The sequence below is a fragment of the Lissotriton vulgaris genome, chromosome 4_1 (genome assembly GCF_964263255.1).
Source record: "Lissotriton vulgaris chromosome 4_1, aLisVul1.2, whole genome shotgun sequence".
Lineage (NCBI taxonomy): Eukaryota > Metazoa > Chordata > Amphibia > Caudata > Salamandridae > Lissotriton > Lissotriton vulgaris.
This window is the reverse complement of record NC_141691.1, coordinates 1,833,130,627-1,833,202,715: the sequence shown is the minus strand read 5'-3', so window position 1 is coordinate 1,833,202,715 and position 72,089 is coordinate 1,833,130,627. Positions and strand designations below refer to the sequence as shown.

Below are 72,089 nucleotides of genomic sequence, written 5' to 3'. Positions count from 1 at the left end.
AGTGTTGAAAGTGGACACAAATACTGTTTTTTTAGTTTGTGGTCTCATGGTTTTGGAGAGTAGCGAGTCCCGGTTTGCATTCAGTGCTCTTTTCTTCGCCCTCTTGATCACCTTCAGTGGGTATCCCCGCTGCTGTAATTTATTCGTCAGGGCCGCTGATTCCACTACAAAATCGCTCCTCTCTGAACAATTCTGACGGATCCAGAATACTTGCCCCACTGGCAAATTCTCACCTAGAGAGCGAGGATGGAAGCTCTCAAATGCCAATAAAGCATTTTTGTCCGTCGGTTTGTGGAATACCTCGGTCTTCTGGATGCCACTGCAGGGTTCAATCACCAGGTCCAGGAATGGTAGATGGGTCTTGGTGATGGACGAAGTGAAATGGAGGAATAGATTTTGGGCATTCAGCCACTCCAAGTCACTAAGACGTCATTGATATGACAACGCCACAATCTTAGATTACTTGCCAACGGGCCATTGGCTTCCAGGACCGTCACTTGCTCAAACGCCCCTAGGTATAGTCCAGCTAAACTCGGGGCGAAAACGCTCCCCATGGACGTTCCATGGGTTTGGAGATACAGCCCCCCTTCAAACTCGAAGAAGTTTCTCGTGAGAGCTTTCTCAGCCAGATGTAAGATAAAGGCCTGAGGTGTTTCATAGGGCCATTCCCCCTCAAAGAGTAAAGTTTCCAAGACCCTGAGGGTTTCCCGCTGCGGAATGTTCATATATAGGGCCTCTATGTCGAGCCCTATCAAAAGCTCTTCATCCGGGTTGAAAGGCATGTCCTTTAGCAGGTTTAGAACATCCAGGGTGTCCCTCAGATAGGTTGGTAATTTTTGCACCATCGGCTTCAGGTAGAAGTCACAAAACTCCGAGAGGGGTTCTAGAAGGACCCTATCCCCGAGACAATGGGTCTACCGGGAGGGGGTCGTACTGCTTTGTGGATCTTAGGGAGGGCATAGAAGTACGAAGTCCTTGGTTGTTTATTCACAAGGAACTCCGCTTCCTGTAGTGTAATCCAGTTGTTGGTTCTTGCCTCTTCCACCATCATCATGATTTCACTAGTAATCTCCTCCGTAGGATCCTCCCTCAATTTCTGGTAAGTTCTAGAATCGGCCAGTAGATGGAGGCATTCCCGTCGGTAAGCCTCAACGTCAATAACTACAGTCACCCCGCCCTTATCAGCGGGCTTTAGGATGATTTCTTTGTTAGACCCCAATTCCTTCAGCACTTCTTTCTCTCGGTTGGAGAGATTGGAAAAGTGTCCTGATTGTGTTAAATTAGATGTTTCCAAATCATGGATCACTGCTTCCTCAAAAGCGGCAATCTGGGGGGGAAGGACTGCCAACTGTGTTGTGAATGTCGACTTTGGGCGAAATGTTGTGTCCCCTTTGTGTCACTCCAGGGTGTCCCGATTTTCAAAAAACACCCTCAGTCTCAGATTGCGAAAGAAAACAGCCAAATCATGTCGCAATTTAAACAGATCCGGATGGTTGGTCGGGACAAATCCCAAGCCCTTGTTTAGGACTTGTTCCTGCAGTTCAGACAAAGGGTGGGAGGACAGATTGACCACTAGGGATTGTCTCGGCTCGTGCTCGACGTGGTTCCCTGCGCCATGCTCCTGGTTATCCGTTGGGTAATTTCTTGGTCCTGATCGGACCAGTTGACCCTCCCTGGTGTCTTCTGTTTGCCACGTCCCCATCCCCGGCCTGCCGCTAAAAAAGAAGGCCCCTGGTAGTTCTGGAACTGAGCATTCTGAAATTCAGGATTCTGAAATCTTTGGTTCTCATAAGGTTGATTATGGTAGGGTCCTGTGGGAGGATAACCCATCATAGGCCAATAAAAGGCTTGATTAGGGTACTGTTGGAACGGTTGTTGAAAGAATTGAGGTCTTTGGCCCGCCAGTTGCCGTGGCCTCTTCCTCTTCTCCTCGATGGGAACTCATTATCACTGCACTCACTAGAGCTACTGGTGGTATATTGGCGAGGACGGCCTTGTTGATTACTCTTATTGCCCTCTGCCAATTTCTGTTTAGCATATTCCGCTGAAGTATACAGATATGCTTTCTCCCTTGTGAAATTCTTCAGATCCTTCTGCAGCTTCGAGATCTTTGGATGGATCAAATGATCCCTATACTCAGCCAATTCCATATTAATTTGGTCCAATTTGTGGTCAAATGTTGCCATGACAATATTTGCCTGGAGTCCTGCTTCAGTCGTCTGTATCTTAATCAGTAATGCATCTGCTAATCGTTTGGCCATCCGAATGATAAGACTAACCAGTCTCTGGTGCACTTCCAAGACACTAATGCCCAATCACGTCTAAATTCTTCATCCTCCAGAAAAATTAGCGGTTCGTTTGTTATGAGTAGGCCCCTCAGGGTGGCGTTTACCCGTAAATATTCAGTGAGGATTGCCCCATGCAGAATAGTTTTGACCTGGTTCTTCTTGAGGTCCAGTAAGGTATCCCATCCTTCCACCTGTGCTAGTACTGCTGTGACTGTACTATCACCCAAGAGGGATGGTCCTGCCAAGATGTGGGAGGCGATGTCATCCCCAAAGGACAATCCTGGAATAAGTTCCATTTCTCACTGTTGGCCGATCAAGTACACGTACACACTACATTCACACTATGTTTACCATATAAAGCTATGCTAATTCAGCACTTAAGAAAGAACTACTGTGGAGCAGTGGCCATATTAAATTGTATGAAGAGATGTTTGCAAACTGCAACCCATTGTTGTCCTGCATTTTAAAGATGCTCAAAATGTACTTTGGCTAAGAAGCACAGGAATATTTTTAGCACCAAAACTGTATTTTCTTTTTCAATCATGGTGACACTTGGCCAGGAAACACTATTCCTCCCTAAATGCAACATATGAAAAGAGTCCTACTTCCACAAGTGAATTGCATGACAAAGAGAGGTTAAAAAACACTGACAGGTAAAATCCTAGAGCCAGATTTATCAAAGTTTGCGTCACCCTGTTGCTACTCAAGGAGGCACAAGGGGTGACACAAAACCCAAGTGTGATTTATCTAACCACACAAGGCCACCTTTCGTGGCGTGCATTGCTTTATAAATCTTGAGTAATGCAAGGCAGCACAAACTGCTGCAGTGCCTTACCCTGCCCCAAGGAGGCGTTAATGGGTGGAGCGTGGATGCGCCCACACGTCTACCCATCGATTTTGGCTCATTCCAGATTTACCATTAGTGGTAAACCTGGGAATGCAACAAAATGCAACCCTGCCCCAGGCAAGGAATAGCAAGGAGAAATATCTTTATATATCCTTGTTTTTTCCTCTTTCTACATATGCTGCATTCTGGAGCACACGTACAAACAGGAATACGCCTCCGAGGATTGTTTTTGTGAAGAAAGGTGTCCCTTCTTCTATGGAAACAATCAGGCCTATAACGCAACAACCTTTGCACCATCACACAGATGCAGCCAGCACAGGTGAGAGCGGTGAGGCGGTGCCGCGAAGTCGACAGATGACGGGATAGGTAAAATGTAATAAAAAAACAAATAAAGCCACTTACCTTGCACTGCAAGAAAAAATGAAAAATATCGGCCATCATGTTTTATCCCAAAATCCAGTTTCTGAAAGAAATGTTCTTCGGCATGAAAATTACCATTTGCTCATCGAAGTGGAACTGTTTTGAATTTGGCAAGAACTTTCCGAGGGAAGGGTGAAGGCAAAGTGGGGGTTCACTAATTCATATGCAAATATTCACATGTATATTCACGTGTGTAATGTAACAAATGTCTGTTGACTGGACAACACAATAATTATGCAAGGAGTAATAATTTCTGGGGAAGGTTTACCACATCTCCAAGCAACGCATTGCAGCCCCCTGCCAGGCTGTGCCTCGTTGCGCGCTAGGGAAGGAGCAGGAGAGCAAGATATTTTCAAAGATATGGATCTCTCGTCCCATTTCCCTTGTACCGGCGCAGAATAAAGCTGCTGCGCTCCATGCACATACCTTAGACTCATAGCGCTAGGGTGTGTGTGTGTGAGTCTAGCACAGACACGAGGCAAAGCTTTTCCCCCTTTGTATGCGTGCTGCACAGTGCGGCATGCAAAGTCAGAAGAGGAAGGAGGAATTAAAGCATTTCTCCTTCCTTGTGCCTAGTTTAAAAGGGCGTAGTTCTCTCACGCTAAACTCAATCTACTGTATTTAGTAAATTGGGTTTAGCATCAGGTTGCATGGGAATGCCCATGCACAGCCCATGGTATGCCCCCATAGCGCAAAGTAATGCGAAGCAGTGCTATGCGTTGCTTCGTAAAACTTTTACGCTATATTCAGTGCTAAACTGTTTAGCGCTAAAAAGTAAATGAGGAAAAAATGACTTTGATCTGATTTGCGTCACTTTTGTGATGCACACACGGCGCAAAATCTTAGTAAATCTCCACCCCTTAGGCTAACTTGTAAGGTCAATCCAGAATAATGCACGGAGCTTAAATATTTTTTAACCACGATTATTAGGCAGAAGCAATAGCTCAAAAGTTATGAGTATGACGTTTGCATGGTCTTTTTGAAAATATATCGTACATCAGAAACATTTTCCTGCATTATATGCTGGGAATCGTCCAAGACTTTAGACGAAAGCTTCGCGAAACACAGTAGGTATTTTCATTTAATAGCAGCCATGTGGATGAATGTTCCAGTGGTTGATCAAATTACAATATTTGCCTGTTTCCTTTCCAGATTTGGCACGGAGACCACCTGGGGCAGAACCAATCGTTTAAAGAAATCACTGCAGAGGTGTCTCCCTCCTCAATTGAAAGCAAATAAAACGTCTCGTAAATAATGCACACTACTCACCTGTAAGTGGCAACAGTCAAGACATATCCATGTCACTGTAGGTCTGAATTCGATCCGTCTGGCTTTCGTTGGCAAATACCCAGTGCAGAAAATCACTTCTCACTCAGCGAGTGGGCAATTTCCTGTAGAGTGCAGATGATAAAGTAATTTAAGGTGCACACAGAGGAAAATGAAACGTGATATCAAAAATGTTCCGAATAAAGTGAGCGCAAAATAACAATGTTTAAATGTAAGCATTCATATCAGTAATTCTAAATCCAGTAATCACAGAGGGATTCATGGTGTTTGTACAAGATACAGCAACATACGGACACGTATGGGTCTGGCTTAGATATAGCTTTAGCTGGGTCTCTAGACTATTGTAAATCTAAAATATTCATAAATGAGAACCACATATGCAAATACATACCAGGAGGGTGTCGTGTCAGCCACTGGCCTGTTCATTTGTCATTCACCTTCTGCTCCCCACTGCATAGATTATGTGGTATGTGGGAATATATGTTGTTACAACGAATGAGCTACAACGCATTCCATTACAATGCAGTTGTTACATCGACAGCGTCTTTACAGCACAAACCATTACATCCCAAGTCGTTCCAACGACTTGCTGTAGGGGGCGCGCTGGATTTAGGAATATTATAATTTACTATTCCTACTCCAGTTTGTGCAACAGCAGGGAAGGTGTTGAATTGTAAATCCAACATCAGCGCGCCCTCTACAGTAAGTCGTTGAAATGACTTGAGATGTAATGCAAACAAATCTCGGACTAACAGTGGGACCTTCACAAAGCCAGGACCTAACCTAATATAGCTCCAAAAAATAAATATTGCCCCTTCTTCTACACAGGGGTCCGTGTGCACACCAAAAAGCACCCACCGTTACAGTGCTCGTTCCCTCCGGAACTCATCAATTTTAACTCAAAAGCACAGGTGCACCACATCACATAATTCAATAGTAGCGAGTATAAAGTCCAAATCCAATAAGTCATGCGGGAGAGGTTTCTCAGTTTAATTTCTTTATTCTATTAGATAGAGAAAGCACAGTACAGCCGAAGAGTTTCGTCCCAGTGCAGGACTTCTTCAGGGCGCTATATAGAAACTTTAAGGTACCTCCATAGGTAAACGGGGGTATAAGAAGAGCGCTGTGCACGAGGATAATAAACTCTTCCGGCAGGATAGATCAAGAATGATACGGAAACCGTCCAGGTATAAATCAAGGCTAGTCTCAAGGGGTTAACAATCCGGCCCACAGATATGAGCTCAAAGCATGATTCCGTCTAAGTGCTACGTGAAGTCAGATTCCAATAAGTCCACTACGAGATGGGGGCCGTCTAGGTATGCAACACAGTGAATCCCGGAAAGTATAGCATACGACCCACAGATATGAAATACAAAAGCGGTACCGTCCACTTGCTGCACGGAATTTGTACTCCAGTCAGCTGATCAGACAAGAGATATAGTCCATCAGTGTGCAGCTTCTCAGATCATGCCCGCTAAGGCTAGAGTGCCAGGAACGCAATCTGATAGTCACGATTGGAGAGAACAGCAAACAGTACGTCGTGGCAGCAGGGTTTGACTTGCGATGTAATGGTTCACGTTGTAACAACGCAGTTGTTGTAATGACCACTTTGTAATGGAATGCATTATAGCGCAATCGGTGTAAAGGCTGTTACCCGGTATTTGGTCTGCCCATTTCAATTAATTTCACATCCGCCTATAAACAAGTGCATGAAACTAAAAAGGGACTCTATACCTGTTCTAAATCCAGCTGCATTCAAGAAAGCACTAAGGGGTAGATGTATCAACATTCCCCTTTGCGATTTATAAATAGCAATTTTTAAGGAATCGCTATTTAGAAATTGCGAAATGGGATGTATGTAAAAAATCGCTATTTTTTAGCGATTTATTAATCTTCCTTATTTGCGAATTCGCAATTTGCGAATTCGCAAATAAGGAATAATTTCCCATTCTTTCCTATGGGCCAGGAGGCCCATAGGAATGATTGTGAAATACATCTCAATGTGCGATTCGCAATTTGCTAATCGCAAAATGAGAATAATTTCAAGGGTGCAGGGGTGTCTCAAGGACACCCTGCTGCACCCCTGAAATTAACATATGTGTGCATATGGCGCACATACATGCCCAATGGGCATGTATGTGCGTCACATGCCACCTTCAAAAATGCCAAATTGTGCTTTTTTAAAAGAATTCGCAACTTACCATCAACTACAAGTTGGTGGTAATTTGCGATTTCTTAACCAAAATTCGCAATTAGAAAGTGCTACATACATAGCATTTAAGGAATCGCAATGCTATAGCAAAATAAGGAATCGCAAATTTTTGCGATTCTTATTTTTGCGATTTTTTGATGCATGACAAAACATGCAAAAAGACCGTTTGCGATTCGCAAACACCGGAATTCAGCGAATTCCGGCCTTTGCGATTCGCAAATGGCTTGATACATCTAGGCCTAGAACTGTTATTTTAAAATTATATGACATGGTTATTTTTTTTAAATGTCATTTTTTTTTACTGCAAGCATAATTTGGCGGTAGCACTTTGTTTCTTCTTTTTAATTTTATGGCAAATGCTTGTGATAAAATATTCAATCATTACTCCAGTTTGCCAATGCAAGGAGATCTATGTGAAGAATTAGTTGCATTGTCATTAATCTAAAATGCTACCTGTTTATGTCAATTTGATATACATACAATGCATTTGCAAAAAGCTATACAATACACTTAACGATGTTGAAAATACGATGCATTACTAGAGGTGCTTTTCACCAAACATTGTACATCTTCTGACACAGACCGTTTTACAACCTTTTTAATTCTGAAAGCAGTTAAAGCTTTACCCTTTGGTGCACTTGAGAGGCTGTCACAGTGCCCTCAGGATCTGATTCACAAAGATTTTGCTGAGATTTACTTTCGTAGACCTCCAATATAACTCCTGACCTCCAGAGACAAAATACTTATCAGAATTGAACTTTTCACCGTGGGCTGAGATTTATGTAACATACTTAGCTTGTTTACAATGAAGGATTTTAACACACTGGATTCACAGGTTTCACGATTATGGACAAGAGGTGTTATTGAAGTTCCGGATAGTGATAGTATCAAGAAAAACTCAATTTTCCTGAAGACATAAAATGTGAGTGTGTGTAGAAAATGGGTTCCTCTCAGTTAATCACCCCGGATTTTTAACGTTTGACTACCGGGTATTTAGACTTAAACTGTTGATCAATCTCACTGTAAATTCTGAGGAAATGGTTTGATAGTCCTAACCACCTTTTAAGATAAAGTTCGCTGCTCGCAGCTAGGGTAAGAGTCTCTGGGCTGGTTACATGTGAACATGTGAGCACCCATTTGGAGCTTTTTTCTGCCATTGCCTACAGTGTCACCAAGACCTTGTCTAGCGCTTTATGACACCTCTTGGAGGTTCGGGAACCACACAGGCTCGGTTCAGGTGTGGGTTCAAGATAGTGAGAGCCTGTTGTGGCCCTGTAACTCTGAACATGAGGCCAGCAAACTAACCCTTGGAGTCACTTCTGGTGGTCCTGGGTGCAGAGACGTTCTAAGGCATGGGGAAAGTGGGCTCTTGCTCACGGCCCAAGACTTTCAAGTGGCCCCATATAGAGCCTGCTCTATTCTGCAGAGTGTTTTGTCCTGATGACCTTGAATAGTTCTTAAACACATTGTTTGAAATACCATTTCGTTAACTTTATTTTTAATGTGAGTGATATGTAAGTCTATCAGAAGAAGAGAAATGTTGTTTTTATGTTTTACGTTTTATTTATAAGAATACGTTTCTTTTAGATCAAAACAGGACCTCACAATATGAGAAATGGGTGTGTGTCACAGAGATTATTTGCTGTACCATTAGTGAGTATCTGCTGTGTTACATCATTGAAAACACACATTACTATCCCTGAATATTAGATGTAAGCATATTTACAATTTGAACCAGTGTGCCTCTGCACTGTCAGTAACCTGGCGAAAGAGGGCAAGAAAATGCTGAAACTGGATCATAAATTCAAAGTTGTTCTACACAGGCCCCCCCCAAAATGTGTTTGGCCCAGGGCCCCCAAATTTCTTAAGATGTCCCTGCCTGGGTGCAGAAGTACATGCAGGGTCAACAGCAGGGCTGGCCTCTGAGGGTTCAAGAAAGGTTCCAGGCAGCAAAGCAGTCCTTCCAGGTACAGCCGCAGTCTGGCAGACTGCACAGCAGATCACAGAAGCAGGCAATCATCTGAGGATCCTACAGCAGGGTCCTATTTTTATATCCTATTTTTATAAGCTGTATGAAGAGACAATACATGGTCATTAGGCCCTTTGTGTGAAGGCAGAGCACATGCTATTCAGGTGTAAGTGGGGCTGTACTCAGCTCTATCCCTCGTCCTGCCAGCAGATGGCCCATTCAAGTACACTTAATTCTTCCATTGTGTGGCTGTCTGAGAGGAATTCACTAAGTCTGTCAGTTACACCAAGTCATGTGACCCAGGCTAAAAGTGGTATTTTTTAAATTGTAATGAAAAGTCTGACTTTACCATTAAAGAGGGTTTATCATTACAATTTCATAGGCATTAAACATCACATATTTACTTTCTCTCAATTAGGAATTATACCTTAGTAAATGCAATAAGGAATCCTCAATTGTATCCTATGAGAGGGGTAGGCCTCATAGTAGTGTAAAATGAATTTGGGAGTTTTTCACTACCAGGACATGGAAAACGTAAAGGTACATGTCCAAACTTTAAATTACCTAAAGTCCAGGGAAGGCATGCCTTAGCAGTTCGGGCTGGACTGTTCCCATGAGGCACAGGGTCAGACTGATTTGCATATGGCCATGTCTGAACTGGGGTGGCAGAGTGGGCTAAAGAACGGTGATGGATTCAACCCAGATCTGTTGACTGGGTGTGAGTGTTTGATTGGTTCAGATGCTCTGTCCATCACAACCCCTTTTTGTACCGCTTTGTTCGACATAAGTTTGCAGGGTATGCTCAGAGGTGAGTCCCTTGCTCACTTTGCCACTGGATTCAAGCAAGCCGGGCTGAAGACGGCTGAAATGCCAGAAACCGGTCCTCGGAAGCTTGTTTCCGGTCCAGGGAAGGCATGGCTTAGCAGTTCGGGCTGGACTGTTCCCATGAGGCACAGGGTCAGACTGATTTGCATATGGCCATGTCTGAACTGGGGGGCAGAGTGGGCTAAAGAACGATGATGAATTAAACCCAGATCTGTTGACTGGGTGTGAGTGTTTGATTGGTTTAGATGCTCCGTCCATCAGCACCCCCTTTTGTACCACTTTGTTCGCCATAAGTTGGCAGGGTATGCTCAGACGTGAGTCCCCTTCTCACTTTGCCACTGGATTCAAGCAAGCCGGGCTGAAGACAGCTGAAATGCCAGAAACCGGTCCTCGGAAGCTTGTTTCTGGTCCAGGGAAGGCATGGCTTGGCAGTTCGGGCTGGACTGTTCCAATGAGGTACAGGGTCAGGTTGATGGATTAAACCCAGATCTGTTGACTGGGTGTGAGTGTTTGATTGGTTCAGACGCTCCATCCATAACCATCCCCTTTTGTACCGCAGGCCCATTAGTAGCATTTCATTTACAGGTGCTTGGTACATAGTATGCTACTCTACAAGGGACTTACAAGTAACTTAAAAATGCAATTGGAATTAACCATTTTAACCATGTTTTGGGGGAGAGACAGCACAAGTACTCTAGCACTAATTAGCAGTGGTAACGTGCACAGAATCCAACAAAAATTAATTCAGCAAAAAGTGGAGGGTAAAAGGCAAAATATTTGGGAGTTACCCTGCAGAGAGGGCCAGGTCCAACAATGATCTAATATTTTACTTGCTATTGTGCCTTTGTGTTGTTTTGTTCCATTGTGTTATTGTTATTATATTGTGGTAGTTGTGTTGCTTTCATTTGTGATTTGTCAGCTATGTTTAGCCCTGATGCGTTTTATTTTGCGTTGTGCGATACTACTGTGTATAGTTGTGTACTGTAGTTACTTCAGAAATGTCAACAAATGCTGCTACATTTCCAACAAAAAGCAGCATATTTAAAATACCAGTGGGAAACAGATATTTACTGCTGTCTCCATTCTTAAAATACAACTACTCGAGTTCTTCAACGATTTCAGGTACCAATCATGCTCAAAACGTGACAGAAAGGATGTCAAATTTCCAATTCCAATGCTCACTCTGTGTGATCTGGCCTCATAATTTTCATTTTTTCTTGTGCCTGGGTGTCCTTCTGTCAAAAAGGTCCAGAGAATAGTTGGGTAGCTTTATTCATAAGCAAATGCATTTCTCAATTATTCTTTTTTTTTAACACTTTATTTAGCATTTTCATTACAGTTACATTAGTGCACTGGGATCAACCGCGCAGATAAAAAATAAGCAGTGAGACAGTGAAGCGTAAGCATAATTGTACATTCCCCATGATAGTATTAACAAAGCAGATGTTAACAGATGCTGCCCCAGAGAGAGCACCTCGGGCCTCCGCCTCCAAACATATAATACTATATGATAAACCATTTGACTGAAGGATAAAAAGCAAGCTCAATGACAAACACGTCATAGCAGTAGAAACATGACAAATAGTTCGACGCAACATATCTCAACAATGCAATCTCGGGCAATGGGGACACCGGAGCCTTAACGATCTCGCTAATTTTCTTATGATTGGCCACCCAGTAGCTATATACGTTCGGACAAGTCCAAACCAGATGGGCAAAATCTGCATTTGGAGCATTACACCAGGTGCAGTGATAGGTCTTATTAGGGTCTATTCTGTGCAGTCTGGCTTGGGTCATGTACATTCGACGTAGAAACTTAAAGTGAAGCAGTCTGTATCTGCTATTGAGGGACACTCTATTGGTGACTGCACGGCAGGCGCTCCATTGCTCATCCGAAATCAGGCCACCCAAGTCCACCTACCAAGCTTTGCGTATCTTCTCATCAATGACCGGTACAATGGCACCACATGTTTTATAGAGCTGGGATACAATGTGTACTCCCCCTTCACTATCAATCAAAGTGGGGGGAAGGATGGGGGCTCCAAGGGGAAATCTGGATAGGTAGCCTGCAGTGCAGAGCGGATTCGAGAAAGGACAAATCTGTCCATGAAGGTGGTATCAGGGAAAAGAGCCTAATCTTCCAGTTCAAAAGCGTGCCCATTGGGAAAAAAGTCCCCTGTTTTCACAATACCGAATTTGAGGCACGTCTTCTGTAATAATCTTTCACCATTGATGGGGATTGCCTTAGGATTCAGGAGAGGGAGAGCCGAAGAGTAGAGCAGCGGAGAATGGGTGACAGAACACAACTGGTCCCAAGCCCAACTGGTGGCCGAGACAGATTGTATATCCGTGGCATCTCTAGGGAAACCAGTTGGTAAAATTGCTGCCAGTGAGTCTGGAAGGACTAAATCTGATTACGGTCGGAGGTAAAGGATTCTGGCATTGGGATGATACCAACCCTGTGCAAAAATGCACTGAGCATCCAGATAATGTAGTCTAAGGTCAAGTACACCAAAACCGCCTCTTTTGCAGGGGAGAGTCATCACTCTCCAGTTAACCCTGGGTTGACAGCCACCCCACACCAACTTTATCAAATGGGCCTGCAGAGTTAAAAGGAACTTCTTATTGAGTGGGATAGGGATGTTTTGGAATAAGTATAACAATTTAGGCAGCACAATCATTTTAATTAGCGAGACTCGTCCCACCATGGACAGAGCGATTTGGAGCCATTTCTCGACTTGCGTCTGTAACCTATCAACTGCCATCCAGTAGTTGCGGCGGATAATCTGATCGGTGTTGAGGTGTATATGAATGCCTAGATACCTGACCATGTCGGTATTCCACTCCAGGGGGAACTCAAGATCCCACCTGACCGCAATGGCCGTGAGCGGGAAAATTACAGACTTGCGCCAGTTAATTCCCAACCCGGAATATACCCAGAAATGCAAAATCTCCCGAAGGAGAGGGTCTAAGTTGAGCTGGGGATTGCAAACATACAGAACAGTGTCATCTGCATACAGGGAGACTAACAGGGGCCCCGTACGAAATTGCAATCACCTGTGCAAATTTTTTTCCTGGAAATGGCTAATTAGGGGGTCCATGGCTAAAATGAACAGTAGCGGCGACAGTGGGCAGCGTGCAAGAAAACTACGTCCATCCGGTGGCGTAACAAGTACTGCATCACCTGTCTCTTTTGACCTGTTGTTGTTTAGGCCACGCACATTCCATGTTGCCAGTATAACCTCTGAGGGGCCAGCATTATGTCCTATCTGTGGCAATGGGAACTGTGGAGCGAGTACTGAAAAAAGGTGAGCCTAACGCACTCATCACAATCAAAAAACTGTACAAGTAAACAAGGCCCAGCACAACTAAGCATTGTCCCTCCCAAGTCCCCACCCCCCTCCCAGCCTCCCCGTCCGACCAGAGAGACAATACTATCATTAACGAATAACAGTGCAGAGACAAGAATCCGTCTGCAGCATTAAACAAGAAATATAGGTAATACTTGCGGAATTCACACAACCATGCATGGGTAAACACCATGAGGGGTAGAGGCAACGCCACAAACAACGATGTGGCAGTTGATAATTAGTATTAACAAATGAGTTCACGAAGACCCTGCAAATCTTAAAATGACACATGGACCAGCATCAGAGAACCAATTTAGTCATGTCCAGAACCGGAAAAGAGTTCCAAGCTGGCTTCCGATCCAGCCTGTGAGGGGGCAATCTATCCTCTTCTGTGGGGCACTTGTTGCTTAGTTTGAACTTGAGACAGAAATCCTGCACCTCAGCGGGGTTAAGAAACACACAAGACCATCCATTCATCTCCACACGCAATCTGGCAGGGTACAGCATGCCGTACTTCAATCCTAGGTTCAATAGGGCCGCCTTGACACTGGTAAATTTCTGCCTTGCTTTTTGCACCATGACAGTGAAGTCAGGGTGGAAGGAAAGTTTGGCCCCTGCCACAATGTCTCACCCCGCTCGCGGTCCCTGAAATTCATGACCCGAGCTATTATGTGTCTAGGCGGACACCCAGGGTTAGGACGCGGCCCCAGCGACCTATGAGCGCACTCAACTACTGAGCCCGCCGTGAAAGCCTTCCTCCCAAACAGATCAATTAGGATCGTCTCCACCAGCGTGTCCATGTGACCAGCAGCTGTAGACTCCGGGACACCTAGGATGCGCACATTGTTGCGATGGCTGCGTGCCTCCAAGTCCTCATTCTTGACCGCCACTTTCTTGAGAATACGTTCCATTCGATCAAGTCTTTTCAGGGATTGCGCTGTTCCGTCTTTCAGGTCCGAAGTGCAGGATTCCAACATGTTCAGTCTCCGGTCGTGAGCCTGTATCTTGGACCCAGCTCTGCCAAATGTTGTCTAGGGTATCGAACCGTACATCCAGGGCACAGAACCCAGCCCTCATTTCTTGTAATAAAGAACCCAGTTGAGGAGCATCTCCTTCTGGTGCAGGAGGTGCCAGGCCGCCCTCAGTCATGGAGATAGCAGGGTCCTTGTCTGCCTCTGAGAGCTTTTCAAAAGGGAGAAGGCGCTGCTTGGGATCTCTGCGGCCCATTCCAGCACCACCACCACCAAGCGACCAGTAGCCCTCCCACCGGTGTCCACTTCAGCCGGGGTCCCAATAGGGCCTGAACTGGCACAGGTAAAAAACAAAACTCTTGGATGCATCAGAGGCGCACTGATCTGAGGTCTACAGAGTCCAGGCAAGGTCCCAGATACGTACTGTGGAGCAGTGTCTGGGGCAGCTGGGCTACAGGTGTGGAGAGTTCGCACAGAACAGACCCCAGGGCAGTGTGGAAGCCAATCTGGCTGATGTGTCGGGCCCAATGGTGCGCCCGATGAGTGTTCCACTTGCTCAGCTCTCGTCACACATGTGCAAACAGGCGAGCTGCATCAGTTTGGTGCAGACCAGGAGCTTACTGTGGTGCAGGCAGGTGGACAAGAGATTGTGTGGCTGTATGACAGTGACCAGACAATGATCAAAGGGTACTTCCAGTGTTCCGGTCCCAGGAGGGGGAATCCACAGTCCCATGCTCTGCAGCGCGGTGCTAAGCGTGATGAAGCAGTCAGGCAGGGCAGCCGATTAGATGAGGAAGCCAAGGGGACAGCAGCAGGGCAAGAGAACAAGTAGGCAAAGCAAGGGGGGCCTGTGAGCCCGGGTGGAGTCGCGCCTGGTTCAACAACTTTGAGAGCGCAGACCATGTCACCGTGTCCTGCCGTGGCCTCGCCCCGCAATCGCCCCGCACCTGAGCGGTCAGGAGGTCAAACTGACCCTCCGCCCCTCAAGAGCGCTGGGCAGGTGGATGGTGTGCAACTCTGCCCCGCACGCTGCCCGCTGACTCACAGCACCTCGGCCAACTCCTCCAGCTCGCGGCCGAATCCCCTGATGCAGCTCAGAGCGCCAGGGCCGCCATCTTGAGTCCCGCCAGATCCGCAGAGAGTCTTGCTGTTTTTACCGCTGGCCTCTTACAGTCCACATCATCAGGTGGCCCATCGGGATCCCAGCTTCATCCGATGTGCTCCGGCGCCTATCCCACGCAAGAAACAGCCACTGGAATGTGGGAAATCGCACGTGGCCCACGTCGTTCCACAGAGCTTCAGAGCCGAGCGACCATCTCGGTCTCGGGCTTGGCCACACCCCCTTCTCAATTATCTTTTATGTTAAAAGAGTATAATAAAAAAGGGTTTGTAAAACAAAATAATGTTTACATTTCCATAAGAAAACTTTTTATAAATACGAAATGTATTAAAGCTGTAGCATTTAAAGGTCTGGTGTTGGCTGCCAACCTTCAGGTTTTTCCAGCCCTTTTTGCTTTTGTCATTGGTATTGCAAACCTACCTTAATAAAGGAGCTACTAGGCTCTCACCATTTTAAATTGCACAAATATATATTTGTTTCAAAAATCATGTGTCCTTTCTGAAAAAACGAAATGCTGTTACAGTGAAATTTGCGAATAGCTCCAGTGGGCTTACCCAATGGCCCTATGGTCAATGGCTGTAGTGGACACCTGTACTCTTATGGTGTTGCATCTTGCATTACTCTCTTTACATCTTATGCAGGATCTCTTGGACACTTTATTTTAACTTCTGTACCTCTTCTCCATTAGTATCTACACAACTAATAAGCCCCTTAACAGCTTTCTCCAGTGCTTGAATGTGTTACATTAAACTGTCCATTTTCTTTTCCAAGATTACACATATTTCATAAATATCTTTCTGGGTTGTTTTATAAATTGCAAATCTGTTCTTAATCTCAGATGCCAGTTCTATGAGCATCTTCTGGACACTAACTTCAGGGTACATGTCCTCAACTGCATTTTATATTTTCTGTGCCAGTGCTGTCTCGCTGATTTTCCACCTCTGAATCTGATATCCAAAATTAGAATTCTCTTCCTTTCCATTAACAATTGTGTACAAAAGGCAATGTGGTGAGGCGATGCAACTGGGCTTGATTTACAGAGGGGGCATAATAATGTATTCCCCATCGATTCACTCTTAGGGCCCGATGTAGGTAATTAAATGTTACCACTTCTTAAATACCGAATGATACCGAATTGGTATTTAAGAAGTGGTAAAATAGAGGGAGGGGGGGGGGGGGTGTAGGTAATACAGATTCGGTAAATACCGAATTGTTAAGATTCAGTATTTACTGATTCTGTAAATACCGATTCGGTAATGCCCATTGATTCCTATGGGCATTGAAGCCCATATGAATCAATGGGCATTACCGAATCGGTATTTACCGATTCGGTAAATACCGATTTCAGCAAGGGTGCAGGGGGTGTTACTTTGACACCCTCTGGCACCCCAATTTCAGACTTGTGTGCCATGTGGCACACATACATGCCCAAAGGGCATGTCTGTGTGTCACATTGCACAGGTGTGCATGCACTTCTGTGCATGCACACCTGAATTCGGTATTTTACCACCCAATAGAATTGGGTGGTAAAATACCGATTCTTAAGGGCCTGTGGCACTCTTAGGAGTGCCACCTACAAGTGGATTTACCGAATCGGTAAATATACCGATTCGGTATTTTACCGATTCTGTAAATTTACCGATTCGGTAAATTTACAGAATTGGTAAAATATAGGTCCCCTACATCTGAAAACCCATTGACCGGTCTTTAACCGACGAATTCGGCCGTTTCCGGCCGGTAAATGGCCACCTAAATCGTGCCCTTAATCTCAAATAATTCCAGGAAATAAATGATGGCTTTTTTTGTAAAAGTTTTAGTTTGATTTAAACATGGAGACAAACAGGGCGGGTGCCCCCAAGGTGCCACAAATTCCCCGCACAGGGGGCACATGTAAAAGCAATATTGTCATTGTCACACAGTGACAGATGTACTTCAAGTCTAGACCAATATAAGCTAGTTCAGTGATCATAGCTCAGAAGTCCTCAGAGCCCTGTAAAGAGATCATGACAGTAACAAACTGGAAGATACGCAAGTCTGGGCACCTGTTCAGTTTAAGCGGGGTCATCAGGCCCTGCAGTCCGCATCCCAGGGGACCCCAGAACCAGGAACAAAGGAAACAACTCCCCCCCCCCATCCAGTCCTCCCCCTCCCTCCCCATGGTGGTGGTCCAAAAAACACTCCGGCTGACATGCCTTCATTCACGCTAGACTTGAAAGAGGTGTAGTGACCTTATGGATGCCGGGCAGACGGCTGAGGGCAACCCTTTAGAGAGAAAGTCCACCAAGGGACCCCACTGAAATCGAAAGTTCTTGAAGTTACCCATGAAGATGTCCGCCATTCTCTCCATACTCAAATATCTCCACAGCCATGCGTGCCACAATGATGTTGCTGGTGCCCCCCTCTGCTTCCAAGCGGCGGCCAGAGTGAGCTTGGCAGCTCCTAGGCAGAGCCACAAGATTCTCTTATCTGCCCGGGTTTGATATTCCAAACCGGGTTCTCGCAGGCCCAGCAGGACAGAGTCGATGGAATCCTCGATAGGATAGCGAAGAATGTCCTTGATATGCAAGAGGATTTCCTCCCAGTAGGGCCGGATCACTGGGCAGTCCCACCAGATGTGGCGGAAGTCACCCAGGAGCCCACAACCCCTCCAGTACTTGTCGGACGCAGCCGGGAATATGCGATGGAGCCTAGCCGGGCAGAGATACCAGAGCATAAGAGTCTTAAGATGTGCCTCCCGTAGCTGCAGGGAGTGGTTAAACGCAGTAACGTCCCGCCACAGTGCTGACCACTCGTTATTGGAGATTTCTCTCCCCACCATCTCCTCCCACTGTTCCATATAACGAGGCCTCGGCGCCACAGCAGATTGAAGCAGGAGGTGGTACAAGAAAGAGACAGTCCCCTTCATGGAGGACGTCCGCAATAGGAAGGCCTCGAACGGCGATGGGGGTCTCGTAGCCGCTTCCCGCACTCCAGGCGACGTGGCCCAGTGGAGCAGCTGCACGTGGCGATATTGTTTAGTCTGGGGTATCCCATAATCCCTCATGCAATTGGTAAAGGAGAGAGGATCTTGCCCATGAAATAAATGTGTCAGCGCCCTGCAACCTCCTTCCCGCCAGGCATCAAAGGCTCCATCTCGAAGCGCCGGGGCAAAGGCTGGGTTAAAATGTATGGGCGTAAAGGGAGAGGGGAAAGTAGTCCAGCGCTCATCTTAGGCGAGCGTGTCCCATACCGTCAGTGTTGTACCAGTAGGAGTGCTAATATATGCGTTGAAAGGTCGGTCCTTCTTGGGCTTCCAAGCGAGATCCCACACTGATCTGCCAGCTACACTCCGGTCCATGTGGAGCCAGTGCTTCTCCGATGTTTGCTGCGACCACTCCACCATCACCCTTAGCTGTGCCGCTTTATAATAGAGTTGCAGGTCTGGAAGGCCCACTCCTCCTTCCGCCCTCGGCCGACGTAAGACCGCAAAGGAGAGACGAGCCCGTCCCCCTTGCCAAATAAATCGCATTATTTGTGTCTTGAGGTGACGAAAAAAATTGCCATCCAACGGGATGGGAAGCGCCTGAAATAAATATAGGTATTTAGGAAGGAGAACCATCTTCACAGAATGGACTCTACCCAGCCAGGACAGGAATTTAGGTTTCCACCTATCCAGTTCCGCCCGCGTTTTAGCCAAGAGTGGGGGGAAGTTGGCCGAAAACAATTTGCCCACCGTCGGGGTCAAATGGACCCCCAGGTAGACTATCGAACTTCGGGCCACGCCAAGGGTGTCAGAGGGCGGACCCTCTCCACCTCCGCCTGTGATAGGGTGAGGTTCAAGACATACGACTTACTATAGTTGACCTTGAAGCCGGCCACCGCCTCAAATTGCAACAGGGCCTCCCTGATGCAGGGCAATGAGTGTTCCGGGTCCACCACCGAGAACAAAATGTCATCCGCGAAGAGCGTGATTTTATGTTGCTCTCCCGTGAATGGGATGCCCCTAATCCCCTCGCAATTCCGCACCGCCAACGCTAGGGGTTCAATGCTCAGTGCGAACAGGAGGGGCGAAAGCGGACAACCCTGCCTGGTACCCCTAGAGTGTGGGAAGATCGCCGACCTGTGTCCATTCACCGTCACTCGCGACCTGGGACTGCTATAATTGGCCTTCACCATAGTAATAAATTTGTCCGAGAAGCCAAACGCCGACATAGTGGTAAACAGAAAGCCCCAGTCCACACGATCGAAGGCCTTTTTGGCATCCAGCCCCACAAGGACCGCCGGGATGCGAAATCTATCGGCCTTTTCAATGAGGTGCACCACCCTCCGTGTGTTATCGTGAGTTTGGCGCCCTTTAATGAAACCGGACTGGTCGGGGTGAATAATCGCCGGCATCAGATCTTGCAGCCTGCGGGCCAGAATCGCCGAGTACAGCTTAGAATCTATGTTTAGGAGCGCTATGGGGCGGTAGGAAGCACACTGGGTAGGGTCCTTCCCCGGTTTTGGCAAGACTGTAAGCACCGCCTCCGCCAGAGTTCCGGCTGCGGTACCAGAGGTGCCCATGTCGTTAAACAGGGCTACTAGGAAGTCGCAGAGTTCGGAGGCATACGACTTGTAAAAGATGGCCGTATAGCCATCTGGCCCGGGCGCCTTGTGTAATTTCAGGTTATTGATGACCTCAATTACTTCTTCCCTGGTGATCGGGGCCTCTAGCAGTTCGTTCCACTCCTTCGAGACCTGGGGGAGTGGCAAGTGCTGCAGGTACTCCCTTTGCGCTTCCGCATCGAGACCATCCCCTGCGTAAAGGTCCGCATAAAAGCGGCCAAAAATGCTCGCCTTCACCTCGTCCCTATGCTGCAGCACGCCCGCGTCATCCCTCACCCCTCTGATATATTCCCGCTCCCTCCTGTCCCGCAGCTGATGCGCTAGGTGTCTTCCCACCTTATTCCCAGAGGAGTAGGAATGCCGCCCCAACCGCAGCATCGTAAGTTCGGCCCTGTTATTATAGTGGGCTCTCAGTTTCCCCCGAACCGCCGTAAGCGGTCGTAGGGTCACCCTGGACGGATTAAGCTTGTGCTCCTGTTCAAGTCTGGACAACTCAGCCTCCAATTCCTCCCGATCTTGTCTCCACAACGTATTAAGATTGGCATTAAGCGCTAGACAGGTACCCCTTATAGATGCCTTAAGGGCGTCCCAGGTATTAGCTACTGACATATCTGTTGTGGGGTTGAGGTCAAAGAACTCCCTAATAGCCTCCCAAAGTGCCCTATTTGATGCATCATCCCTGACCACCGAGGCGGGGAAGTACCATTTCCGCTGTCCGTCACCAGATGGTGACCAGCGGAGGGTGAGCACCAGCAAACTGTGGTCGGAGACCGAAAGCGGAAGAATGGCGGCGTCCTGGACATCTCCCTTAAGGGCCTGACTGAGGAAGACATAATCTAATCGGGAGTAGGATTGGTGTACATGCGAGAAGAACGTGTAATCCCGGGAGGTAGGGTGATGAAAACGCCAACCATCAGTCAGTCCCAGATCCCCCATCAACTGCTGTGTCGTGCCCGAGAACACACCCGTATCGGCCCTGTGGGTCCTAGAGATATCCACATCCTTGTCCCACACCAAATTAAAATCCCCCAAAAGGAACAGGCTCCCTTCTACGAAATCCCCCACCTTCTGCAATAAATCCTGTAGGAACTTATTCTGGCCTGCATTAGGGAGATACACCACAACAAAGGTACACAGACGTCCCTGAACCATCCCCTTCACCACCAGCCAACGGCCATTCCTGTCATTTCGCACCTCAACTGGTTGGAAGTGTAACGCAGCGCGGAAGAGAAGAGCCACCCCTGTGTTTTGTAGGAGCAGAGGACCTGTAAATAATCGGGTAAGCCCTATGCCTAAGGCGCAGCTCGTCTTTTCGTGCCAGATGAGTCTCCTGGAGGCCCACCAGATCTAGCTGATGGTCTACCACATACTTCCACACTTTCTGTCGCTTCTGCAGCGAGTTGATCCCCTTCACGTTCCAAGTCCCTATGCTAATAGGCATCGCAAAGTACCACCCTGCCTCCTGCTGACATCAGCTCGCAAGCGCCCCAACCCAAAGGCCTAAGCACACTCGCCATCCGCTTTGCCGAGGGACTCCTCGCCCCCCCCTCCCCACTCCCCCAGCCGGGCAACAGGACATCCTGAACCGCAGGTGAGCCCTCTCCACCCCCATCCACCGTATTATCCTGTCACCTCTCACCCAAGCACCCCATACATCGCGCCCGTCACCACCATGGTCCCTCCCCGAGCCCCTTCCCCCATGACCCACACCCCCCAACTCCCCCCCAGCATAAGTAGTAGCAAGCAACTCCCCTTGTCACCCCCCCAACAGCCAAACCCCAAGTCAAAAACAAACAAAAATACTTTACAGTCTCAACGAAGAATCCCAGAACAGTGCAGCGCACCGGAAAGTCCCTGGGAGGGGGGTGGAAGACCTCAGGTGGGTCCTCCAAGGCCGCGGTCCGGGGGGTCTTCCCACAAAGTACCTGCATCCCCACGGACCGGAGAACGTGTGCCCCTCCGGAGCCTCCAGGCCCACAGCTATCCCCTACTCTGCTGGGGATATCACTAAGTGCCCCACGTGTGGGTGGGTGCCGGTCCCCATTATTTCCTGTTCGGGCAAGCTCCCTCCATTAGGTAGTAAATGCGCCTTGCTAAATACCAGGTCCCTTCCTCAGCACGCTCTCGACATCCATAATTTCTTAACACAAGATGACACAGATTGTCTCTTTCCCACAGAAACATGGCTCGGTGTGGGCTCGGAACCTGATCTGGCTATTGCCATCCCTCCCTCCTATGCTATTTTCCGTCGAGATAGATGCAAGGGAAGGAGAGGCTGAGTGGCTCTTATCATTAAGAGGCACATTCCTTGTACCATCTTGTCGACGGATGATTTACCTGGCTGTGAAACCCTTGCCTTCTCCCTGACCCTATCCCCCCATCAATCCTGCTTGGGGCTTTTGCTTTATAGACCACCTGGCCCTCTTGGCTCCTTTACTGAGGATTTGCTATCGATCATTTCCACACTGAGTCTTAGAGCAAAACACTGCCTAATACTCGGGGACCTTAACATCCACATGGATAAGGGCGAGGATTCTGAAGTGCAAAAATTCTTGGATATGACATCGTCGGTGGGACTTCATATGTACCTGCTGTCTCCTACACATGAGAAGGGGCATATTTTAGATCAAATTTTTTCGACCGTTCCGGTGGTCCTTTCCTCCCTTGCCCCAGTCCTCTGGTCGGACCATTTCCTAGCGGATTTTACGTTAGTACATCAGCCAGTGGCTGCCCGCATTTCGAAGCGGCTAGCTGCTCGCCGCTCTAGAGCCTTCCACAAAGTCACCCCGGCCATGATCACCCAGGCTTTAGAAACCCATCCTTGTATTTTTACGGGTAGTCTGGAGGACGATGTGGTGTGTTTTCAGAATTGGCTCACTGCACGTTTGGAAGCCTTGGCACCACTTCGCCAGGTTAGATCTGAACTGGCAAGAGCATCAGCCCCGTGGTTCTCTGCTGCTTTGGCGGCCAAGAGAAGGCACTGCAAGAGGCTGGAGAGAATTTGGAGGAGGAACTATGATACATTTGCTAAGCAGTCTTACAGAGTAGCAGTGAAAGAATATCACAGGGAGATCATTGCAGAGAAAAAATCCTTCTTGGCTAAAAGGATCGAGGAAGCAGATAGCTCCTGCAAAGAGATCTTTAAGATTGTTAAAGAATTCACCTCTCCCTCCTGCTGTACTCCTGCGTCTGCTTTTTCGGAACCTTGGATCATGGAGCTTGCAGTATTTTTTACTAATAAAATACGTACTATCCAGTCAGCTTTGCAAGGAACCCAGAACATTGTGAGTACGGGTTCAGCGGTCGACGGCCTTTCCATCCCCTGGTTATGCCCACCAGCTATGCATATGGACTCTGTGGGCCCTACCCTGCACTGTTTTCCCTCTTTAGAGCCTCAGGCCTCGCTGGACCTTCTGTCTAGCCTGAAATCTGGCTCTCCACTGGACCCTTGTCCCGCCATGTGTCTTGCGACCCTGGCACCTGCCCTCAACCCGATCATCAACCCTCTCATTAATGCATCTCTGAAGTCGGGCAAAGTCCCCTCCTCTTGGAAACAGGCCCTAGTTCTTCCCCTCATTAAAAAGCTGAATGCAGATGCCAAACTACATTCCAACTATAGGCCAATCTCGCTGCTTCCTGCTCTGGCCAAGGTCACTGAAAAGTATGTTCATACCACCCTTACCAACTTTGTAGAGGGTAACTCCCTATTACATCAGTCACAGTCTGGTTTTAGATCTAACCTGAGCACCGAAACCGCTCTACTTGAGGTAACTGAGACTGTGAAGGAGACCCTGGACAGGGGTGGAAAGGCCCTGCTTATCATGCTTGATTTGTCGGCGGCCTTCGACACCGTCCCCCACAACCTCCTCATAATTAGACTCTGGGAGATTGGGCTGCGGGGAACGGTGTTCGCATGGTTTCAGTCTTTTTTGGCCGATCGGAGACAAACGATCTGGGCTCCCCCTTTCTCCGCCCTGATGCCGCAGCTTGAGGTAGGGGTCCCGCAGGGCTCCATTCTTAGTCCCTCCCTCTTTAATATCTTCCTTACACCTCTTGCGGCACGGGTGGAGGAGCTAGGGGCCCAGATCATATCCTATGCGGATGACACACAGCTCCTGTTCACTTGAGACAGGGGCTGTGACTTCGATGGAGCAGCCATTCGGAAGTGTTTGGAGTTTGTGTTTGACTGGTTCGGGAAAAGTGGCCTCAAATGCAACTCCGACAAATCCGAGATATTGTTCTTTGGATGTCCTGCAGACCCATGATGGAAGCAATGGTGGCCTTCGGCCCTGTTTCCCCCTGCCAGCGATTCGGTCACAGCTAAGAACCTGGGTATGATGTTGACAACACTCTTTCCTTCAAAGCCCAGGTTGCTGGCTTGACTGGGAAGTGCTTTGCCATCTTAAGGATGTTGCGTAAGTTTTTGCCCTATTTATCTTTGGAGCATAAGAAAATCACGGTGCAAGCACTAATAGGCTCGCGCCTAGACTACGCCAACATCCTTTACTTAGGTCTTCCTGAATATCTGCTGACTCGTCTGCAGATAGTTCAAAATTCTGCAGCCAGGGCAATCTTCGGTCTAACTAGAAGATCTAGGGCCAGCAATCTCCTTGTCTCTCTGCATTGGTTGCCGATTCGTAAGCGCATCTTCTTCAAGACCCTAACTACAGCTTTTAGGGCGCTTCACAATTTCGGCGCTGAATATCTGCAGAGAAGGGTCAATTTCTATCTCCCATCTAGACCTCTGAGATCTGCTGCCCAGGCCAAGGCTATCGTCCCAACAGTGAAGCGTGCTCGCTGTGGAGGTCGCTCCTTTAGTTACCTTGCACCCCGTCTTTGGAACACACTGCCCTTGACGTTGCGGACGTGCACCAATCTCTCGGTTTTTAGGAAGGGACTTAAAACTCATCTTTTTGCTTTGTAATGCTGCTATGGTTAATGGTTAATTCTGGTTATTTTTTTTTCCCGTTATGGCTGTTTGTTTGCTGCTGGTATTAGGTGTGATGATCTTTAGCGCCGGGACGCTCTTTGGAGCAGCTGAGCGATCTATAAAACAAACAGTAACATAACAGTAACTTAGCCAGCCGTTAGGCCGCCCCAGAGCTCTGCTGCGAAGTCGTCAACGTTGCCGAAGCTACGGAGGCCACCGCTTCTCCAATCGCCTGTAGGCTGGTAGCTCGATCGGGCCGCCCACGGCCCGCCACCGACCCCACTCGATGCCAAGATGAAGATCGATGTCGCCGTCTAGGTGATGGGCTGCTCGCCCTCGGAGTTGGCGATTCATCCTCGATGCCCAGTAAGTCCTTGGCCACCTGCAGCGAACGTATTTGCTCTAGCTTGTTTTGCCAACGGAAAACTATGCGGAAGGGATGACCCCACGAGTAAGAAATGTTATGCTGCCGCAGGAACGCCGTAACAGGCCTGAACTCTCGCCACTTCTTGAGAGTCGTTGCCGCCAAGTCCTGAAAGAGCTGCGGTCGATGGTCACGAAACAGCAAAGTAGGAGAGTCCTGAGCCTTCCGGAGGATCCTCTCCTTGAGTTGAAAATCGTGGACACACACCAGGATGTCTGGGGGCGGTCCTCCTCCCCTCCTTGGCAGACCAACTCGGTGGACCCGGTCCATTTGAATCTCACTTACATCTTCGTCACCCAGAAGCTGAATGAAGAGGTCCTGCACGTAACCACGGAGGTCACCCGCCTCACCATCCCACGGCACCGCTCGTATGAGAATGTTGTTTCTTCGCGAGCGATTCTCTAAATCCTCCGCATGGGATTGCAGGTCTAGGTTCTGTTCAGTGAGCCTCAAAACGTCCTGCTGCAGCTGGTGAACGTCATGCGCCATGCTGAGGTCGTGGTCCTCCAACGTGGCTACCCTCTCCCCCACCGCATCCACATCCCTCTGTACTTCTCGAAGATCAGACGTGAGCTGCGCTCGGAGGTCCGAGATATCCTCCTTGATAGATTTGAAGAGGTCCGCCATGAAGGCTTTAGTGGCCGGCGCATCCTCATCGGAGGGCTTAGGAGAGGAGATTGGGCCAGGGGACGCCGGCTGCTGGGTGCTCCTCGACTGGCCATCCTTTACGGTCTTCCCCTTGCGCACCACGGTGGACATTGCAGCCCCACGCGACTTCCTGGGAGGCACCTTGACCGCAGCTCCTCCGCCACTAGGCTAGGACTCCACGAGAGCTCGGCCCTTCGCCTCCGTACTGGGCCCAAATTGCCAATCACAGTCTCAATCTGCTCGTCGGTGGGAGCAGCGAAGTCCACTAGTCACTCCGGGACGGCACTCACAGCCAGGGTGTGGCAACAGCTCGGCCAACGTGTCGCCAGGAAAGCGGGGGGCCAACGAGCCTGCGGTCTGGCCCTGCTAGATCCCTCAGCACGCCAGCGTCCCAGTGCTTGCCCCGAGAGAAGGGGGGGGAGGGGGACCCTGCCAAGATGGAAGCCTCCTGAGAGGCGCCGGGAAAGCTCCCCCTCCGCCTGACCTCACCCGCGAGTCCCGCTGCCCCTCAATCAATCGGTGCCACGGTTGCAGACACTCGCCGCCCGTACCGGCACTCCCCCGCAGTCGTGCACTTCTCTCCCAGCTGCCGGCCCAAAGCCACTTGTCCGGGGCCAAGCCGTGTGCCTCCTCACTCACCGCCAATGACCAGGTGCCCTGGGCCCTCCGGTGGACCAGGTCCGCACTGCAGAATCGCACTGTCCAGTGACCCGCTCCGGCTCAGGAGCCCGGAGAGCCGCTCCCGGCGGTCCCCCAGCCAGGCCTCAATCCACGGCCTCAGGTAGTAGGCGGGCCGCGCTGCTGCTCCGGGCGCTCACAGACGCGAGGTTCCGCCCCCGTCGGGGATCCGGGAGCACGGTACCCGACTGGCACCCCCTCTCCGTCGATCGGGCTCCGCGGTGCCACACAACCGCGCTCGGGTGAGAGCGTCAGTCCTCACTCCTCCTCACACAGCGCCCCCGGGCTGCCACAGCACACCGCCTCTCACGTTGCCGGTCCAGGGCTCGGCACAGCCGCCGATACGGGTGCCGCGAAGGCGGGTCTCCTCATCACCGGGCGATCAACCCTGCTGGCCACTGCTACATAGGGTTCCCCGGACCCCCAACTGCCCAAAAAAGCTCCGGGGATAGCGCTGTACAACGCTAAGTAGGGCCTGGGCCGGAGGGGACACGAAACACGTCCTACTCGCCGCCATCTTGGCCACGCCCCCCAAATTATGGCTTTTGACCCAATCACAACTTCAATATCCACCCTCTAGAACAAGGTTCTCCAACTATTTCTGCCGAGAGAGGTACTACTACGAAAGAAAAGTCCTCCTGAGCTACCATATCTTTAGTGATCACTTTAGCGGTTCAGGCAAGGTTACTAGCAGAAATGTCTGGGAAAATGCTATCAATGCATTTAATCAATATTAAATTCATCCATCCGACTAATGAAATAACAGCCAAAGTATTAAATGCCACTGGCACAAAGGACATAACTGCATGAATACATCTTCCCAACTCATCTTGAATTAACATTCATTAATCAACTTTAAATGTGTTTTGGAATTACAACCTTTTGGGTTCACCGGCATATCCGTTTCTGAAAATACACAATTTTTTTTCTATCAAATGGCACTTTCCTTTTTTGGGCAAACTCAATTATTCATAAGGAAAACATTTCTGTAAAAACATAATTTTTGCCTTTAACATGTAAGGGTTTATTTTAGGGAAATACATGGTCCTAAAACACCAGCATTATATTTTCATCAAATGCTCACATGTACAAGTGTCTTGCACAGAAAGAGTCTGAATCAAATGCCAATATATTACAGTCATAGGCCATGGGTGCTGACCATAACTCCGAGAATGCCTGGTATATGCAAACAAAGCCCACCATTATACCAAGGCCACCTTTGTGCCAAGGTTGGACACTATAATAGCCAAGATGTCAACCATATCTCATGCATGGCCATGTTATGTGAGGTGCGGTCACCATTATATCAGAGATGGCTAAACGTAGGCTAGTCGTCTTCTTTATATATCAGTGAAGGCTGCTAGAATGCTACAACTATTCCAAGAATGCCGAAAATAGTTAAGGATGATAACGATTATTAAGCTATTTGCACTAATATGCCATGAAGTGACACAATTGTTCCAGAGATTAGGCCCTAACAATGGGGGACAGGCTATACTTTTGGTGGTACTTGACACCATGCATAGTTGCCATGAAGTTACACTGTTTTTTAGGGAGCAATACCATGTCACGGACACACATATATATATATAGCACATGCATACTCACACAAATGAATGCACATGAGGCCCTTAATTGCCTCAACTCTGCATCCATACCCTGCTCTTCCCAGCTCTTGAAGTAATCATGTACCCAACTAACACATTTTCACTCTAGCTACTGTAGCCCCTTACTGTGTGACTGAGAGAAACATGTCAAAACTCCCTTTGACTTAGCTAGATTGAGGACTGATACAGATGGTAATGTGGGACACCCTACAGTCCAATGTAGGGTGTGTTTGATTGTTATCATTAGGCCATGCTATTGTTTTGGCTGGCAATCACTACATGGGTCTTTAGATGAGCGGTGTGCCTTCTTTAATATGCACAGGCTCTCTGAATAAGGTGCTAGGCTATACTTCTGAGAGCTACTGTGAGGGTGCTAGTGAGCTGCTCATTGAATACCCCTGGCCTAGAAACTCTTTCCTTTATGTTTTTAGGTTTGATTGAATTTTCCCACAGAATTCATCATTACACATATGGTTAAGGTTAATTTTATTTTCACAAGCCTCTACATCTCTTTTGATAAATAGCTTTTTACAGATTTTTCAATACCTTCTTTCTAGTTAACAATAAACTCTCTTCTGGGTTAATAGAGCACAGTGGATCAACCTCCGTCATTTTCTTTACCACCCATGATACATCCTTTTCTGACAGGAGATAATCTTTAATGCATCTTCTAAGTGTTTAAGTACCTTATCCGTAATTCCATGTTCTTTAATAGCATTTGCAGTTTATATTCATCAAACCAAGGTCCAGCCTTAAAGCACAATTTACTGTCCCCTTCGGGATACCAAGCCACTTCTTTCATCTATTTATCTCAGTTACTCAACACATTTCATAAACTTTTCATCTACTATCTCACTCAAAGACAGCTGTGGGCTTGCTAGTTTCATGTTATAGAACTTCCTTAGTACCTCTACTGATTTGTGGGCAAGTTCCAGGTATTGTCAGGCCAGAACTCCAGCCACCTGCAAACATGTTTGTTTCTGACACTCACAATGTCTTTTGAAAAAAAGGGTTCCTTTACAAATAGTGCTCAAATAATTGTATTCACAAATTGTTTATACTTGTCAGCCATTCAACCACCATGTCAATGTTGTTCCTTTAGTTCTTTTTGAAAAGTACATGGCTTTTGTTTTTATTACATTTATCAGCAGTTTGTTGGTTACACAGAAGTTCGCAAATTTTTTTTTTGTCTCTGTGAACCAATTGTGGTAAGGTCAATTAAGGTTGTATCGGATGCATGGAATATGTAGGGCATGCATTCCCGGCCCATTTTTGGTAGAATAGGCAAGGCTCTTGCCAATTTTAGGGCATTGGAAATATATACGGTGAATGAGAGAGATGCCAATAGGCATCCTTCCCTAAACCCATTAGGCGTTTCAACTTTACTTGATCACAAGCCATTGCTTACAAACTCAATCTGTACTTTGATTATCAATTGCAATAGTCCTGGAGAGATAGCCTGATTAACAATGCCAAATGCTGTTGTTTAGTCAATGAACTTTAGAAAATGAGGGACCCGGTCACTGTTTAGTCCTGCGGCTTGTTTAGTCAATGGCCTTCTATTAGAAAGTCATCCTTTTGCCCTGTTCACCCCCACTTTTTGCTGGCTGGTACTGGTGGTAACTGTCTCTGAATGTGCCCTGTGCTGTGCAAACCAGGTCCAGGGGCAGTGCACTGATTACAAAGGTACATGTAAATGGGCACACTTACAATTGGCCTAGAGAGACCCTATAGGTCCCTAGTGGATACTGAGGCCATGGGATTCGATCTACCTGTAAGTGCCTAATATATATTACGGCATGGAGGTTTAGTGGCAGAGCAGATTTTCTGCACTTGCATTATGTGTGTGCTTCTGTGTGCCTCCTGCCCTTTTAAAAATAGTCCTGCCTTGCGGTCTGTCTTTAAAACAAATTCTTACAATTGGTAAAGACAGACCCTATAAGTCCCTAGTATATAATGGGGTAGGCAATAAAAACTACTTATAATTCCCCGGTATTTAACAGCGTATGGAAGTTTACATGCCCAGCACATTTCCTGCACTTCCATGTGTGCACTGCTGAGTTCCTGTTGTCATTTTAATAGCAGCCTGGCTTTACAAACTGTCTTTAAAGCTAAATTGTAAGCAAATGTAACTTTGGTGGTATGGACACTTTAATAATGATAATCTACCTTGTTGTTACATATTAGGCACCCCCAAGGTCTCCCCTAGATGTTCCATGGGTGTGGAGCATTATAACTTTAAGCAGAGACCTTATAAAAGATGTTTAATATGCCCTGGTGAGGGAAAACCTGCCCATTGTACACACTTAGCTCCATTTGCTACCATTGCAATATTATTTTTAGGTATCAATATTGCTTGGAAAGGATTTAATATATCATTCAAAGGCTTAAAAGATTGGTATGGATACATTCAGCAACTTGCCACTGTTGAATTTATCATAACTAGAACAGAAGAGTAGTTATAGAAATGTCTCTTCTGTAAGGCAAAATCTAGCCTTTTAGTGGTCTCTGCTCTATGGTCAGCCTTAACAGGTTTAGCCAGGCGGCTTTGATTAGGTGATAAGTGGCCTGGCAGGAGCTGAGGTTATTTGATGAAGAGAGCTCTGAACCTGCAGAGGGTACGTCATAAAGAGGGGGCTGGGCAAATCAAACTGAGTTCAAAAAGAGAGTAGTTCAGTAAGGAATGCCAGGTGTACTTACCACCACATCCTGAGCCCTCAGCCAGATGGCAGGCTTAGAAGGGGAATTTGCAAAAGTCAGGGGGAGGAAAGCTAATAGAGATGAGCCACACTGTGGGGTGGTTTAGCCAGCTCTTCTCCTCTGGAGAGAAATCACCCATGTTGGATTTTGGAAGTGCAGTGCTTTGTAGGACAAGAAGATGCCTCATTTTGGAGGAAGTTGTCATGCTTTTAGGTGGCACCTAGCATCCGATTGGACAGATTTGCCCCTCTGATTGTTACACAAGAACGTTGAATTAATATGTGAGAGGTGCATGGTCTCTAAGATCTGCTGCCTGAAACTAAAAAGACAAGAAGGCAGCTCTGGTGATGGTTCCTTGGTGCAAGAAGGATTAGGGAGAGGGCTTCCTGCAAGATACCGGTTAACAAAGCCCACCTGCATCATTGTCACCAACTGCCCTCATCCTTGAATGCATCTAGTGGACGTTTAAGGATTTGGCCTGGTGCATTGTGGGAATTGTAGTCGAGACCTCCCAGAGACAATCTAGTATATTCCAGAACTTTGGATTGGTGTTTTCTGGACACTGTGAACCTACGTAGAGACCTTCGGGAAGAACTTCCAGAAATTTGTAGCACTTTGATGAACTTTTGTGAAAAAACTCCATGAGGTGACTGACCTGATGTCGAGAACCAAGCCGACTACCTTCAACTGCAACCTGGCCTGGATTTCAGTTTTATCCCTCTGAAAGCTCCAGAGCTCCTAAACTACCAGATTTTGACAGGGGTCTCGCAGAAAGTCAAACTGGCGAACCCTCACAGAATCTGGCCTGCTGTGGAGGGTCAGGTGGGATAGGAAATGTTTCCAAATGTGAAGTTAACATTTTGACCTGGGACCTCCCACTTAGTCTATCCGACCAAGACTCCATCCCTGTCATCCTCAAACATTTACTTTATCCCAGTCAAGTGTGACCAGATATTCCAGAGAAGTGCTATTTGTTGTTAAGCACTATAAATTGGTTAATCTTTAAAAAATTTGCATCTCCGGTACCCTACATTGGATTGATTGTTTTTTTGATGTTTATTTGTCCATAAAAATATTTCCTATTTTTCTAAATTAGTGTGGGATCTTTATTGTGTATTGTGTCTTACTTTTTTGATGTATTAGTGTTTTTAAATGCTTTACACTCCTGTCTCCTAAGTTAGGCATGACTGCTCATTGTCAGGTACCAAGGGTTGAGCAAGGTGCCCATTTGCTGAGATCTTTATTGGATCCTATACCATGTTAGCGGCCTTATAACAAGTGGTAGGTGCATATTTGCCTCTACCAATAACCCACTTTCCAACAACATCACATAGAGAGGCTCGCCCTTCAGTAGGGAATATTTCTCAGCAAGGAGTTTTACTAAAAGGCACCCATCAATGGTAGAGTAGCGATTCCTGAACTCTATCTGATTTGTAGGTAGTATCTTTGCATCTTCTTCCCATTGCTCCAAAACTCTCCCTAGATTTTTAGCATACATTTTACTAGGAATGTCCTGCAGTGCTATCATCCAGTAATGTCGTGGCTGCTCTTGAGGGCCCTCCTTATAAATTGGGACCTATATACTACCGTTCTGGGTCTCAGTGATTCTGTTCTCTTTTGTAACTGCTTTAGAAAAAGGTTTCATTACTTGTGCCCAACACTTCTAAGTCAATTGTAGTATAGTAGCAGGAATGGCATTTGGCCCTTGGCTCTTGACTTTTTTATCTCCTTTATCAAGTGTTCAACATGTTTTACTGTTTCAGATCTTCTTGAGTTAGTTGTGTTAGGACTTTAACGCTGTGTGCTCTGTCATGCTCCAAATCTATAAGAATTTATTCTTCTATTACACGTTACAATGTTCTTATATATTTAACCCATGAATCTTCCTCAATAGGGCTTGGTAAAACCTTTGTAGCTATTCCAAGCACTTTGCTTATAATGTCCCAAAAGACATTATCCCATTTCTTATATAGTGCTATGGCGACTTCTAGCATGATACCCATACTGCTTTCTATACTGCTTCTTTGAAGGGTACCTTTATGCTCCTTTAAGTTCTTCTTTAGTCTTGCACTTAATTACCACATTTGGTTGTAATATCATTGAGTGTACACTAGGCTTAGCTTTATTTGCCCTTAATCTTGTATTAGACTTTCATAATCTGCTAATATTTTCTTTAGGTGTTTGGGCAATATAACCTATGACAAGCCATAGATTAACTTTTCACTTTGATCCTTAAATTTGAGTGACCACACAGTCCTACTTTGTTTCTTACATCAAAATGCCAGCTACGAACCCAATTTACTCTATTGTTAATATAATGATCTAGAGGAAATACTGTGGGTCTTTGGTTACCTCCTCCCACCTTTCCTTTCACCATATCACTATTAATAAATAAATTGTCCGATAATATAACAACATAATAAGTGGCGATATTCTGCCATTATCAAAATTATCAGTGGCAGTTGATCCCCAGGTAGCCTCCCATTGATTATGGTCATATTGTGTTTTTTTTAGTACTCTATGTTATTTTTCCCATATGTTTCATTTGATGACAGACAAATATTCAAGACAATCAATTTTTTAACTTTAGAGTAGCACTATTCTTTACATTGTTTACCCTACTCTCTGCTACTATTGCTATAAAAAAATAAATGTATATGCACTAAAGACTCTCAACCTCCTTAGTTCCTTTTCAACTGCTGGGAGGGTCATCATAGCTCCAGCCGGGCACTCAAATCTGCTCTTTTCTGCTCCTATAAAATACACCAAGTAGTCCTTTAGTACTACTGCTTCGCTTGCCCAAGATTCTTGCAGTGACGCTATTGTAAACTCCTTCTCAGTTAATTTTGATGGAAAATAAGACGAGTTTCACTAAAGGCCTGCAATGTTCCAAAACATCAGACCGAAGGTATTGGCATCTGGAAATGTATTGTTAATTGCTGTTGCAATCCACTTCCATCAATAATAAGAACAGTTGATTACCTTTTTTGATGGAAATCTTCTGAAAATTCTTTCTTGGAGTCTGTTTTGGTAATAAACAATCTCTGGGCTATCCAATCACATAAATTATTCTTTATACTGCTACCAGATTGTTGTCACTTTGTGTCGCTAGTACACATCAAGTTCCTTCCATCATCAATACCTTCTGCATCATGTTACTGATTTATCTTACTCTCTCGTTTAATGTGTGTGTCAAAACCTAGCTGCCTGAATTCATCAATTGATTTAAAAACCTGTTTGACCACAATTCTTGAATAGAAATATACAGTGGCTTTTGGGCACTCGGTCGGTCGATACTTTTTTTATTTGGGAGAGTAACAAGAGTGATATCACTCAATGTTACTTTTGACAGCCTCTGTACTTTGTTAAGGATCAAGAGAATTTCAGCAGGGACGGAGAAAACGGGTTGGTGTACAGTCTGTAAATTTGTCAACTATTTGTAAGATCAAGTGTACTTCAGTTTTATTACTGAGCTCTAGAATTCTCCTTCCCATAATATTCTTTTCCTTGGAATGGGCTGGGCCCATTGGTTCTGGTCCTTTTCTAGAGACCCACTCCGATGGTTCTTTTTCGCAGAATGAAAGTGTGAATGGGAGAAAAGTCATTATTAAACAGTCAATTAGCTAATCATTCTCTTTGATACATAATGTCTCACTGACAACTACATAAGGTTAGTTAGTTTATTACAAAGCCAAGGATAACTGGACATAGAGACACCTCAACATGAGGGTGTAGAAATGCAAAGGAATTAGCATAAAGCCAAGTCTACGCATCCAATTCAGTCAGTGCATCATGAACAAAACTATTAATTCAAGAAGTAGTATACAGGGAATCAGAAAGCATGAGTCCAAATTTAACTGCCTCGAGGGTTGGTGAGTGAAAAGCCTTAAATCTATACGTACTCTACTGTTAATATGACATGCCTACATAAACATTTACAATAGGAAGGAAAGCTTTCAGTATGTGGAGTCTTCCTAAGAAGTCTCTCGGCCATTAATGGGCAAAAGAAATAATTTGTTTTAAGATGCTCTCCCTCTGAACAATGAAAGCTAGTGCCTTTCCTTTATTGATCCAAGTAATATTATTGTAACTTCTTCTCTCCTTGCCTAGCTGCTAAAACAAAGACATTATTCTGCCTAAAAGAATGCTTTTTCAGCTACAATACAAAACATGAGAACAAACAGCTTCCACAGTGCACATGAAACTCAACTATTAACTTAAAAGCAAGAGTTGTCAGGGACTTGCATTTCAGGCCTACGATTTTAGCTAACTTAAGAACATCTCAATTTAAGCATTACAGATTGGCATAATCTTATTGTGTTTTACCTAACACATTTACCAAATTATAGAAACATCAGTGTTGAACACTTTCAGTATATGAGGGCGTTAAATTCACAACATGAGTTCTTCATGTTAGCATTTTCTGCTAGTTACATTTATTGCCTATGTTAATTCCCCATGCTACTTGTCAATTACCTAAAACATGTCATGTTCTACACGTTATTATGATGCACCCCTACAAATGAAATGAGATTTCTGCTCGATCATCTCCATATTGAACATATTTACAGTTGTTTATTATGTTTGTCAAAATTAGACCGCATCTCCTCAGTGTTAACGTAAGGTGCTTGCACTACTTGTGATATACAGCTAGACTATTTGTTCTGCCCTTTGGAATTTTGCATCTTAACCTCTCCCAATTTAGTATTCATTGTGGGATCTTTTAGTTCCCCAGTTTCATGTACTTTATTTTCACCTCTCTTATGTATATCCCTTTCGCACCTCCTAGGTGAAGATTCATTTATATGGTTACTTAAATTTAATGCAAGACCTGGTTCATCCAAATAGCTCGTACAGATTTTATCTCAGCTCACTGACCAGTGTCCTATTTTTGAAATCCTTCTTAGCTTCCTTCTCTTCGCTTTGTTTTTCTACCCACCCTTACCTCGATTTTGGTCCTTGGAAAACTAGATATACTCATTTGTTTTTATAAGAACTAATTAAATCTTCTGTTGTCACTGTGGTCTCACCACTTTCCTTTTTTATATCTTTTTAAGTGGTCGCTTTTAACAATACTTGTTATTGCAGCTTCTTGATTATTGATATTGTTATTGATTTGGGCCAATGCATCTACAAGACAATGATCACTAGCCTGACCTCTTGCATACTTTGTCTGACCGATCACATCCCGCTCCCTGTTCACAAAGCTGAAAATATACCTAAGGGTTTGTGTTCCTTCATCAGTTCTAGGAGGGCTAATCACTCTGTCCTCATCTCCGTAAAAAATCCCTGAGTTTAAGTTCTATTTGGTTTTCTACTATTGTTGAAGTAACCTCAGTATTATGAGCAGAATCTTTAACTAAATATGTAAACAGACTCAAGATTGATTCCAGAATTATTTCATAGAGGGGCCATCATGTCAGAGCTCAAAACTGGTCAAATACCTCGGTTACATCCCATTCCCATGCTTCTATTTAAGGGTGGCACTCAGGTTTCCCAGTGTATGGTACTATTTTCACCCAATAAATCAGTTACAAAGTGACATTTTTCCTTTGTTTTACAGTTAGCACTGCCCAGAATTCTTGATTTTGTTTACTATCGAATTTATTTTTGGGTTAGAATGTTGTTTAGCCTTGCCTAATTCAGATTTTCCTGGCAGCATTAACCATAGAGGCAATATGTCTAATTCCTTCAGGTCATAAGCCCATGACAGAGGATAAAATCATACACCACCTAACTACACCACACATTTTTCTGGCTTTCACTCTACAAGATGGCTCAGAGTTCTTTACATTTAGGCAAAATAAGGGCTAGATTGCAGCCTGCAAAGTATGCTACAAAACAGTGTTTCCTGAGTGGCCAAGTAGATGTATTGGAACTGGGGTCAAGTGGCCCGTATGTAAAACAAACATCCACTCCTATGAGAAAAACATTTTTTAAAACATGGTGTCCCTGAGAAAGAAGAACCCAACCTGACAGAAGGAGGTGATGGTTATGAAGAAGATGTTGTTGGCAGGACAAGCGGCCTGGCTGCTCATGGTATGCATTCAGCAACAGCAGTGACCTATTTTTGGCGCAGGAACGTGTGGAATATAGCGGTTATGCCAAAGAGTGCAAGTAGCATTCTTGCACAGGATTCAATTGTGGTGGGAGCGTTGTTAGCTATGACAAATGGCACCATAATATCTTTGTTCTGCAAGAATCCAACAAAGCACCAAACTCAGAATCTGTTTCATTTATCCAATGAGAAACTGGTCTTAATGGTGGCAATTGTGTTCCATCCCTTTAGGTCAAAATTTAAACTTCAAGTCTAAGTTTACCTTTTTGAATCGAGACCTATGAGTGGGCTGCTGGTGTGCAATATTAAAGTGCCCTTAAGTTGTCTATCTCCCTGAAAACGCATGCACTCATGAAAATGGATAACAACCTGAGCAACAACCTAATCCTGGTCCATAACTGGATGCAGGCAAGATTCGAGGAGCTGGCCCCATTGAAGCCTGCTAGAACAGCACCTCATCTTAATTCTGCTCCTTGGTTCTCTTCCACTTTACGTACAATGCGACAAGACTGCAAAAAGTTGGAAAGGCGGTGGCGGCGCAAGTACGATCTTGTGGAGAAAACGAAATACCGCGACGCGATAAAGTCGTACTATAAACAGATTGCCGCAGCTAAAAAGAACTATATTGAGCAGAGAATTGACAAAGCCGATAATACGAGCCGGGAACTCTTTAGGATTGTGAAGGAGTTTGTCAATCCTGTAGTAGGGACCCCGGTCCATTCACACACGGAAGAATGGATCAAACAGCTCGCCGACTTTTTTGTGACTAAAATCTTAAGGATTCAGGACACTTTTCCATCTGTGGATTCCCGAACGGCTGACGCTGTGTTAGGGGATAAGTCGACCTATTTAGCTCCCTCACAGGCTGAATCTGGGCCTTTACTATCTGTCTTTCCCCAGCTGTCCTGTGAGACATCGCTTGAGCTGTTATCCCGGCTGCAATCTGGCTTGCCTTTGGATGCTTGTCCGGCGAAATGCTTGGGCAAGGTGGCCTCAGCGTTGAACAGCTTGCTGAACCCCCTGCTTAATCTATCATTGAGTTCAGGGGTGGTTCCACGACAATGGAAACACGCACTCATTCTGCCGCTGATTAAGAAGCCTCTGCTCGACCCCCTGCAATGTGCTAACTATAGACCAATCTCCCTCCTCCCTGCTCTGGCGAAGGTGTTGGAGAAACATGTTCAGCATACTCTGACCACCTTCATTGAGAACAACAAACTGCTGCATGACTCCCAGTCCGGCTTTCGTGCGAATTACAGCACGGAGACGGCTCTGGTAGAGGTTACCGACGCCATCAGGGAGACGCTCGATCATGGGGGAAAGGCTATGTTAGTCATGTTGGACCTATCGGCGGCGTTCGACACCGTCCCACACGCAGGTCTTCTCTCAAGACTCAGGGAGATTGGTCTGCGAGGGACGGTGCTGGACTGGTTTCAATCCTTTCTTGCCGATCGCCGGCAGGTGATCTGGGCTCCGCCGTTCTCGGCCGAAATGCCTTTGCTGGAGGTGGGGGTGCCCCAAGGTTCCATCCTGAGCCCCACCATCTTCAACATATACATGGCCCCTCTAGCGGAGGTAGCGGAGGCGTTTGGGGCCCGGGTCATCTCATACGCTGATGACACCCAGCTTTTGTTCACCTGCAGGAAGGGAGAGGCCTTCAACGGCGGCAGAATCAAGGACTGTCTGAGCGCAGTCTTTGCGTGGTTTCAGCGGCACAGCCTGAAATGCAACTCAGACAAATCTGAGCTGCTCTTTTTCGGCTGTGCCCCTGATCCGGGCTGGAAGACATGGTGGCCCCAGGACATGTTCCCCCCAGAGAAACCATCTTCTCAGGTAAAAAATCTCGGAGTGGTGTTTGACGATGATCTATCCTTTCGTCCACACATTCTGGGATTAGCAGGGAAATGTTTCAGCATCCTCAAGATGCTTAGGAAATTTCTTCCTCTGCTCTCACTGCAGTATCGTAGGAATGTAGTCCAGGCACTTGTGGGATCCCGCCTGGACTATGCTAATGCACTTTTTGCAGGCCTACCTCAGTATCTGTTATCCAGATTGCAGATTGTCCAGAATTCGGCAGCCAGAGCCATCTATGGGCTGCCCAGGAGAGCTAGCGCCTCTGCGCTCCTGGCTAGGCTGCACTGGCTGCCAATTTTGGGGAGAATCAGATTTAAACTCCTCACTCTGGCATTTAAAGCCCTCCATGCGATTGGCCCTAACTATCTGAGGAAGCGTATTGCTTTCTATGTGCCGCGGAGGTCGCTGCGGTCGGCGGACCTGGCTAAAATGGAGGTGCCTGTGGTCAAACGTGTTCGGATGGGAGGTCGTTCCTTCCAACACGTGACTGCCTGCTTGTGGAACGAGCTCCCACTTTCCCTTCGGAAAGCGAACAACCTCCTGGCTTTCAGGAAGGAGTTGAAGACTCTGCTCTTTACCAAGTAATCCGCCGTGACTGTAGTAGGTTTGCCTTTGGTTTCCTGTCTCTCTGGGCCTCTTTGCTAAAGCGCCGGGACACCCTTCTGGGGTAGCCGTGCGCTCAAAAAGTTCGGCTTAACATTAACATTAACAATGAAGTGTATGTCATGTACATGAAAGAATGAAACTGTATATTTTGCATTCAATAGACTTTCCACAAACTGTGTGAGTGAGTCGTTTTTAATTTATATGTTATGTTATATGTGTATTTGCATGGTGCAAAACTCTCCTGGGAAGGTATCCTCCCACTAATTCTTAATGGGCAGCATTTTGCTCCATTTATTACATCTTCACAACCTGAACGTTAATGCAGGAAAAAAGGATATACATTTGCCCCTATTGAATATAGAAGTGTACTAGGAGAAGTCAAGATTAGAGTAAGTGTTGGAAAATGGCCCTCTCTGAAGAGTCAACCCATAATTTTTGCTTCCCTCCTCCTGTTTTTCTAATCTTCTTTTTGTTTGTTTAGGACTCTTAAAAACTGCTGACCATTGTTAAAGTACATGTATGCTCTCCTCTAAACAAGGCATCATTGGTGTACACCTGTTTGACATATTTGATTTACCTGTAAGTCCCTTGTAAACTGGTATACCATATACCCAGTGCCTGTAAATTAGATGCTAATAGGCCTGCATCACTGATTGTGTACCCACAGAAGTAGCCTTTCAAACCTGTCTCAGGTCAGCCACTGCAGGGCCTGTGTGCTCAGTTTACTGCCACTTAGACTTGGCATTTAAAGCTACTTGCCACGCTTGAAACACCCCTTTTATTACACATAAGTCACCCCTAAGGTGGGCCCTTGGTAGCCCTAAGTGAATGAAAGATAGGATATGTGCTGTGAGGTTGTGCGTGTCCTGCTATTGACAAACAACCTATTTCATTTTTCACTACTGTGAGGCCTACTCCTCTCACAGGCTACCATTGGGAATTCCTTAACCCCTTCCATGCTCATGACGAGCTCAGCTCGTCATGAGGCACAGTTGAGCTGTGCTGATGACGAGCTGAGCTCGTCATGAATATAGGAGAATAGCTATTTCCAGCACAGGGGAAAAATAACCACAGCAGCGATGTGGTTAATATACTTTTAATCCGTAAATACTGATCAGAGAAGAGTAGCCTTTTCATGTTTCATTGTTTGAAACAGTAGTGACAGATCCTCTTTGCTGATAAAGTTGGATTTGCATTACTATGTTAGAATGCCACTTTTAGAAAGTGGACATTTATCTGTGCTTATAACTATGTGTGCTTTGCAGCCTGTCTCCAATACACGTCTGGGCTAGATGACAGCTACACTTTTGTGCATTCCCTCTAGACATCCACAACACAGAAAGGATAGGAGTCTCTGAGTACGTATCTACATACAACTGCATTCATATGGCCTTGCCTTGGCAGGATGGAAGGGAGGGGCTAACACATCACTTGAATAGGCAGTGTCCTGTCCTTACACAATGGACTGATTACCCCCGCATCCCCAGATAGCCTGGCAGACAAGACTGGGTTGAATAGGATACTTGTGCACTTCAGAGAGAGGCTTTGAAATCAACGCCATGTAAAATGCACTTTGGGTATAAATACTGGGTCTGTTACCCCCTAAAATCATACACTACTGGACTTGTAACTGAAGCACTGCCAGGAGAACATATGTGCTGTAGGAAGGACTCAACTGGAATGCTGATCTAGAAGGAATGCTTTTCTACTTATTGTCCTTCTTTCAGCTGCTCTCTGACTCTGCTGACGGAGAGCTGGACTCTGCCTTCACTCCGAGTGATCTCCAAGCACTTGTTGGTGTGCCTCCGGTTGCTAGAGACTTATGGATATCAAAGTGTCTACCCCTTCTCCTGTGCCTGGCTCACTGGAAGTGGCCCAGGTACTTGCAACACAGATTTAATCTCATCTCCTGTCTGCATGTAGCAAAACTGACACATTGACCCGGTTGCAAGAGCAAAATCGATGCATCGTATTGGAACCAGCGATTTGCTTCCAAAGATTGACACATAGGCCAGAGTAATGCCACCACTGAAACTTGGGGATATTGGTGCATCCCTGCAACCATGTGGCAGAATCTGGTGGAAAGCTTGTAGCCTCTTGACACTGACACCCATCTTTGGAACTGATGCAGCACCTTCAATATGTGGAGATGATCAATACATCCTGCGCCTGCAGGGCTCGACATCGACGCATCCTGTTGTTTGCGACCAGAAAAGTTACTTTGTTGACCAGGGACTGCGTGGGTCCGGTATCCAGCCCATGCTCCATTGCTGTCTGCCCAACCATTGATTTTGCCGGGTCCATCGCTGCCTAAAGTAACTCTTTTTTGCATTACTTGCTTTTAAGCTCTTTACTGCATTTAGTACTTCAATATCTCAACTTCATTCATAAGCTACTTGTCGTTTTAGTCTTGTTTTCTTTAGAATTTAATAATATATTTCCCTAAACCTGTGTGACGTCTTTCTGATTGAGTGTGGTCGCTAGGGAGAGGGGAGGAAAGTGCAACATTTCTGTAAATATTGCACTCTTCTGCTCTTTCCTCACGCCGCAGCATAGCATTTTTGGGTTTTTGGCTGCTGCACTGTGTTGCATGAGAATTTAGTAAATCTGGGCACGGGTGTATTTCCTCATGCAGAAATCGTCTTGGATGCGAGTATATGTGGACGTATGAAATCTATATAATTTGCAGAATCTCAGGATTGCTACTGGAATTGTACTGGAGGTTTTGGAGAAACACTCATGCAATACATTTGAAGCATTTCTATGGCATTTTTTAAGGAAGCCCTTTGTAGTTCAAATTCGTAAAGCACCAGTCTAAATCTGAAAAATGTCAGGAAGCATAGTCTATTCAGAGACAATGCCTCAGGTTAGTTCTGATGCAGAGAGTACAATGACTTGCGAATTTAGCCTTGAATGAGAGAAGGGCTAGTGAATTGCCTCCAGCTCTGATACCTTAAAAAAGCATCATTATAATGAGTAGGTTTCTCTTATGGTGACTTTTTAACCACAGAGGAGACATGCATTATGCCGTCGGATATGATGAACTTCAATGGGGGCTTGTACAGAACTACTAGATGTTGTGTGCAGAGGAATTATGAAGATTGGGCGCATCTTTATTTATGTGAGCATGGACTCGATTACAAGCCTCATGGAAATATTCCCATTATTTAATTCACCCTGAATTCCTGTTAATCACACTCCCTATAACTCGAAATGCGGTTCATTAACAGCAATTACAAGTAATTCCCTTTTCAGGGCCCTTTAGAATTTAGGGGCCACTTGTAGCGAAGGCTTCCGGCTGACACTGTGGCTGTGTTTGGCAGCATCAGAGATTTGCCCCTTTTACGGCACTTTTCCAACAAGAAAGTTAAATAGGAAAAGCAATACGTCGCAGAAATAGAGCACTACAGAAATAAATACTGAAAGGAACAGAGGGAAAGATTAATGCTATAATTACATTTGAGTCTAAAAATAGGATGTCCGAATGTTGTGAAGCTTAGAGACAAATTGATTAAAGGGCTCCTGGTGCATAGAACCAATGATGCTAAGTCTTTACTGCATGCTATGCAAGCAGGAGGCAAGGGAGCGTCCTGATGACTTATGAGCAAGCCGAGGTTTATGCACAATGTAGTGTTTAGATAACGAAAACTGAGAAACAACTGGCTCTGTGTGAGCTATAGCTAATAATTCAATTTTCATTGCAAGATACTTAAACATCATTATGGCAGACTCATTTTCAACAAAGCTCTACGACGCTGTTCAAACAGGTTTTGATCCGTTTCCAACTATCCATGGAATATGCATGGGTATTTATTTCAATATTCTTCTACTACATCCAAATATTTGTTTCTGGAGCTCACAAATATGAGCCTCGTTTCGTGTATAACATACAAAAGAACATTTCCGAATGCAGTATTTAAAAAAAAACTGTCCAAGGAGTCAGAACTGGACCATGGTAAAATAGTCGCTCTATGAAGGCACTCCGAAGATTGGCACACAATCCGTCTTGTGTGCCTCTCCCGGTGGGCTGCTAATGGCAGTACTCGTTGAGAAGTTGCATGACCTGCTTGTCCTCAACACACTGCTCAGCAGCAGATAAAACACCCTACACTGTTCCGATGGGGCAGATGGTTGCCGCACCTTAGCCTGGCAATCATTGAAGCAACGCCAGCACCTCATGCCTGGCCATTGTGGGGAAGGCAACCCAAGGAAGCGTCTATACATTGGATCCGGGGCACAGAGCAGCTTCGAGGGCTGGGCCGAATCCCCCATAGAAGCTGAACCAACTGCCATCATCATCCTCATCAAATACACTTTATTTGATTAATTGAATCATACAAGTAAGCATCATACATAAAACATCTTTAAAATTTTCCAATACAACATTTGGGGTGGATAAATATTTAGATTTCACAATATAAAAATTTTAAACATGATCTTAAGCTTTCAGCGTATTCTATCACAATCCGAAAATAACAGGATGGATTTAAACCCTTCAATCACATTACCCCGTTTTCCTGACACAATTCATAACGTTTCCTAATTGATAATGCAGCTCTGATAAAATTAAGCACAGCACTACAGATTGTTGCGTGCTTATCTAGGTTCCTGATCGATACTGTGACCTTATGCCCCTATTCGGCTATAAATCCATTTATTCCCTATATTGGCATAACCGTTCAAGTGCGATTTTCTGAAAAGTCATCTCTGGCCTCACACGAACAGAGCCACATTCCAGCATGACTCTCTGCTACTTCCTTTGCGACCAATTAGTGCAATGACAGAGCAGCAGTCACTATCTGATATTCCTAGATAACACTCCGAGTTCTTCAACAAGATAAAAACTTAGCAAACCTGGAAATCCCCGCTTGCTATGTTTTGATTAGTAATGGAACTCTAATGAGCAACTGATAACTGTCACTTCCTAGTGACATCTTTAATTGACGTCTTATGTCCAGCAAACTTGCGTCAAACCCGGCACCTGTCAGGTATAAATATTACCAACGTTGCCTTAAGCAATGCGAAGCTGTGAGCTGTTAGCTGTGAGCTACTGTTGCTGATGCCAGCTGCCTGCATGACCCTGTGTTGGTAAAAACTAGCACTCTGTCGCTGCAGCCTGCTATCCTGTGGTGGTGAAGCTGCTGATTACCATTATCGCCGCTACAGCGCGAACTATGGTTCAGTACGCTTGAGGAGCCGTGCAGCCGTCCTCTGCGAAGACATCCAGCCGATTCCAGCTGCCCGCGGACGCTGTCACCCCTCCTTCCTCGACGCGCTGAGAGAAGCCGCTGCATTTCTCGTGCAGAGAAATCCAGTCCCGGCGCTTCCGGTTTACCCTCGCGGGTGACTGGGATATCGAGAGAGACCCCTGAAGGAGATACCAATCCTCCATCATTCTATTCAGAGGTATGGTGTTGACTAAACCCTTAGACGAGAATTCTTGAAACAAACCTTGGCAAAACCAACTTAACTTAAGCTACTTACTTACTCCCCTTCTCACGTGTTAGGCTTAGGTCAGGCACACTGGGGTAGGCTTAGTTAGAAGCACCAGTTGAGTATGTTAGCCTAATGTATATATGACTGTATATATGTTTTATTACTTTTAAACCATTGTATGGCTAAGAAACCATATCAATGCTTTTACAGTTCTATTTCGCTATTCTTATCTTACTGTACGTACTTTTTATAATAACAGTTATTGCAATTGTGGCAATACATTTCTCTTGTACGAGAAGAAAGACTGTTCAATAAATGTTAACCCTTTATTGATAAACGCCCGTCTCTCTATTCTCTACATACCGTGAAAGTAAACTGCACTAGACTGACTGAGTGAAATCTATGTCTATTGTTTCACACGACCCTAGAGATCGACTCTTGATCTGAGGAGCAAAGTTGTCATGTTGCACGGTTGTTGGAAAACTGAATCCCTTCTTGTCTGTGCCAAGGAAGCTGATCACTTCCTATGCAGAGAAGAAAGTTTCCAGTGACCTCTGAGCTAGTTGGTAACACAACCCAATTAAGTTTAGCATAGTCAGTGGAGGCCTGGAATATAGCCAGTTCCACGTCGATACTACTGTTTATGTTATTCCAATGCGCAGGGCCTAGTGGGAAACTAGGAACTACACTACAAGATGGCAACAAAATACAAAGATAATAAATAATTAAAACCCTGTTGATGCGAACTAGGACACATTTCCTTCAAAATTGGCCTAATAAAAAGGGCCCGTATATCCTTACATAAGGTGCAAAAGAGCATAAAGTGCATTGTGCTTTGTTGAGCTAAATTATTATATGGACAGGAAGTCAGTCTCTCACACCAGCTCACCGGGTTAGGAAAAGTCAGAAGAAAGTGCACTGTGCAGAAACAAAACCTAGTCAGAAGGAAGTGTGATTGTTTTATGGGTGCTAAAAGAGAAATACAATTCCTGGCCTCTTGGCTGCCTATAAACTAAAAGCTCGTCAACCGTGTCAAGCATTCCTAATTCTTTGTAATAAGCATTTTTTACGATTGGTTTCATATTGGCTGATATACTTTCAGGATTGTCATAATAATTTCCCAGACCAATCTTATTGAATGCATTTTTAACATAACGTAGCTCAGGAATGGATAATACCTTTGCCAGGCTCATACAGTCCTTAATGGTCTCTCTAGTAAATGACAATTCCTCTGAAGACCACACTTTCCCCCATAAAATGAATGGGGCAATTTTAATTCAGTCTTCAACATAATCCACTCCCAGTTCGGAGTGACAGAATTTGTTAGGAGAACTAATAGGGACCATCAATAGTCTTTTTAGAAATTTATTTTTCGGAATTTGTATTTGGCTACATTTCTGATAGCCTCATACCCCTGCCCCATAGGTTGTGACTGACCGGCATTTTGATTTATATAAGGTAAGTATTTCCGCAACCGGCTTACGACCCAACTTGCATGCAAAGCGGAACAAGCCCTCTATGATTCTACTAGCATGTTGGGCCCTGACTATGATCACATGATCCCAACTCAGTTTATTATTGAAGACATTTCCCAGATATGTGAAGTTAGGTACTTTGTCTACAGTATTTTCCTTTACCACAAATGTCCTCGTTTTTGTTTGTTTTGGGCCACACACCATAATAAAAGACTTTCTAAAATTTACTTTAAGATCCAATGCCATCATAACATCAGTAAAAGCCATTAAAGCTTTTTGTAGGCTATTAGCAGTTAAAGTCATCAGTACTGTATCAGCCGCGTATGACCAAAGGGGAACCCGCTTTTCTCCAATGCTCGGATAGACCAACTGCTGATCCAATAAAAATGTCTCCACCTCATTTGTATATAAAAGGATTAAAAATGGGGCTAATATGCATCCCTGTCTGACACCCTCAGTAGACGCAATAGGCCTAGTTTATTCACCCCCGGTTCATAGCGTATAGAGACAGAGGTTGTTGAGTGCAATCTACACAACAGAGTAATGAGTGTTTCCTCAAAGCCCATTCTTTCCAATAATGTCCACAACTTTCCTCTACTGACTGTGTCGAAGGCACTAGATAAGTCCATGAAGGCCACGAGGATTGACCCACCCTTGGCCTTCATGGACTTACCCATAACTAGGGACAGGTTGAGACATTGTACATTTGTTTCCATTACCTTCCGCAAACCATATTGTGATTGAGATATAAGACCAGAGTCATTAGCCCAGGTTTCTAGATGGGCAAGAATTACCCTCCCCAGCAATTTACATGTTACATCAATTAGGGATATGGGCTGATAGCACACAGGCTCATTCCTGTTGCCTTTCTTATATATCTGCACCACCACGGCCTCTTTCCTCGTAGTAGGGATGCGACCCACTATTATTGCTTAAAAACATTTGCCAAAAATGGAGCCCATAATTGGAGATTGCCCTTAAACATATCTAGGGGTACCCCGTCTGGCCCTGGGGCTTTTGCAGAGATGCCCTTAATCAGCGGCTCTTCAACCTCGCTTGCAGAAATAGATAAACTCAATTGGGTCGCAGTTTCCAAGTTAATAATTGTGTGATCTTTTTGGTCTTGCAAAGATATGCCGTTTGGGTTCAATATTTTCGAAAAATGGTCTGCCAAGGATTCCCCTGTTATAGTTGATTCCATATTTCTAACAGTGTCTGTAAAAAAAGGACGGTTAATGACTTCCCAGAAGCCCCTGGAATCATTGAGAGTGCTAGTCCTCTCCAAGTCTTCCCAGGAAAGTCTTCTTAATTCATCCTTCCTGTTAGAAACGGGACCCTGGCTGGCCAAAGTCAGTCAGGGATCACCATTTCTAAGGTCAGGCAAGGGAGTTACACGCCAAGATAACCCCTGCTCACCCTCTAGGTAACGTGGTGCGAGCAGCAAGGCTAAACTTGGAGGCGGTATAGGTTAAGTATTTGCGCACGCACCACATCAACAACACCCAAGGCCCACCACAAAGGAAACTCCACACAAGGTTATATAAAAAATAGCCATTGTATTATAGTAAAAACACATTAGATAACACACAAACTTTACAATGTGCCAACAGGCACGGGCAGAATTTACAAGCGATTATGTACAGGACAGGGCCACATGGACCACTGTCAGGGGTAGGCACTTGTTAGAAATAATACTTGTAGGTATACACTTAGCACATAAACATATAATGATTAGCACCAAAATAGTACATGTAGCACACAACCAGTAATCACCGGTAAAGAGTAAATACCTCCTACGCAACCCTAAACACTGTAGGAAAAATCACGCAGGGAACTAGGACCTTATCATCAGGACCTAAGGAAGGAATACCATCACCTAAGCAGGTCACTTTTAGCAAAGGGAAAGAGACCTAAACAATCACCTAAGCAGGTCACATTTAGCAAAGGAGATAAACATAAAATACCTAAGCAGGTCACTTTTATCAAAGGTAATGGGACATCAACAATCCTCTAAGCAGGTCACATTTAGCAAAGGGGATAAACATAAAATACCTAAGCAGGTCACTTTTAGCAAAGGTAATGGGACATCAACAATTGCACATGAGGCATTAAACACATTCAGCGGTGCAGGTTAGAACATTTGTACAAGAATCACATCAGCAAGTAACTTACAATGCGCAGGGTGCATGTAGCACAACACTAGGATTGTCCCTCAGGCCAACTGGCCTCGCAAGGGGCTGAAGGCCCTGAGTCTCAATGTCAGGGGGTCTGCGCAGGCAGCACAAACCACAAACCTAAACGTAGCAACTGTCCACTAAGTGCTGGACAGTTGTGAAACACAGCTGGGCAAACGTTGGAGCCACGTGGGCTCAAGAACACAGGTGACTGGCACCTAAGAGCTTCAGCGCTCTAAACAAATGAAATGCCCCCCGAGCCTCTCGGGGCTCGAAGATCAATATGTGGGCTGGAGCCTCGCTAGGCTCAAAGAACAACTGGCTCCTCAGAGCCTCGGGGCTCTGCAATAACTAATGCCCCTCGAGCTTCTGTGAGCTCGCAAACTCGTGGGGGCGTGGAGCCTCTCGGGGCTCGGGACGAACTCAAACTGCCCCCGGGATCGGTGGAGCCTCTCAGGCTCTCTGCACCGTTGGAGCGGCCCACTGTCAACCGGGGCCGCTCGTAGCACAAAGGAACTAGTGGAGCCTCTACTCGGGAGACTCGGGACCCACAAGGTACCTCAGGGGGACCCCTCCCAACTGCAACAGCTTACTACACTTACCGGTCGGCGGGACTCGGTCGGTCTCCTGGGCGGCCTCTGGAGAAGCCGTGCGTCTCCTCTCACCGCAGTGGGGGCAGGCACCGGAAATGTGCCTCGGGCCCCTTCCGCCTGGATTCCACAACTGCTGCCGGGCAATGGGCACGCTACCTCGGGGGAACCTCGCTTCCTGCTCCTCCTCCGGCTGCTTCCCGGGGGAACCAATCACCGCACAGGTCGGCCGGTGAGCCTCCTGCAGCCTAAGCCAATGGCAGCGCGGCTCCCGGGTGACGTCAGCGGTGGTTCCCACGGCTTTTTCTCGACGCCAGGCTGCGGCAGTGATTTCTGCACGGGGCAATGCCGGGTGGGCTCCGGCTCTTAAATAACAAAGTAACGCGGCCAGATGCGGTGTGGGCAGCCGCTAAATAATTAAATAAAACAGGGTGGGCACCTGTTCTTGGGCACAGCGAATTCGGCAAATACCGGCGCCGGCTTGGCCACCACGAGCAGGCACAGCAAGCAAAGCGCTCCACTGCGCTAGCAGGCAATTAAGCGCTCCCAAGCGCTAGGGGCATGAAATAAAGCGCTCTCCAGCGCTATGGGCAAAAGCTCCATCAGGGTCTGGAGGCAGACAGAGGGGCAAGGCAGGGCCAGAGCCAGCACACTGGGTCTCCAGGCAGGGAGACAAGCCAAGTGGCGGTCCTCTTGGCCCCAGCAGCAGCAGCAGCCCCCTTTGGCAAGGATCCACAAACAGAACAGAACCAAATTGTATGGGGACACAGTCCCTTCTTATACTGTAAAACCCTTTGTCTCATGGTGCAGGGTGGGGGAGAAACCAGTTGCAGCTGGTTTTGAAGTACCCTTGTTAGCTCAACCACCCATTTCATTCACTGGCAGGGCTAGGGACATCAGTCGCACTACAGGGGGTGGAGCCAGCATTGTGTGGGGAAAGTCCAGGCCCATCAGGGACCAGGTGCACTCCTCCCAAGCCATCAACATGCTAAGCTCACACTCACCACCGGGCAGACCCATCCAGCCTTCCTGGAGCCAGGCTCACCAGCCAGCTCCAGCCAATCACACGCAGGCATATTTTACATTAATATGCCAAGTCCTAGAAGTGGCATTTCTACACATGACACACACATGCCACATACACCATTGCGAAGCATTCATTCTCACGAGCTCGCACATACCAAATTCGAGCATGCACTCCCCATGCATCAGGAACTACCAGGGACACAGACATTCCCCATGCATTTCTATGGGAGAGCCTGCCAGCCTAACTACATGCACGCACTTTACTCTGGGACACAGGGAAAAAGTGCGCACAGACCAGAAAATCATCCACACAGATCACAGATCTAAAGCAAAAAGATTAGGGGTGAACCTGCCTTAAGGGCCAAGTCCAACACAACCCCCTTCCAGCCAAAACGCAGGGCAGACCAATCACCACCGTGATGGACTTTCCTGCTTGGGGCGATAAAACACGGACGCAGGCCCACAACTGCAGGGACACCCTCCTATTTTACGCCACGGTGAACCCCTGGTGTTCTTTCTAAAACTATGGTAGGGACTAACTGGACTACCCCACTGGTACTCTCCAGCTGCCCTCGGCCAGAACCAGGCCCTAGGCCACCCAGGTGCCACTGGTTCCTGCCTACTCACAAAGTGGGGGGTAGTAACCCCTGGCACATAATAGACATTTTCCACTCTTCCTGCCTGCAAGACAGGGCTAGACTGCCACTGGTTCTCCAGCCTAGGGTATACAACCTTAGGTGGACCAGGAGTCTCAGGGAAGGCTCTCCTCCCCTTACCTCTTCTCCTAGGGTTCCTCCGCCTCCTGCGAGGGGTACCCTCTAAACACCATTTTCCCAACCTAGGGTTTAACCCCTCAGGTGGTACTGGGGTCAGAGGTGGGCTCTCCCACCCTCTGCACCCCCTTCCAGAGTCCTGCTCCCTCCCAACCGGGGCGGCACCTCTGGAGAAAGAACTGGTCAGGACACTGATTACAGTATTCCCTCCCTTCAGGTCAGGCAAACCCTGAACCTGGACCTCCAACCTCCGGTCTAGAACCTTTGGTGGAATCACTGCCAGGCACTCCAGGACTTCTGGGGACTCACATCCTATCCCCCAATCACTCTTTTTACTGGACTTCTGTACTCTCCCTACTGGAGCAGTACTGCCAGACTCTACAACCATAGAAGCTCCGCTTACAGATGCTCCAGGTCCTCCACACACTAGGAGATCTCCCTCAAGTGAACTAACAGGTAAGCTTAGGTCCCCACCCTGGTGTTCCCTAAAGAAACCATCCAGGCTCTGAGGCAGGGCTTCGGGCGTCTGGGGACTCTCGGTCTCACACTCACTCCCGCTCCTCTGAGACAGGCAGTAAGCCCCTACACCCTCCTCACTATACTGGGACCTAGCTGGGCTACTCTCACCCTCCTCCACCACGCTGGGTTGGAGAAAACCTGACCCACTATTGTTGGAATCACTCACTAGTGACTCTAAAGAACCTTTCGCACTTTCCAAACTGTCGGCTTCCCTTGCCAGTAACTCTGGATCAGTAAATGCAACTTGCAACAGATGTTGGCGCAACTCGGGCGAACAACCACTGAGCAGGTGCTCTTTGAGAATCATACAAAACAGTATGTCATAATCAGAGTCCGTGTGAACCCATACCCAATCAGACAGTGTTCCATAACATTCATCCACAAACTCCACCCACGACTGGTGAGACAGTTTCCTACTGCCCCTGAATTTCAACCTATACTCCTTTTCCTGGGAAACAGGTACCATACTCGGGGAACTGGGAGTGGGACTGTCTACACTGACACTTATAAAGCTGCCACCACTGGACTCCACCCTCCCTGGGGTATCCAGACAATTACAACTGCACTCAGGGGATAACCTACTCTCTAGGGCTACCTACTCCCTGAACAAGGCCCTTTCAGCCTCTAGCTTGGCAAGCTCCAACCTGAGCTGTTCCATCGCTAGCTGATGTTCCCTCTCTTCCTTCCTATCCAACCACTCTTCTGGGGACAGAGAAAGGGATGGGGCGCTGGTACTGACACTGGACCCAGCAAGGGACTCCCTATCTATGGGGTCCTCACTATCTGCTGGTGCCCATCCACTGTCATCATCATACAACTCACATTCTTCAGGGCTCTCCACAGACTCACCACCCTCATGGCGTGCGGCCCGGGCCCTATCTCTCTCACTGCGCTCAAGATCCCACTGACCCTTTTGCCATAGGATCAGGCTGCTCCTAAGTTCGGACTGAGTATCTGACTCATCCACCCCTATGTCTCTCTCTTCACAGAATCTGACCAACTCCAACATACTGTATCTAAACAGATCACAGAAATCAAAAGTAGACTCCATTTTGGCGGACGTTCTCAAGAAGAGTTTGGCACAGGGAACCTGGGGGTCTGAGCTAAACAGGAGAATACAATTAACAAAATTCAGCAAGATTCCTATCTCAGAGAACTTGCACTCCACTGTCCAGTGTAACACACACTCATTCACACACAACCCTCCCCTCGGACTGGTAAGGCAGTTTCTACCACCCCTGATTTTCTCAACCTGACCATAAGCGACACAGGTACCAAACTCTGGGAGCAGGGCGGGGAACAAGGTACTGGACAAAATACAAAATGACACCTTTCAGGAGAAGCAATACTGATCTTCACCTAAAAAACAATAATCCCCAAAATGCGGTTATCTAAAAGTGTAGAGCTTTGAAGTGTGGCCTGTCGCCACTGTGGTACAACGCAAACACAAATCCTTATCCACACCGCTTGCCGCCAATGTTAGAAACGGGACCCGGGCTGGCCAAAGTCAGTCAGGGATCACCATTTCTAAGGTCAGGCAAGGGAGTTACACGCCAAGATAACCCCTGCTCACCCTCTAGGTAACGTGGTGCGAGCAGCAAGGTTAAACTTGGAAGCGGTATGAGTTAAGTATTTGCGCACGCACCCCAGCAACAACACCCAAGGCCCACCACAAAGGAAACTCCACACAAGGTTATATAAAAAATAGCCTTTGTATTATAGTAAAAACACATTAGATAACACACAAACTTTACAATGTGCCAACAGGCACGGGCAGAATTTACAAGGGATTATGTACAGGACAGGGACACATGGACCACTGTCAGGGGTAGGCACTTGTTAAAAATAATACTTGTAGGTATACACTTAGCACATAAACATATAATGATTAGCACCAAAATAGTACATGTAGCACACAACCAGTAATCACCGGTAAAGAGTAAATACCTCCTACGCAACCCTAAACACTGTAGGAAAAATCATGCAGGGAACTAGGGGCCCGATGTAGGTAAATCCCATTTACCGATTTTGAAATACCGAATTTGACTGATTCGGTATTTCAAAATCGGTAAGTGGGATGTAGGTCCCAACATCTGGATTCGTTACCGAATCCTTAACAATTCTTTAATTACCGATTCGGTAAATACCGAATCGGTAATGCCCATTCATTCCTATGGGCTTTGAAGCCCATAGGAATGATTAGGCATTACCGATTCGGTATTTACCGAATCGGTAATAAAGAATTCACAAGGGTGCAGGGGGTGTCACTTTGACCCCCTCTAGCACCCCCAAAATGGGCATGTGTGCAATGTGGCACACAGACATGCCCTAAGGGCACGTCTGTCTGTCACATGGCACATGTGTACATGCACAGATGTGCATGTACACAGGCATCGGTATAAAATACCTAAGCAGGTCACTTTTAGCAAAGGTAATCGGACATCAACAATCCTCTAAGCAGGTCACATTTAGCAAAGGTGATGAACATAAAATACCTAAGCAGGTCACTACCTCGGGGGAACCTCGCTTCCTGCTCCTCCTCCGGCTGCTTCCCGGGGGAACCAATCACCGCGCAGGTCGCCCGGCGAGCCTCCCGCAGCCTAAGCCAATTGCAGCGCGGCTCCCGGGTGACGTCAGCGGTGGTTCCCTCGGCTTTTCCTCGACGCCGGGCTGCGGCGGTGATTTCTGCATGGGGCAATGCCGGGTGGGCTCCGGCTCTTTAATAATAAAGTAACGCGGCCAGATGCGGGGTGGGCAGCCGCTAAATAATTAAATAAAACAGGGTGGGCACTTGTTCTTGGGCACAGCAAATTCGGCAAATACCGGCACCGGCTTGGCCACCACGAGCAGGCACAGCAAGCAAAGCGCTCCACTGCGCTAGCAGGCAATGAAGCGCTCCCAAGCGCTAGGGGCATGAAATAAAGCGCTCTCCAGCGCTATGGGCAAAAGAAAAAGCTCCAGCAGGGTCTGGAGGCAGACAGAGGGGAAAGGCAGGGCCAGAGCCAGCACACTGGGTCTCCAGGCAGGGAGACAAGCCAAGTGGCGGTCCTCTTGGCCCCAGCAGCAGCAGCAGCCCCCTCTGGCAAGGATCCACAAGCAGAACAGAACCAAATTGTATGGGGACACAGCCCCTTCTTATACTGTAAAACCCTTTGTCTCATGGTGCAGGGTGGGGGAGAAACCAGTTGCAGCTGGTTTTGAAGTACCCTTGATAGCTCAACCACCCATTTCATTCACTGGCAGGGCTAGGGACATCAGTCGCACTACAGGGGGTGGAGCCAGGATTGTGTGGGGAAAGTCCAGGCCCATCAGGGACCAGGTGCACTCCTCCCAAGCCATCAACATGCTAATCTCACACTCACCACCGGGCAGACCCATCCAGCCTTCCTGGAGCCAGGCTCACCAGCCAGCTCCAGCCAATCACACGGCAGGCATATTTTACATTAATATGCCAAGTCCTAGAAGTGGCATTTCTACACATGACACACACATGCCACATACACCATTGCGAAGCATTCATTGTCACGAGCTCGCACATACCAAATTCAAGCATGCACTCCCCACGCATCAGGAACTACCAGGGACACAGACATTCCCCATGCATTCCTATGGGAGAGCAGGCCAGCCTAACTACATGCACGCACTTTACTCTGGGACACAGGGAAAAAGTGCGCACAGACCAGATAATCATCCACACAGATCACAGATCTAAAGGAAAAAGATTAGGGGTGAACCTGCCTTAAGGGCCATGTCCAACACTTCCTGAGCCCAATTACTTGTTTATAAAGTTGTCTTGCCGACTTATTAAGGCCCTATCATGGGGGACAATGTGCAAGGCTTTTTTAAGGTCTTTTTAGGCCCTAGTACACTCTGCATTACACCATCTAATTTCCTGAGGGGCGTTGTTCTTCTTCAGTACCTTAGTCAAGTTGTTGGCGACCTCTTCACAAATGTCTTGAAAACAGTGTATGACCACCTCCGAAGTAGAAGCCTCAGATAAACATTTAAAGACCTTTCCAGTATTAGCTCTGGCAATACTCTCTTCAAATTTTACAGCATCTATTTTAGACCATTTTATTTTCACCCCCTGACTAGGATCATAATTTGTAGGATATTCATTGCCTTTACCCTTTGCTGCCATTATTTGCAGACTAGATGTCAGAGGGTTATGATCACTAGTAGGGTTATGTTCTACCAAAAAGCTTTCCACCAAATGTGAAAATTTACATGATATCATCATGAAATCTATAGTGTTGGATACTGGATAGGAGGGGTACAAACCAGAGAATCAAAAAAGCAGAGGTAATTGACTATATCATTTAATGCTTCGCCCTGTGGGGTATGTTAAAATGAGCAAAAGGTTGGTTTTCAATATCTAACATCCCACACGCGCGTGCTTACTATAACGGCATATGGTGCAATTAAAATCTCCTGTCCATAATATTCATACAGGGAAAACAACACCTGCAGCCTTATTATTCTCCTCTTTAAGGGTGTTAATAATCCCACCCTCATTTTGATCAAAGATATTATACTACCAGGTAATCAATAGTATTGGGACTTCAATTAAATTAGAGATCAAGATAATCTGGTACCAGGGTGAGTCCACGATATTCTCTATCTTTACTGATCCATATTTGACAGAGATCATGGTCACTAAACCTCCTTTTGCCCTCCCTGCGAGTGACGGATTTGCGTCTACTGTAAATAAACAAGAGACGTCAATAACCACTTCCTCTCTGCATCATGTTTCCTGGAGGCAAATAATATCAAACGTCTTAATATATAGTAGCCAAGTCTCATCAGTGAGTCTAGTTCTAATACTCGCAATGTTACAGGAGACCATTCTCAATGCGTTGACATATTGTTGGTCAGTGGCCACCTTATCTCCACTAACTTCAACAATAGGCTGTTCTGCATGCTCAATACTTATAATACCGTTAACCCTTTCCTCGCAGTCTGTGTCCAGATGTAAAGAATAATTTGGACTATTAACTAAACCAGATAGAGGACGAAGGGCCTCAGTACTTTTTAATGAACCAGGGCCTATATTAGATTCATTATTTAGGGACCAGCTGCTACTGGTGAGCTAGTTCAAATGGTACTCTGCTTTCCTTAGGCCATTGGAAGAGGTGCAAAGAGATGCTGGATCTTACTTACAGTTACAGCCATTCCGATGCCATCTTGTTGCATCTGGTAAAGTGGGCCTAGTCGAGCAAGGGAAGAAGGACCAGTAGAGACTCAAATATCCACTGTGAATGAGGAGCTAACTTGAAGGCAACACCAACACAGCCAGAGATGTCGTCCTCAGCACTCAGGATCCTCCTAAAAAGTGGTGAAGAGGTCTGCTACATAGGGTGGATGATAAATTCCTGGAACACTTGATGATCGCTTACCCAGACAGGTAACTGTCCCTTCCAGAGAGAACATAGACGCTGTCCCTTTGTACAAAGCCAGAGGCCTATTGGGAGCTGGTGTCATGTGTCAGGGCAAAGCACCACATAAGACAGTCAGGAAATTAACCACATGGAGACAATGGAGAATGGGACAGTGGGTACTACAGTCATAGCATTCAGGGTCAGATCGTAAATACTTCACCCAGCCACCACTGGACCAGTTGTTATGTTATGTTAATTTTGACTTGTAGAGTGCTTAATACCTGCAGGTCTTTAAGCACTTCTAGAAGATCCACGGAAGTTCCAAGGAAGTGTTGTATCACAGAGGGGAGTGTTATGCCCAGGCTTCTGTAAATAATAGGGTCTTAAGTTTCTTCCTGAATGGAAGGAGGCAGCTTTCAGAGTGAAGCTGACCAGGCAGTCTGTTTTAAAGTTGCAGCATAAGGGCCGAGAAGACTCAACCACATTTAGTGTAGTTGAATCGTGGACCTTTCAAAAGGCCCTCCGTGGAGGACCTTAGAAAGCGACAGAGGGCATATTTCTCCAGGCGTTCCTTGATGTAATTGGGTGCCTGTCTAAACAGGGCCTTGTAAGTAATGCAGAGGCCTTTGAATTTGGCCCTCTGCTTGATGTGTAGCCAGTGTAGTTGTTGCAGTAGGGGTTATGCCGACGGCGCCTAGGTAGCTTGAAAATCAACCTGGCAGCATCATTCATCACCACCTGGAGTTTGCCCATCTGTGAGTCCGGTACTCCGATGTAAAGCGAGTTCCCGTAGTCAAGCCGGGCCAGGATCAGGGCGGCCACCACTGTCCTCATGGTTAAGAAGGAGAGGATGGGGGCAAGTCTCCTCAACTGCCTAAGTAGGCTGAGTTGACTTACAGGCTTGAGATATGAGAGCCCTGTAAATAGTTAGTAAACACGGTAGACCTTGTCTATTTAATTCGAGAAATGAACAAAAAGAGGCACTTGAAATACTTTAAGAGCTACAATCCTTTCCAACCCCTCAGCAGCTTTGATCACAAATTGCAATGGAATATTTAACTAATTTACCCCCTCAGAAGAAAAGACTGTGTTGTTAGTTGTAATTGACAATCTCCCTAATACAGGCCATATTATTGCATTGGGAAAAATTCCCACACTTGCATCCGTATTCCTCAAAGAAATAATCAGATGGACTTCCTCATGTCATCATTACAGACAGATATAGCTCGATTTTGGAGAACATTACTGAACCAACTTGGAGTATTACATATTATGTTCACAAACTGCCATCCCCAGATAGAAGGAAAGACTGAAAGACTGATTCAAATGCTTGAACAATATGAGTATGGAGTAATGGAATACTAGATAGAAGACATCATCAAGAGCAACTATAATATCTGGTAGGATGGAAAGGGTACCTGGGAACCTGAAGCCTTTGTCGGTGCCCTGAGAGAGGTAAAAAATGTCATAAGAAGTTTGTTCATAAAGCTAGTCTTAAGAGGATGGGGACCTTCGGTAGGGGGTACTGTCAAGTTTAGGGCAATGAAGGAGATGACAAACAAGGTTGAGAAGACTACAGTTTTGGAGGATAATAGTTTCCAGGGTCGAGTCTGAAACATATTGCCCCAGCCACCAGAGGATCAGTAGTTGACTTCCAGGTCAGGGATGGCAGCACCATATAAAGAGCTAGTGGATGTTGAAGACCCTATCCGGCAATATGAGTTGTTTTGACTTTTTCGTGAGGTGTTATTGTTCTGGTTCTGTTTCTTCTCTTTCAGTGAGTCATAATTAGAAGTGGACATAACTCGCAGAATTCAGTCTAGCGTAATGACTGTCCATTAACTGAAAATTCAGCGAGAATATGCATAAATATTCGAGAAGAGTAACTAGGCATTTTCCTTGACTTACACCTGCACTCACAGCTTAATGGAAGCAAGACGGAGATCATTCTGTTTGGGAAAGCTGATGAGTTTTTCCTGTGTAGATTTTTTTTTGCTGCAAGAAGCTGAGGCGGTGGGAGGTGAGAGGAACATTGGTAGCATTTTGGTGTCCTAGGAGGTGAGCAGAGCCCAGCTCACAGGTGTCCCAGAGAGGTGGGTTTTGTTTATTTCGGCGAATGAGTAACAGTCTCCCACGGGGTGTGTGGAAGTGGATGGCATTTTCCAAAACTGCTGCTCCAGGACCATCCACTTCAAGACCCTCTTCTCGTATGCGTGTCTGCAACCTATACCCATCCTTGTTGGAACCCCCGCGATATGGTCATATTGACATTGCCAGCTCGTTTGTTTTTTGTTCTGCTTGCCCGAGGACTCTACCTGCTGACACAGCTGTGCTACCCTAGCGCGAGAAACTCTTTCCCTGCTCCTCCCGGTCCCCCCCGCCGCCGCTCACCAATTCAACTAGTGGCCGCTGAGCGGGGGGAATACGGTGCCCACAAGCGCTTGCAGTATTGTCCCACCTCCCTGAGAAGCTTACAGCGCCCGGAGGTGCATAAAAAACCTGCGCTCCCGGAGTAGAGTGGGAGACATTGCCAGCTCATTGATTTTTTGTTCTGCTGGCCCGAGGACTCTACCTGCTGACACAGCTGCGCTACCCTAGCGCGAGAAACTCTTTTCCTGCTGCCTCCCGGTCCCCCCCGCCGCCGCTCACCATTTCAACTAGCGGCCGCTGAGCGGGGGGACTACGGTGCCCACAAGCCCTTGCAGTATTGTCCCACCTCCCTGAGAAGCTTACAGCGCCCGGAGGCGCATAAAAAACCCGCGCTCCCGGAGTGGAGCGGGAGACATTGCCAGCTCGTTTGTTTTTTGTTCTGCTGGCCCGAGGACTCTACCTGCTGACACAGCTGCGCTACCCTAGCGCGAGAAACTCTTTTCCTGCTGCCTCCCGGTCCCCCCGCCGCCGCTCACCATTTCAACTAGTGGCCGCTGAGCGGGGGACTACGGTGCCCACAAGCCCTTGCAGTATTGTCCCGCCTCCCTGAGAAGCTTACAGCACCCGGAGGCGCATAAAAAACCCGCACTCACTCCGCACCGTGGGACACGCGCGCGTGGCGCCGGACTAAGCCCGGGACAAGGGCGGGCCGTCTGTGGCCGTCCGGGGCTGGCCAAGGCTGGGCTGGGCCACCCCCCTTTCATATTGACCTGAAGATTACAAAAGTAAGACTGTAATATATTTCTTGCCTCGATACATTACTGGTACATGTGACTGTTACTGTTACTGTTGTCTATATAGCACAAATATATGCAGTTAGCCATTCTCATATTCTGATTTGTCATCAGTTCTATTGAGTTATTGTCTACTCTTGGTTTATTCCCTTATATATATACTGTGTAGACACATTATACATCATAGGAACATGAGTGGTCGTCAGAGAAAATCTAGAAAATCTGCGGTGGGTGGTTCTGTCCAAGGGCTATATCCGCACTCGAACAAGAGATCGAACTGACGGAAAGGCGCTTATCTATAGAACAGCTGTATAGTAAGCTCTCATCCTTGGGCAAAATACAGCTAGCCACCACTCCACCGACCCAAACTTCCCAAAAATCTTATGATGCTGACATCAGCATTCCATTACAACTTCAGGATCAAACATCTCCATCGATAGCACACACAGACAAGTCACCTACTGTTCAGCACTTAGACATTACTTCAGAGGAGGAAATATCTATCATCTCCTCTAGAGACTCCTCATCTAAGGGAACACACAATAGTTTAACAGCCTACACAAAAACAACTAGAAATACGACAAGCAGGGCTATACAACATAACCAGAGAAAAGAGAAAACACCCAAATTACCTAGGAATTCCCCCAAGAATACTGGGAAAAATCTGGGCAAGTATACTCAGGATCATTATACCCCATCCACCCACTTAACTAGTGAGTTAATGTGCGGTATGGAGAAACTAGTTAAATCATTAATACTTCCGCTAGCAGAGCGACTAAAAAGAATGAGTGAACAAATAGGTTGTATAGAAAAGGCCATTCAAAAGAATACAGAACTGGTTATAGAAATTGCGAAGCCTAGTAACTACCAACACGTTTGTAAGACACAACTAAGGCCAATATCAGTCGAGAAAGTATCCAGTAAAATTCCACGAACTCCACAAGCTAAGGACAAAATGGTTCCTATGATAAAAGATAAACGACAGTCCAAACACTACGAAGCGAGCACGGATAGTCACGATAAAACCATAGATAATTTGTAGATTACTGTCCCTACGAACCCTCTTCTAGCTGAACCCCAAACGACTAATAGGGAGGAAAGATCGAATGGACAGAATAAAAATATCAATAACCACCAGACTAGCGAACTTGGGAAGTCTACTTCCGCCAAATTCCAAATGCCATATCAGCAAAAAATTGATTTACCACCAGAGGCGGCACCCTATGTCGTAATTTTAACAGGGGTACCAGAATTAGCAGCGGGAAAACATGAGGGCTTTAAGGAACTTAAGAACAAAGTTATATTTTGGCTGAGGAGTAATAGGCCACTACCCCCCAACATAAATGGGGAAATTCTTCATGTCAGAAGACTTGGGTGGGTAGGTTCCAGACCAAAGGACATTAGAGGGGACGTTATTATAATACATTTTAGGGATCGCAGAGCAACCAGACAGATAAGTGACTGGTACTCTGAGAAAATAGGGGAAGAAATCTCCACCTGCAATCTTAGCTATTTCTACCATCAATCCCTATTCACTCACCCCTCAAGCTCAAGGCCCCTTTATGGGCTTATTACAAGAAACTTTGGTTTAAATGGCCTTGATTCCGACTTTAATGTCCCTATTTACAATCACTTCTCCCTGCTTCCTGGGCTAGAATGAGTTGATTGACTTTCTACCCAGGACACTGCGGCCGATTATGCTCCAAATCAACTAGTAAGCTCACAAAACCAAAAAGCCAATCTAAGGTGTTGCAAACAGCTAGAAACCCCGAAACCTATTCGATATAGATCAACAATCCAGAGTAAGGCAGTTAATAAGTGCCCCATGGTAGAAGAATTAATATTGCCCATCAACACACTGGGAAAAACAGAAGCATTGGGCCATAGTGATGAGCTGTCCTTGGAACAACCAGTAGGGTTAACAAAAACTTGCCCAGGTAAAGAATACTCTCCGATTGTGTTCTTATTTTGGAACATTGCTGGCTTAAGATCGAAGATAGAAAATGGCTTAGGGACATGTCTGTTGCAGAAATATAACATAATATCCCTCCAGGAGACCTGGCTAAAAACAGAAACTCATATGGTAGGCTATAAAACCTTTTTCTCACCTGCAACAAACACAACTTCAGGGAGAGCAAAAGGCGGGATGACAACATTCATTTCAAATACAATAAAGGGTCTGGGCATTACTCTGATAGCCCTAGAAACAAACTACCAAATTCTATCTCTCTGTTTTGGTAAAGATGATACAGTATTATTGGTAAACTTTTACAACAACCTCCCGGTTGGTGAGCTGCTGACTGTTGTGCGACAGCTGGATTCTCAAATATACAAAATGTCCCAGGCTTCTGTAAAGGGGGCTACCATTCTATGGGGGGGTAACTTTAATCAACATCCCTGTGAACACTGTATCCATATTCTTTGTGGCTCAACGGACGAGAATGGGTTACCTTTGGTACATTTTTCCCATTCTAGTTACGGAAATTGTTTAAATGAACTCCTTCTAGATCTGGACCTTAAAGTCGCAAATAAAGTGAATCCTTCCACCCAGAGGTTAGGTTTTATTGGTAGAGGGAGTCAAACTACTATTTATTTTATCTTCACTTCAAACACACTGGGGAATCGTGTCTCCAACTTTCAAACCCTTATAAATATACATAGCGACGACTGTGCTCTCACTATAACATTTCATCCTTTGCGTGAGGAGAGCACACAAAGCATAGCCAGTGCATTGACTCAAAATGCCCTACATCTGGATAAACTAAACGGATTTTCCCTAAAATGGAGAAAAATTGACCCTCAAAAAGTCAGTCATAAATAGGTCATATAGCTCGATTCTTAAATGCCTAGATTTATTGGCCAGTAGTGAAGAAGTAATAACAAACTTTAAGGTGGTCATAGAAGCAATAACGCTGCACTATTTGTAAAATCTAAAAATACTCAGGAGAAGAAAGCGGGGTGGTTTAACCACAGATGTACAGCTGCGCACTCTAAACTGAAGGTCGCATTAGGAAACCCTAAAAGGGTGCCCAAAGAGATAGCAATTTTGAGACAGGAGTATAAAACCGTTCTAAAGGAAAGGAAAACAGAACTTAAACAGGCTTTATGGGAACAGCTCCACAGGAGCTGTACCGTTAAAAACAGTTCAGCATTCTGGGCAGTGGTAAAATCTCCTTTTTTAATAGACCAAGAGAACCAACCATCTATTGATGTGGCAATCGACAAATCAACCTGGGTCGATTATTTCTCAAAGATATTCGGACAGGGACCACCGGACGCAACCGTACATTCTACTGTCGTTCCACTTTCCCCTACCTATCCAATGGAAATAGATATTGACCTTGCTGAAGTCCAACTAGCCATCAAGGTCAGTAAAAGTAATAAAGCCCCGGGACCCGATGGCGTCCCAATAGTTCTATTTAAAGCAAATCAAGATCTCTGGGTACCACTACTTACAAGGGTACTTAAGGCAACTTGCGAGGTGGGACTATTGGACTCATGGTCCAAATCAATCATGGTCCCCATTTTTAAAAAGGGGAACCGTCAGGAGGTATCATGTTACCGTCCGATCTCCCTGCTGGACTCACTGGGTAAAGTCGCGGGCAGGATTATCCTGGAGCGACTGCAGCAGTGGGCGGAGGATGGCAGGATATTCTCAGATATCCAGTTCAGTTTCCGGGAGGGTTTAGGGACAGTGGAACAGGCATTAAACTTAACTTTGCTTGCAGAGAAATATGCACGTGCAAAAGCGGGCAGTATTCACATGGTATATGTGGATCTGTCCGCAGCCTTTGACTGCATCTGTCACACCAAACTGTGGTCAATACTGCTGAATATGGGGGTGGATTTACCTTTGGTAAATTTCCTCTGTGAACTTTATACAAATGCCACAGCCAAGGTGAGGTTCGGCGCAAAAGGGGAGGTATCGGCATTGTTTGGAGTAGAAAGGGGAGTGAGACAAGGATGTGTCTTGGCTCCCTTTCTTTTCACACTTTATACCAACGGCCTAGAACAAGCCATGCTGAAAGGGAGCCAGGACCTTCCTCAAGTTAATAATCGCTCGATCCCGGCATTGCTCTATGCAGACGATGCCGTGATATTGGCACACACTCCCCTAGAGCTCCAGAAGGCTTTAACACCTTGGCTGCTAAGGGTTTTCCCGCTGGGTGCTGGCTCTCATGTTTTCCCATTGTTCATGACAAGGTCAGCTCGTCATAAGCACAGCGCAGGTAACACCCATGACGAGCTGACCTTGTCATTAGCATGGAAGGGGTTAAACAGGTACTCCCAATTTATAGGTGATTTGGATTTACGTATCAATATTAAAAAAACTTTTGTTATGAGTGTTGGTCCAGTTAAACAAAAATGAAAAAGTATATTCTGAAATAAGGAGAAACTGGAAGAAACACCACATTATCCATATCTGGGTATCACTATCGACCATAAATTAAATTGGGTTACTGCAATAGAGTCCAGAAAATTTCACCTAGCAAGAACTATTGTGGCTCTGGTAAATTTCTCAAAAAAACTAGGAAGGAGACCACCAGCAGAACTCCTAAAGATGTACAGAGCCAAATGTCAGTCAGTGGCGTTACACGGCGCAGGAGTGTGGGGGTATGCGAATACTAAAAACCTACAACTAGCAGAAAATACATTTCTTCGATTTCTCCTAGTTGTACCCAAAAGTACATCCACTCTTGTTTGCCGTACTAAACTGGGAATCTCCTATATCATGGACCTAGCAAAAATACAGCCACTTCTTCTCTGGCATCGTGTATGGTCGGGGGAAAAAACACACTTACCCAGCAAATTATTCTTGATTGCATGTCCCTGGACCACTCACTTAAGATAGGTTGGTTGGCATATATAAAAGGCTTTCTACATGACCTAGGATTGGAAAAATATTATTTGGCTCCCACAACAATCCGGTCATTATCTAGAAAGGCCTTGCAGGCACTCCTGCTGGCTCACCTAGAAGAAAATCGATTAGTGAATGAAGCCACTGAACCATCTGTTCAACACAGTGTTGCTGTACAGATAACTCCATCAATTCAGCCATACTTAACCTATGATCTAACTATCTTTGAGAGATTTCTCCTAATAAGATTTAGGTTAAACATCTTCCACCGTTTGGTCGCCTTCCCGGAAAAAATAACTGGGATTCTGTTCTGTCTTTATGTCCCTGCGATGAGTCCTCAACTCAGGCTACTATTCACACCTTCTTCTTCTGTAAGTTCTATAGAGAGCATAGAAAGAACTGGCTTATACCATTATTAAGATATGTTGGAATAAGAAGATGTCATCCGGCCTTGCTATTCTTACAATCGCTGAGCGAGGAGTGGATGTCGAAAATTATTGTAAAATTTTTTAAATGTATTTTCCGCCATCGATTAAACCTGTAGTTGAATTCTGATAAATATGAATCAATAGAGTAAAATGGGACAAATGTCTCTGTAAATACTTTTAACTAATTGTAATCATTTATAATGTACTAGTTTTTTTATATGTAACATTTTGTACTAAGTGTCAGTATTTCGTTTTAAAGTTGATCACGAACTGTAAATGTTTTATGTAACTGCTTTTATGTTTTTTTACCTGCTAAAAACCGAATAAAGAAATACTTGACTTGACTTGAGTGCTGGTCCATCGACTGATAGCCCCAAACCCCAGGCCTATGTCCATCCCCCAAGCAAATAGTGCGCAACCTCAGAATAACAATTGACAATCAGCTGTTAATGAAAAATCATGTAAACCTGGTAATAGGCAACTGTTATGGGATTTTGCGGAAACTACGCTAAATCTTCTAATGGATACCAATTGAATCTAGAAAACCCTTGGTCCAGGGGCTCATTCTAAGCCTTATGGACTATGGTAATGCCTTATTAGCCTACATAAACAAAGATCTCCACTCAAAACTGCAGATCTTGCAAAACACCGCTGCAAGACTTATCTGAAATCTTCCTCCAAAAACCCCATCAGCCCCTAGCCTCAGGATTCTTCATTGGCTTCTGTTAAAAAAGAGAGGTCGTTCAGAGTAGCTGCAGCCAAGTTATGGAACAGCCTACCTGTCGACATTCGCCAAATCCCTCATCTCCTCCCATTCAGGAAACGAATCAAAACATGGCTCTTTCCTTCACCCCTTTAAAAATCGGCCAGCCTCAGTCCTTCCCCTCCCCGTCAATAAACCACAGGAGTAGCTACCAGCGCCAGGATACCTTCCAGGTGACAGTCGCGCTTTATAAATATTTTAAATAAATAAATAAATTTAAATAAAATAATTTCAAAATTCTATGTCTTGCCCACAAGAGCCTGCATGGAACCGGGCCAAGCTACTTAGCTAAGAAATTAAATTGGTATTATCCAAGCAGACCACTAAGATCTAGCACCAAACATCTCCTTACCATGCGAAGAATTTGCATGGCAAGAAATGGTGGTCGATCCTTTTCTTTTCTTGCACCCGCCCTTTGGAACAAGCTCCCGCCCCAGCTTCTCTCCATCTCTGATCACAAGCATTTCCGCAGGGAATAAAAAACCTGGTTATTCGACCATCATTAACCCTGTTACATTAGCTCTCCAGCTCATACGGAGTCTCCGCAAGCACCATGAGACCTTTTTGGTGATTTGTGAGCTCAATAAGTTCTTTTGCCTTTGACTTTGACCTAGCACTATTTTACTTGCCTAAAATACCACTCACCTCCAAAATGGGTACAGTAATACATTTTGTGCTAAACAATGGCACTAAATGTGCTCTGGGTTAGGATTTCCCCCGACTAGTGCAAAATACGGACTCGCATATAAAATGTAAACAAGGATGCATTTTGCACTAAGTAATAGCACCAAAGGCAGTGAAACATAAATTGCGAGCATGAGTGACCACTCACACTTGCTAAATGTGCTATTGTGGTTGAGGTATTTTCCCTAAATTACTCATAACTACGTGTACAGGTGTAATTGTGTAATTATCAGTAATTTAGCGTCAAAGAGTAATGAGGAATTACCAAAGATACTTCGGTTTCTTCAGCGTAATTAAAATCCTTCCGGGCCTATTCACAATGTGCATTTGCAAAGGTGTGGCATCCTGCATCTCGAGTCCAGACCAGATCTATTCCAGGTAATCTACCAACTATCCTGCTGGAAACAAGTATTTCTCTGTCTCAAATTCCTCACCTTTCGTTCCCTTTTTTGTGATCTGAAGTGTGGTATTGAAAATGGGCTCACCTACACGGGCAGAAGGTAAGATTAATCTTGGCATACTTGAATCAGTTTGCAAAAGGGATTAAGCAAAAAATGACTGCTGCACTACGCTACACGTGTTTGCACTGTGCTACGTCCAGTTCACGTAGTGTGAAGTAGCGCAAACTTCACAAACTACGTGAGCGTAGCGTAGTCCTTTGCCCAGGGTTAACTATGTGTTAGAGAAGAGACTGTTGAGGGGCTGTTGCGAATACCACACTGTTTCTGCTACTGACACCTAACTTTCAAGACATCTCTTTCTCCTTATTCACTTGCTGTGCCTACTATGACTGAATACCTATTCATGCACTGTTCTCTATATATCTGTTGTTCCACGTATTGAAAAGTGGATTATTGGTAGTGGTAAATATATATATGTCACTGGCAATAAGGCCACTGACACAATATCGGGCTCAGAATATGTTTCAGAAAAGTTTTCCCATGCTCACCCCTTGGTAGCTTGGCTGCAAACAGGCAGGCTTGACCTTAAAGACAGGTCTGTAAAGCATTTGAAAACACCAATTCAGTAAATAATGACTACACACCACACTATACAAATCCAACACCAATCTATAAAAATAGGAAATATGTGTATCTTTAAAATGATACCAAAAAGAAAAAATCCAGTGTAGGGAACCAGAGATATGATTTTTTAAAGATTTAACAAACTATAGCACAGAGAAACCTATAGCGCCTATTGAGACAGCTGGTCACGGTAGGCCTCAGTCAAAGTTTCTACCTTCGGACTTAGAAACTTTTCTGAAGCTTTTCGTCCCGGGGTCCCTAGAAGCTCTCACCCAGTCAGGATTTGGTGAGGGTTCGCCGGCTTACTATGCAAAAAGCTTGTGGTCAGCCCTATGGGAGTCAGGCCTCCGGAGCTATTTAGCTGGACAAACCTGGATGAAAGGCCATCTCACGGTTGAGGGTCACCAGCTCGGTCCACTTAAGGAGCTTTTTTCAAAGTTGCTCCAAAGTTCTCCAAACTTTTGGAACTTCTTCCTGAAGTACGTTTGACGGTCCCAAAGTGTCCAAAACTTACTCCAAGGGCCTGGAAGCTCCAAGATGGTCCTTGAAAGTTTGGGACTTCATTTCCCATAATCCACTTCGACAAAACCCTTACAAATCCAATGGAGTAACTCCAGGCTAAGGATTCTTGGTGGTGATGGTCCAGGTGTACTCTGCTAACCTGTAGCTTGCAGGGAGTCCACTTTTAGTCATTTTGAAGCGGGTTTGTCCACAGGGCTGCAGTTCCAGATTGTGCAGCAGGCCTAGTCAGTCAAAGTGCAGGGCCTGGTTGGGGCAAATCATACTTCCAGCATGGTCCCTTCTTCTTCTTCTGTGGTTTCAAGCAGCGGATCTGAGAGGCACTGCCCCTCTCAGATACTTATTCAGTGTTCTCAGGTGTCACACAGGAGGGCACTCCTATCCAATGAGGTGCAGGGCAACAGCCCAGAAAATGACCATTTCCTCCAAAGTGTGGCACAATAGTCTCCCGTAAAGCACTATTTCCCCAAAATTCAATATGGCTGAAGTCTCAGCAGAGAGGCAAGAACTGGCTAAACCAACCTCCAGGATGGCTCATCACCGTAGTCTTCCTCCCCCAGCCATCTGCACATTCCTTCCTTAAGCCTGCCATCTGTCTGGGTCCAGAGGTGGTGGGCATAGATGGACCTGGCTTTCTCTGTCTCTCCAGCTAGGCCCCTCCCCCTTGCTCTGGCATTGCTATGCAGCAGAACCTTCTCCTCCCAGAATGGCTCTTCACCCCAGGTGCCACTTATCACTTCATCAAAGCAGCCTGGCTAGTCCACTTAACTGTGAACAATCAGGAAAGATCACTGGAAGCTGCATTTTGGCTGACAGACAAAAACGTTTCTTGTCTGTGCTTTTTAAGATAAATTCAACAGAAGAATATTGTTGGATTAATCAATACCATTCTACTAAGTCCTTGAATGATATTTTCTGTAATTTCTAGCAGGAGTTATTAATTAATAACTTCTTGCCATGTTAACCTATGTGGTCGGTGGTACGCAAAGGAGAAAATTAACTGGGTAATTTCTCCAACACCAGAGATATAAAACACCTTTTGTAAGGACACTGACTATATCTACAGGACCCCCACCCCTGAAACACCTAGAGGAGACTCTAGAAGTTCTGATTATGTAAAAATATTGCAGAGCCTCTCTCCATATTTATCCTAGCGCACAATTTGATTTAGGTAAGCACTTTACTACAATGAGGGAAGTGAAATGTGCAATTTCACTATCCCCATGGCATATAAAACCTATTTTATAAGGGTCCTCCTTATAAGAACCTGTTCCCTCACCACTGGGACACCTAGGGGAGACCCTGGGAGTGGCAGCTAATATGCCAAAGTATTGTAGGTTATCAATGTTTAAGTTCCCCAAACACCAAAGTTGAGTTTGGGAATAATTTACATGTTAAAAGAAGTCCTTCAACACAGGGCTGCTTTTAAACGGATCTCAGGCTTCGGCAGTGTACAGATTGCAAGTGCAGAAAGGGCAGCTGTTCTCTAAACTGCCATGCCCTATTATATGCCAGAAACTTAAATGTAGTTTTAATCTCCCTTCCCTAATCTGTACTAGGGCCTTATAGAGGAGGTCATGCCAATCATAGGTTACCCTAACACATAGTGTATCCTAGTGTATGTAGGTGTTTTTACTTTATTCTAATTGTGTTGTCAGCATATCACTGGCCCTAGGCCCGGATAGACAGAGCCCAAGGACAGTGAGTGAGGTCCCAACAGTACCAGTCAGCAAAAAAATGGGGCTGCCCAGGGCACAAGTATGACTTTGCAACATAGTTGCTCCCAAACAAAAGGTGATGGGTTACTAACCTACACACTGGTAGTCCTCATCAACTAAATGGAAAAACCTGGATAGTCCACCAGCATTGGCATAGGCAACCCTATGTCTTTGTTCCATTGTAAAGTCCATCCCCTGTAGAGAAATGGGCCACCTTAACAGCTTGGGATTCTCCCCTCTCATCTGCCTGAGCCATCTTAGAGGCCTCTGGTCAGTTTGAACATAAAGGTGAGTCACAAACCAATATGGTGTCAACATTTTCAGGGATCAAACCACAGCAAAAGACTCTCTCTCAATGGCACTCCATCTCTGCTCTCTGTGAAGAAGTTGCCTGCTAACAAAGGCAACTGGCTGTTTAAGTCCTCTTCATTTAATTGTGACAGCACTGCCCCAATCCCTTGTTCCAAAGCATAGCATCTTTCTCAATCACAAATTCCTTTGTGTAGTCAGTGTCCAGCAGCACTGGTGCTGAACAAATACCAGCTTTCAGAGTGTCACAAGCCGGCTGACACTCTGGGGTCTAAACCACCTTCCAGGGATTCTTCTTAGAAGTCAGTTCTGTTAAGGGCCCTACAATGGTCTAATAATTAAAAAAAAACCTTCTATAGTACTTAGTCAGAGGTGTCCAATCCAAAATAATTTAGATCTTGGCCTGAAGAAGCTGTGCATGACCTCCACCTAATAGGTGACCCAGGTGCACCACAGAACTCTGCCCTATTTGGCACTTACATATCTTAATAGTCAGCCCTGCCTGCTGCATGGCCTGAAGTACTTCCCACAGGTGGCTTAAGTGATCCCCCCAGGTTGAACGGTATATAGCTTTAGCATCCAGAGAGGCTGCACTGAACTGCTCCAACCCATACAAGACCCTGTTCACCATTCATTGGAAGGTGACAGGTGCATTATTTAAGCCAAAGGGCATTACCTTGTTATATTCCATATAGGTACCCTATATAGGTGCAGGTAACACTTCAACCTTTCATCTATATCCTTCCCTACATTACATACATTACAGTTCATAGAGACTGACCTTTTACCTAGATACAACACTGCATTCAGAATGGGGGGTTTTCCCTAGTTTGAAACTCATACATTATGCATGAGGCTTCTTGGAAGTACAGCAGGACTGACAGCAGGATGAACATCTCCTGTATAATATCTCTGTATAAAATTCAGTCCCAACGTCATCCTTTAGGCCCACACAGTAACACAGCAAGGTAGGACCCCTGGGGAGACCTGTGGGTATATATACATCATGTCTTGCTTCGAAAGACAGAGTAGACTGTGACTTCCCGGCTGACACACTGACCAGCGACGCTGAGGTTCCTGCATAGAGACACTCCAGCTCGCAGTGGCCTAACATCCCTCACGGGCTGTCCAACTCGAGACCAGTGCGGGGTTCCATATTCTCCCATTCTCAGGTAATGGGGTTGACTAGATACTAGAGGGATTCTTGGCATAAAACCTACACCGATGTTAGGTACAGTTAGGTAAATCTAGTTAGGTAGGCATTGCAGGAGTATGCATTTATTATCATGTGTTTTATGTACTTGTATGTATTCATGATTACTGGTAGAACTGTACCATCCCTTTACTTTCGTAGTACTGCTAATCATATATCTCTGCTACTGTACACTGGTTGTTACAGCACATCTATTTTACACAAGAATATTAATTGTTCAATACATTTTTATTGAATCGCCCAGACTGTTTAATCTGTGTATCTCTGAGACAAACTAAGTGAGCATGATTGACTGAGCGAAAGGTAGTATATTGTTTCCATGATCCTGGGGGATCAGGGTTGCCATGTTCTAAGGTTGCCAGAAACTATTCTCTCCCCAATAAGAGGAGATTCTAGTGGCACTGTGAGTAGGCTAAAACAAACAGGCTAACTGATCCGGTGGGGGTGCCCGAAACCAGTCTGCCATCAATCCCACAGGTTATGTTATCCGAATGCGCAGATCCTGTATAGGGAATATAGGAACTATACGACAACCTTAAACTAATAATGTCCTTTGATGTGGAGAATGCTGACCTCTCCTTTGCTCCATCTGTGAGGGCAATCTGCCAGTAGCCTGAAGTTGTCAAATGTACTCAGGTACTTGGCAGCCCCTAACCTGT

General features: G+C 45.9%; 1 pseudogene; it reads right to left on the bottom strand.

The window, feature by feature from the left end:
* Positions 1-50,487: 50,487 nt before the first annotated feature.
* LOC147724596 (uncharacterized) lies at positions 50,488-55,512 on the bottom strand (annotated as a pseudogene).
* Positions 55,513-72,089: the final 16,577 nt, after the last annotated feature.